At 32.3% G+C, this 57923-nt stretch overlaps 4 protein-coding genes and 1 pseudogene across 4 annotated transcripts; all 5 read left to right on the forward strand.

Annotated features, from left to right (window-relative positions):
* Positions 1-2128: 2128 nt before the first annotated feature.
* On the forward strand, positions 2129-7873 carry LOC125818050 (UDP-xylose transporter 1). Its single transcript, XM_049497557.1, has 8 exons — positions 2129-2241; positions 2892-3012; positions 4441-4625; positions 5541-5608; positions 5719-5851; positions 6139-6300; positions 6877-7149; positions 7781-7873. The coding sequence occupies exons 2-8, from the start codon at positions 2892-2894 to the stop codon at positions 7856-7858; spliced, it is 1020 nt and encodes a 339-aa protein (XP_049353514.1). The 5' UTR covers positions 2129-2241; the 3' UTR covers positions 7859-7873.
* A 5676-nt stretch (positions 7874-13549) lies between these two features.
* On the forward strand, positions 13550-25485 carry LOC125818174 (protein ENHANCED DISEASE RESISTANCE 2-like). The gene is made up of 21 exons (XM_049497715.1): positions 13550-13990; positions 16125-16199; positions 16327-16380; positions 16457-16522; positions 16592-16650; positions 17091-17221; positions 17598-17644; positions 17720-17817; positions 20589-20684; positions 20764-20828; positions 20910-20981; positions 21289-21435; positions 21551-21849; positions 22416-22479; positions 22570-22745; positions 23262-23363; positions 23447-23497; positions 23591-23734; positions 24618-24713; positions 24973-25074; positions 25212-25485. Exons 1-21 carry the CDS (start codon positions 13829-13831, stop codon positions 25302-25304), a joined length of 2199 nt encoding a protein of 732 aa, XP_049353672.1. The 5' UTR covers positions 13550-13828; the 3' UTR covers positions 25305-25485.
* A 2966-nt stretch (positions 25486-28451) lies between these two features.
* Positions 28452-36543, forward strand: LOC125818322 (protein-tyrosine sulfotransferase). Its single transcript, XM_049497859.1, has 12 exons — positions 28452-28599; positions 29223-29400; positions 29527-29598; positions 30264-30549; positions 31462-31602; positions 32990-33094; positions 33200-33347; positions 33795-33844; positions 33960-34028; positions 34125-34244; positions 35297-35431; positions 36215-36543. The coding sequence occupies exons 1-12, from the start codon at positions 28452-28454 to the stop codon at positions 36356-36358; spliced, it is 1596 nt and encodes a 531-aa protein (XP_049353816.1). The 3' UTR covers positions 36359-36543.
* Positions 36544-38810: 2267 nt separating this feature from the next.
* On the forward strand, positions 38811-43707 carry LOC125818307 (GATA transcription factor 11-like; annotated as a pseudogene).
* An 8783-nt stretch (positions 43708-52490) lies between these two features.
* On the forward strand, positions 52491-56999 carry LOC125818418 (auxin response factor 18-like). Its single transcript, XM_049497938.1, has 5 exons — positions 52491-52832; positions 53630-54775; positions 55507-56393; positions 56526-56588; positions 56739-56999. Exons 2-5 carry the CDS (start codon positions 53708-53710, stop codon positions 56818-56820), a joined length of 2100 nt encoding a protein of 699 aa, XP_049353895.1. The 5' UTR covers positions 52491-52832; positions 53630-53707; the 3' UTR covers positions 56821-56999.
* Positions 57000-57923: the final 924 nt, after the last annotated feature.

Here is a 57923-nt window from a genome sequence, read left to right on the forward strand (position 1 = left end):
ATCATTTATTTTTAAACTATGATTCCCATTAACGTAAGAAATGCTTCTAGTTTTATGATAAAAGGAGGTAATTTCCATGAGTAACATTTCAAAATATGTTATAATTTCCTGGTTTCACCACTATTATCGACATATCGTAATGACGGAGTTCTTCACAAATTTGAAACAAAGAAATTAAAAGAAGCTTCTCATAAATATTCTATTGTTAAATTGAGTCTACTCAACCTCAGAAGCTAATTCACGGATGTCTACCTAACACATGACCAAATCATACACTAATCTTTGCATTATGTTGGACCTCGAACAAAAAATATTTTAGTTATATTAGTCTAAACTATGAAAAATTAAAGAAATGGTTAAGTAATAAATATTCTTTAATTAAAGAAATTGACAGCTTAATATACTAATCCTAGATGTTAGAAAGCATGATTAAAATTATTAAGACAATAATTATGGACGTAAATCAATCACATCAACAGAGTATACAAGTTGTACTTCTTTTATATTAAGATCTTACTTAATATTTTTAGTTGGACGGAATAAAAATAATAATTCACACACCTTTCGTAACCATATGTAGTTATCGTCGATATATACTCAATATATAAATATGTGTATAATAACTAATAAGTGTATAATCAATATATAATGTATAAACGTGTAGGTAGAACTTTTTTTGTTTTATTATTATCATGTAGCATTTTTCCAAATTTAATTAGTGGAGTAACAACAATAACAACAAGTCAAATGTAATTCTATAGGTAGGGTTTGATAAGTCGGAAGGGTGGTATGTATGCAGCCTAACTCATACAGAGGTTATTTTCGACAGACCTTTGGCTCAAGAAGACACGGAAAAAGAATATTTTTTTTCTTTTTTTGCTAATGAGCTTTAGTTTTAGATAGGAGTAATAAACAAGCAAGTCAGATTGAATATAAGTAAATCGAAAACGAGTTAAACAAAAACAGATAAAATATCCGACCCACCCATGGTTGGATATTTGTCATATTTGGAGTAAAATTAAAGTCTTATTATTCTCACCAAACACATTGTATTGGCAGGTACGTTGTCACATATTATTGAAATGTTCATTTCACCTTTCTGGCTTCTAAATTCAGACTTATTTATTTATTTCCTAATTAGGTGAGCCAACAATTTTTTAAAAATAAAATATCACTCGCTCTCTCAGTGTAATTATAAAAAGGAAAAAATAATTGAGGGTTATTTAATTTTGGACCAATTAAACTTCATATTTAATTAATTCATTGTTAGGTTAATGTAATAAAAATAAAACCATGTCATTGACATGTTAATTGTATAAAGTTTCTTGTTAGGAGATCTATTTAGAGGTTAAGTAAAGGCTAATACATGTATTAGTTGTAAAAAATTAAAAATGGGAAAAGAAAAAAAAGTACTAATTAATACATGCATAACCTTTATTCATAATATATATATTTTTTAAATATTGTTTTGTTGTGTGAATGGTTAGTCCAGTATCTTAGGATTAATTTGAAAGGGATTTTTGTTGAATTAATATATGTCTAAACTTTGATGGACAGAAATATTTTGTCCATGGTGGGAGCAAATATCTAATAAAATAATTGAAGTATAGACATATTTATACCAGGTAATATATTATTTTTTGTACGTTATATTGAACGTTTTTTTCAAAAATTAGACACAATAATCTGAAATATGAGTATTAACTTTATATTTTTAACTTCATACTAGGTGAGGACTGTTCTAATTTTAAAAAACAGTCATTTTCTAAATAACGTACCACAAAAGTTGCTATTCGTGGCAAATTAATCTCAAAATACATATAAACTGACTTGAAAATCATTATTATTAAAAAAAAATGAGACTTTTACACTACGCAACAACCCCAACAAAGTTCACTAACATAAAATAACTCTAATCTTTTTATTTCTTTTACAAACTATTACGATTACGTATATACAAAAAAATTATTTGTCTGATTAAAAATATTAAGATCCCTTAAAACATAGTAGATTAGTAGTAAAATATTGATTTGTTAACCTAAAGTTAGTCAAATAATAATTGCTTTGCTTATAAAAACCGTTAGGCCTTTGAAAACCAAACACACATCTAAAATTAACTAATATATATATAGCACCAATATATTTTCATTCAACTCCACACCCAACAAAAGAAAAAAAAAATCTCATTCTATTTCTTCAATTTTTTGTTGTATAATCAAACATCATCACAATTTTGAAGAGGTAATTAATTACATTTTTTTTTCAATTTCATGTTGTTGTTTTTGTTTTTTCTATTGGTATGACAGAAATTGAAAATTTATAAAGTCATTAAAAAATATTGAATTTCAGACGAAAAGTCCAATTAAAATATTTTCAACGAGCCAATTTCTGATGAATTTCATCGAAAATTTCAAATTCTTTTAGTAGTTTGTCATTGTGTGCTTAGATATACAAAAGTTTTTATAAAAAATTTTTGCAGACATTAAGTTATTAGCTTATATAAGTTTCACAAGTTCATGTTCTTGTTTTTATATTATGATTCCATTAGATCATTTAGGTTCATTCACCTTTATAATTAGTATAAACCTAATTAAGACCTAGAAATATCGGTCATCAAGTATCTGAAAACCACTCGATTAATTCAAATTCACGTCTGTATGACTCATTTATAAAGGAAACACTCCTAACATAGATTTTTTCATTCCTACAAGCGGCTAGCTAGAACTCGAGAGTTCTGACTAATTAGAACAGATAGATCTCCTACATCTCACCATAACCCTCGATGGTGATTTTTACTAGATTATATTATCATATAGTTTTTTTTAGAGTATGATAAATTATAAATTGTCCAATTTTTTTCTTTCTGATTTTTTTTTTTATGGTTGATGAAGATGGGAGAAATGACAAGTTTTCAGTTGGGTGTGGTGGGAGCATTGTTTTTATCAGTGGCATCATCAGTTTCCATTGTTATTTGCAATAAAGCCTTGATGAGTAATCTTGGTTTTCCTTTTGGTAATATTTCATATTCATTTTTATTTAATAAAGCACTCTATTTATCGTTTCGATTTCTCCTTTCATACCAGTAGTATTAACATTATCAGTTATCCCTATATAGCTTTTGGTTTTTCGATATCTAGTTATTATGTGTTGTTTTTTTGTGTTTAGATTACTGCACTATTTAGATGTTGTTACATGTTAAGTTGTCATGTCTTCTTTACTATCGTATATATTTTCCTTTTCAAAATTGCTATGAAAATACTTTACTTGTGTCAAGGTTACTGTAACGGAAACAATTTGTCTACCTCTTCAAAATAAAAATAAGATATGTATACACTTTATTTCATCAGACTCCACATTGTCTCATTCACCAAATATTTTATTGTTGTTTTATTGTAATATTTATTTAATTAAAAATATATAATTTTATCATAGTACTCACCAAACTTTCAATAAAATAACATGAAAATATAAAACATATCTTAGTTGTTGCATACCTAAGAAGTTAGTTGAAATCTCTAAAATGGGATAATTGATGAATTTTAGTTTTAGTCCTTGTAATATTTAGCTAAACGCGCATCTATTTAACCTTTAATTAACTGAAATATGTGTATTTGATCTCTTCATATAGGAAATATATGACATTTTGGAGTATTTTTAAAAATTATATCATCTTCAAATATGAATTAACAACGTCAATTTAACATAATACGTCGATAATTGATTGATTTAGAACTTACTAATTTGTTATTGGCAACAAAGCCTTGATGATTAATCTTGGTTTCCCCCTTTGGTGATATTTCATTTTCCTCTCACTTGCACTTCAAGCATTTGGTAGAAATTTTTTATCAATAAAAAAAAAATGTATAATCTTATGATATATAAAACAAATATTAGTTGGCATACCTAAAAGGTTAGTTGTGTTATTTAAAATGGGATAATTGCACTTTTTGTTCCTCGGTTATCAATGAAATAATATTTAATTAAACATGTTTAGTTAATCAATCAACTGAAATGTGTGTTTTGAATCTCTTTGTGAAATCTAGAGTATTTTTAGAATTATAAAACATCTTTAGTTGAATGATTTAGAACTTAATAATTTGTTAAATTAGTGAGTTTGAGGGATGAAAAATGCACCCGATCTTGTCAACTAAGAGAATGCTAAATGTTATGTTGCTCGATCTTTTCAAGAATGACGATGGTGTATATCGTAATCCTACAAAAGTAGTACATCTTTTGAGGATTTGACACATGTACGTCGCTATTTTTGAAAAGTTCTAGCAACATAGTTTAATTTGTTAAATCAGAAATCACAAGAATCAACAATAGAATTTGTCGATATTTGAGGAACTAAAAATGCTAATATTCATACATATTCAGTATCATTTATTTATTTATTTATTTTTCATTGATTAGTAATGTTTTTTTTTGTTATTATTTTAGCCACAACATTAACAAGTTGGCATTTGATGGTCACTTATTGCACACTTCATGTGGCACTCAAATTCAATTTCTTTGAGAATAAGCCCATTGACATAAAGACTGTCATGCTCTTTGGCATATTAAATGGTGTATCTATTGGCTTTCTCAACCTTAGCCTTGGATTTAATTCCATTGGCTTCTACCAGGTATAATATAAACTATAATATAGTTACATTTATTTAAATAAACATGTCTGGTTAAATTTGAACAGGTTAAAATAATAGAATCAATAAATGATTCACCTCCATTCTGTCCAAAGTATTGATAGGTCAAATATAGCTGGTCATAACGGTAATTTACGCAAATACTCCCTCCGTCCACAATTGTTTGTCAGGGTAAGGTCATGCACATCCCTCAAGGAAAATTTAATACAAGGTGTAATTTGACTAATATAACCCTACTATATCAAGAGTACCAAAAGTCCGCATAACTTTTCAATTGAACTACACAATCATTAAGGGCATAATTGGAAAAAAGTGACTAATTATTTCTTGATTGTTTAAATTGACAATTAATCTTGGACATCTATTTTTAGTATACCTGCCAAACAATTGTGGACGGAGGGAGTATCTTTTAAAAAAGTTACTAAATAGATTTTGTCTTTATTTTGAAGTTGTGCAAATATAGACCTTTTTGAAAAATTATGCTTCTAAAAAATGTTAGATTCGAGATGATATTTTCTTATATATTATTCAACCTTACCTATAAAACATCAGATTGTTTAAATTTGGCCAATACTTATAAATAAGGTCCCCAATGTCTTTGTATGTTTTTATGTTGGGAAAATATAACATTTATGAAAAATTGCACTTCTGAATAATATTAGATTTGGATCTTATATTTGCTCATATATTATTCAATCTTACAAATAAAATATTAGACTACCGTCTAATTTTTGCAATAACTTGGTAAATTTTATACCATTGATCACTCTTTTTATAAGGCTTTCCGTTTACTCAAAAAAAAATCTTTAACTGATAATCGAAAAGTTTCATAAGTTGCAAGAAACATAAAAATAAGGCCTAACATTTCTTTGTATGATTATTATGTTGTGTTTGCAGATGACAAAGCTTGCAATTATACCTTTTACAGTATTAGTTGAAACCCTTTTCTTGAAAAAACAATTCAGGTAAATTAAATCCATTATTCTATATTTTAATTTCCACTAATAAAAAAAAAACTAAAAATTAGTACTCTTTTTGGTTCATTAATAATTTTATTTTTTTTACTTATTTGCAGCCAAAATATTAAATTTGCATTATTCATTCTACTTATTGGAGTTGGCATTGCTTCCATTACTGATCTTCAACTCAATTTTGTTGGAACAATTCTCTCCCTTCTGGCCATTGTTACAACTTGTGTTGGACAAATTGTATCCTTTTGATGATATATCTCTACTTGTCTCAAATATTTATCTGGATTATATATATATATACTGACAGGTGTTGATTCGGGATTTTTAGTATGAGTTTGGAATCATAACTTCTTTGTTTATTAGGTTCTGAATTGTTATGTATATACTGTAAGATATTTCGATCTATCTTATTTTTCAGGTTACAAATTTCATGAATTTATATTATATAGTACAAATTTGCTTATTATAAGTAACATTTTTGTGTTTTTTATTCTTCATAATTTGACCTTAACTCTCCAATTTAGCTTACAAACACAATTCAAAAGAGGCTCAACATCTCATCTACACAATTATTGTATCAATCAGCCCCATTTCAAGCAGCTATACTATTTGTTAGTGGGCCTGTGGTGGATCAATTCCTCACCAAACAAAGTGTTTTTGCCTACAAATATTCTCCTATTGTTGTGGTAAGAAAAAACTATTCACATTTTTTTACTCTTTTTTTAACAAAAAAAATATTTTTTGGTTATACATTAGAATGATTTTTTTGGTTAGTTGTTGAAGATGAGTAATTCAAATTTGAAATGCATGTCCAAACACAAGTTCAACGTTTAAATGACATTTTTCATATTCAATTTGAAATACTATTTTTTTTTTCATATACCACTCAGTTCATGTCCAAATTCCTACTAGAACTATTTATATGAGCTTAGTCGAAACCTTTTGAAGCAGACATGTATATACAATGTATAACATTTGTATATCAAATACATTTAGTGTATATACACATATTATATAGTGATTATACTAGCTAAATTTATTTGGGTTATTTTTTAAAAAAAAATGGGACACTTTGGATTGTTATAGTGTAAAAATATTGAAATAACGCTTATTATCAGATTTATTAATCTAAATTCAAGATTCGCCTCGATCTACCTTCGATAGATCTGAGATCATGACCAAGTACTCGGGATTTCCTCTCTTATTGCTGGATATCTCGTTCGTACACTAACTTTTTTGCATTTTTGTCTTCTCAAATGTAGGGATTTATAGTGTTATCATGTTTGATTGCTGTATCAGTGAATTTCAGTACATTTTTAGTTATTGGAAAGACATCACCAGTTACATATCAAGTGTTGGGCCACCTTAAGACATGTTTGGTTCTTGGATTTGGCTATACATTGTTACATGATCCTTTCACTTCAAGAAACATTGTTGGAATTCTTGTGGCCATTATTGGAATGGGATTATATTCCTATTTTTGTGTCCATGAAACAAAAAGGAAACAAGTTGGAGACCACTCTTCCATTGCCCAAGTAAGTTTTTTTTCGTAGAAATAGCGTTCACTGATCACTTTTCAACCTTATTTAAAAAATAACCAATTCATGTAGTGTTAAATTCCGTAAATGAAACTCCATGACTATTCATGAGTTTCATCTGTGAAATTTGAAATTCGATAATAGTGGCATTTTTTCAACTACACGGTTTCCAATGAGTTTCATATGTGAAATTTGAAATTTCAATGATGTGGCTTTTTTTGCAACTACATGGGCTGCAAAGTGGCTATTTTGTAAATGTTACCTGATTTTCTCTACATTTCTTCTCCTCGCGACGGTTTGAAGGATATTTATACTTCGTGCAATAAATCATTGAACCTTGTTCATGCTAAAGTTACACTACACCTGGAAGTTTTAAATTTAATAGGTGAAACTTTGTGATAATGTCTGACTCTCACTTGAAATAATTTGAAACCCCATGATAGTGTCTATTTTTTTAATTACATGACCTGTAAAGTGACAAATTGTAAAATTTGCCCGATTTCTCTCCATTTATCCTTCTTCTGGTGGTTTGAAGGATGTTGTACTTTGTGCAAAAAATAGTTGTACTTTGTGCAAAAAATCGTTGTACCTTATTCACTCTAAACTTACGTTTTTATTGTCATGTCAGGTTAAAGAGAAAGATACCACTGCACCGCTTCTAGCTGGGAAGAATGGACAAGTTAAAGAAAACAACTCCCTTGTTTAAATTTTAGGGTTAAAAATGAAGATATTTTTCGAGATCAAGTAACTTTTTATTTTTAAATTCAGAGACATCAATTCCACTAGATTGATGTAAATGATTTTTGATTCATAAAATACCCTACTCCTTTAATTTGTTCAAATATTTGGTCATTTGCTAGATTGTATTTTGTTACATCTTACATGTACACAAAAGTGATTACAAAAAATTCTTTGTTACACCACTTTCTCTAGATATGCCCCTATTGTCTTGAAATTTTACATCATATCTAAGTGAAGTTCACGTATTTCTGTTTAAAAGGTAGATAAAAATGGTTGGACTTCAATCATTTTTGTTTGAATTTCAGCTATATATGATTGAAGTTCAATTGTTTTTTTTATGATTTCAACCATTTTATTTGAACATCAATCATGCTCATAAACATTTAAACATAAAATAATTGACGTAATATATGTCTGATTTTCAACTATATGAAACTTCATACCCAAATTAAATTTTATCAAGACTAATTTCAAATTTAATATCTAAAATTATACTGAAATAATTACAGATGCACAATTTATTTTTAAAATAAACATGAACAAATTAAATGACAACGTCAAAGTTTGTTGCCAATTCCAAGTTCCAACCTAACAAGAAATGACTAATTCAAATTACGTTACCTAAATTTACAGAATAGTTCTTTTATTTTGCAATTTATTTTTTACTTTTAAAATTATATTTTATATAATACTCCTATTATTTCAAATATTCTTTACAAAATAAACGGTTGACAGGTTGAGTCAACTTTTCAGTTTCCAAAGCATTTAAATGAATTCAAAAGATTTAAATGGCTGCTGACGTTTAATAAAGAATACAACAAATTTGTCAGCACGTAGATTCCTGACCATTTTTTGCTCACAAAAATATAATTTGTTCAATTTATTTAAATTTGAGTGAATTGTTTATTTATTAGTTTGCAAAACGGGAAATACTTTTAGTTTACAAATAATTACATAAATGAGTCTTTTCTCAAACGAAAATAGCATAGATGAGATAAATTTTTAACGGATAAAATAGATGAGCCCTTTTTTCAAAGTTCGATGACATATTTGTCTTTAGGAATAATACATAAACACGACCCTTAACTTGACTTCAGTGGATAAATATGATCATCAACTTTGAGTGTGCACAAATTTAAGTGTCTACTTGTGCACACCCAAAGTTAAAGGTCATAGTTGTCAGCTGACGCCAAGTTAATGATCATGTTTATGTTTTATGCCTTTGTCTTTATGAACATTTGTAAAGTTATATTATTGTCTTGTCACATCAAATTTATTAGAAAAGTTATATATTTGTTTTATAAACATTTTCTTATTGGTTAAATCGAAAATTGAACCGTTAAGGACAAAAATTGATAAAAATTATCTTATTGATTTAGCGTATTAAAAAACTAAAACTTATAAATCAAATTAATAAATATATAAAATCAAATCAAATCGACCGATGCACACCCATAATTCAAATCAATTCAACGCGTTGATTTGACACTTATATATATAAAATAATAATATATATAAGACTTTATTCCCTGTCATAAAGTAGTCCCAAACTAAAAGTCATAAATAACGCTCTTTTAATTTCTTTCATTTTCAATGACTGGTATACGTTAGTTGAACAACTAATTGACAAAATTAAATTGATGTATATAGTTATTTAGATTTTAAAAATATATTGTATAAATTGTAGACAAAGCATAAGCATTTGTTGATTACGACTTGAATTATAAAGTATCTATAATATTTGTTCTTTTAATGATTTAGCACTTCAACATCGATAAAAACCTTACAATTACTTTCACTTTCTTTTTTTTGGGACAGGGGTCATTTAATAGAGTATATATGAATAATATTTTTTCTGTTTATTTTTATTTATTTATAATTGATTTAATATATTTTAAAAAAATAAATAGAGGCGTGATAATTGCGCTCCATATCAAACTTTATGTTTGCTATGGCTATTAATTTGTATATTTCGGTATACGTATACATAAAAATATGTATTTGTACAAACTAAAACATAATAATTGTATATAAACAAAATTACTACGTATATCCAACACATATGTATACCGAATAGGTCTATTTGTATATTTCGGTATACAAACTAAAACATAGTAATTGTATATAAACAAAATTACTACATATATACAACACATATGTATACTGAATGGGTTTTGCCAGATGACAAAAAACATGGAATGTTTGTTGCGAATTACAAATAAAAGAAACTATGGCTATATCATTTAATTTGAATTAATAGTTTGTTATTTCATACAATTTTCTCCTTTTTTGTATCACTCTGATTAATTATAAGTCATTCAAATATAGAAAAAAAAAGTATTTAATTGCAAGGATAAATAGACACAAAATGATAATTATTTATTGATTTTATAAAATTAGACAAATATTGTTGGATATCCCAAAAATAATACTCCATAGTGGATAAGTGAGAATTAACGGAAGGAGTACTAAATAGAATGTATTAATAATATTAAAATTATTTCTTATCTACTATTTGGTATATCGTAATTGAGAAGATCACCAATGCAAATTTTTATCTCTATTGAAACTCCATCAACATAGTTTCAAAACCGGTCCTTCTTAGATCATAAATAGTGATGGATCTCTATATCAATATTCTAATGGTGAAACGAACCTAATCGCACACTATTGTAGCAAAATATGGTTATGATGGTTGATGACCGATGCTCTTATGATATAAATAAAATTGTGAGTGATAGAGGAAGGTGTGACAAAAATCGATGCTTGAATAAGATGATTTTTGTAAAAAAAAATTTCTATGATTGTTGTCGGAATGAAGTAGTGTTATCTTCAAGTAGTATTTAGAGAATGAAGTGATTGACTTAGATGAATGATTAGATGGTAATTAAGAAAAGTAAAATCAATCAATCAATAAATTTAATTTGAATTTTCTCAACTACCATCCGTTTTCCTTAATTTAAATCAAACATCATCACACCAATTAATTCACTATACTCTCAAAAATATCATTTCAGACCATTCTTCAATCACCATCACCATCGCCATCACCATCACCATCAGGACAACCACAAAAAACACGTTAAAAATATCTCATTTAATCGATCTTTCTCATATTTTTCTTTAAAATATAATTATATGTTCAAATTGAAAATATTATTTATTTTAAAACAGAGAAAATAATAATCAATAACATGATTATTAGCGAAGAAAAAGCATCACTCAAAGAGGAAAAGTTGCAAAAGAAAAAGTGCTTTATAGAGTTGGAATTTACGTGGTGGTCCCACCTACTTTGTTCAACAAATGAGTAGACAATTCATTTACATTTGATCGTAAATTTTATTTAGACGTTCGAAGTAAGAACTTGTCTCGATAGAACATATGAATATCACTTATTTATTTTTTCTCTATTAGTTTAAGTTCTTACATAAGATATTTATTCATTTCAATATAATATAAAAGTAGATAAAGATATTGAATTTTAAATTTTACCACCCGTTATTATAAAAATATTTCAATACTTACGTAGACAAATAGCAACTAGGACCAGAACTTTCTCTCAATTATATTTTAGACACTAGTATAACAATTATGTTATTATTCTTTTTGCTAACTAAATAGTACTCCATTTTTACAAATACAAAATTTTGCTTATTAGTAGTGATGATTGCAAACTCAAAATTATATTTGCCAACTTTGAGCAAGTAGGATAATTAATAATTATAGTATATATAACTTTATTTTAGTTTTACCTAATATCCTCGACCAAATATGGTACAAATTTAATTCAAATTTGATTGATATTTGAAAAGAAAAACTTAAGATTCAAATTGAAATGATATTTAAAAGTTTGACTTCAAGTATGAAAATAAAGCTAAAAAATTTTAAGTGACTAGATTCTTTACAAAAACTCGTTAAAATTATTTATGAAATTTGAAATTATGTATTTTAAATTTAGTATAAATATAATGAAATCAACTTAATAAACAATTATTTCAAATAATAACTCCAAAACTTTGAATCCTAATGGAGCCTTTGGTGTTTTTCTCTTTATGGTGGCACTTTAGTAATTTTAAAAAATATATATAATCTATGACTTTTTCCACTAATTTTTTTAATTAAAGACTTGACCCAGTGAGTTTTGCATGGTCACCTTTGCACCACTAGCTTTAATTAATTAATTTGGATGTTTTATATTTAAAAATAAATTAATTTTAAAATCTAACTTTAATTTAAATTGAATAACTTATTGTTATACAAATATTTAAGATTTGATTTAAATTATAAATTTTTATTTTTTTTAAATTTCGTGTCTAGTTAAATGATATCATCTAAATTGAGATCGATAAAAAAAAATACAAAAAAGAGATATTTATCAATAAAGTATTCTCCTTTTGGTCTATATTTTATTTTAGTTTTGCAACAATTTTTTGAATGAACAATTTGGCCTTGAGTAATGCATATCAGTTATTATTTTATTATATTTATATTCTTGAGTTAGTCTAAATAATTTGGACTTGAGTTGACTAATCCAACATATATTCCTTGAATATTAAACTTAACAATTGCTTTATTTTATTTTGGGATCTCTTCTTTGAACAATCAATATAGGATTTCAATCCCACGTCTACAGCAATATATGACTCAAGGTACCACACTTTCTTTGAGTTTTCAACCGTATTCATATTTAGGATTTAAATTTAAAATTTTGAATTAAAAGAAAGAAATTTTATTCATTTAATTATATTCTTTGTTATTTTGTTAAAATACATGTCAAGCTTGCATTTTATGTATTATGTTTTAGTCTTGCTTGATCTGAAGACTTTGGACTTTAGAGTTTGTTTCTAAATCTTCAGTCCATCATTGACGAAGTTTCGTGTCTCGTAGATTAATACTATATAGTTTGTTGATAATATACACTATGGTATTCTTCTTGATTCTTACACAGAAGAAATATAAATTAATTGGATCAATAAATTTCAATATCATGTGAGTAATAAAGAAAAAATTAGTGGAATAATAATATTCAGTATTATCTCACAAAATGAAATCTGAGACTGAGAAGGGTTCTTTGCTCAAGAAACAACAGGTCAAAGCAGTCCAAAAAAAGTAATAGAAGAATAAGAAATAATAGATAATAACAAAATAAACTGATAGCAACAAGACAAGATATGATAATTGCAATACAAAAAAAAAAGGTAACAAAAACCAAAGGACAAGAAACTACAAAAATAACACTACGACTACTCGTCTAAACGAACAACAAGACAATGCATTCCTCATAATCAACCATATTCTATCCTAATCCATATCCTTCACAACTTCTTATCTAAGAACATGTCCTCGATAAACTAAAATTGTATCCATTAATAGTTAACCTATTACACTTCTATACTGAATCATCCGTGTATCTCCTCGTCACATTATAATAATAATAAATATATTTTAAATTTGTGATTATTGTCATACACGATTTCCAATATATGTACTTACTTTAATTTTTAACTTTTTAGATTCTTTTAACTACCAATCTCACCTTTTTTGGAAGAAAAAAAAAACAAAAGGGTAAAGTAGTCAAATAACATGTTTACATCATTTGCCAGCCAACTTTTGTCTCACGTATACACAAAAAATACAGTTTCCATTTTTTTCTTCACCTTTTCTTCTTCTTCTTCTTCACAGACAAAAATTGAAAAAACCAGAAAAAAAAATCTCTATTTACTCACAGAAACGAAGTAACAGTTCATCTCTGATACCCCATTGAAGAGTTTTCTTTGGGGGTCAGAGTTTTTTTTCTTTTTTTCCCACTTTTTTTGGTTCTGTTTCTGTAAAGGGTGTGTTTAAATTCAGAGGAATTTATGGTGTAACAACTGGAAAGTGATAGAGGAAATTGGGTTTTTAGGGGATTGGAGAGGTGGGTCATCGGTGTTTTTGAATGAAAATGGGTGTTTCACAGAATGATCATAGTAGGATGGAAGGGTGGTTATATCTAATTCGTTCAAATCGGTTTGGACTTCAGTATTCACGGAAGCGGTACTTTATTCTTCAGGATCAGTATCTTAAGAGCTATAAATCTGTACCAGTTCCTGAAAATGAGGTATAATTATAATATGGGTGTTCATATATTTGAGTATTTTGTAAAATGGTGGTGTTGGATTAGTGAAATTGGTTAAACTATTTTGTTAAGTGTTTGCTGGCAATTTGTGATTTGGGAATTGTTTGATGAAGAACAACGTTCTGATCCATATTTGTAATTTGATTTTCCATTCCAAGTTGGTTGTGTTGTTTCTTAAGCTTATACTAACGGGATTTGCAGTTTCTATGAGTTGCATGTTGTGGAAAATTGGAGGATATATTTCAGTTTAGTTGGAGCCTTGGAGCAATGGTAAAGTTGTCTCTGTGTGATCTTTAAGTCATGGGTTTGAGCAGTAGAAGCAGCCACTAATGCTTGTGTTAGGATAGGCTGTCTACATCACACCCCACGGACTATGCCAAAAGGGGATGCTTTGTGCACGGGCTGCCCTTGTTTTCTGAACCCAAAAGATATAGTTTATACTTTATTCGTTTTGATTCTCAAAGGATTTGCTTGAAGTTGGATGAGGTTTGTATAGTAAAGAATGTTTGCAAACCAACTCAAAACATCCTGATGCTAAGTTCTCATTGCCTCAACACGAAATCTTGTAACTTAAGATTTTGGCCTCTATATCCTCATTCCACATCCTTGATTGTTGTTTGGAATCAGGGGTGAAGTTATAGGGGAGATTATGGGGCATGTGTACCCATGGTCTTTCCGCAAAATAGATATTTTATGGACAAAGTTTCTAAAATTGGTATAATATTAACTGCTGGCACCCATGCTCCAAAATGGCTTAATGGTGCACTTGGTTGAAAATTGAGTTATTTACCAAGAGGAATAGGGATTAGTTCTCACTTAATACATTTTTTCTCCTTTTTGTAGTAGTGCACCCATGTACTAGAAATCCTGAATTCGCCTTTGGGAATAACTTAGAATTTGGTTTCTTAAGTTTGATACACATTAAGCATGCTAAAATTTTACCTTTTCAGTAAAGAAAGAGGATCTCAGAGAAACTCTTGCATTTATGTCGATCTATGCTGATATTCATACTGTTGGTTCACACTCTTTCAAATACTTCCTCCTTGATTGCCAGCAGATCCTCATGTTGGATATTATTTCCTAAGTGATCACTTTACTTGATTAGTGAGGAATGACAAATTCCCATGGCCAATGAGCTGAAGGTACTCACATACTAAGTTGATCGGACTCCGGTGCGGGTGTCCGATAGGAGGTCGGATCCTTATGATCTAACTTTTAAGATTCGGGGGTATGGATCTAGGTACGGATACAGGTGCGGAGATTCAACTAGAAATAATTCAAATATCTAACAATAGAGGTAAATGTCTAAATTATGAAACATTATGTGGAAAACTTACATGGTATTCCGAAGAGAAAATGTTGATCAAAAGGAGAATCCCAGGAGGAGAAATAAGGAAAAAGACTGACATAGAAATTTTCTATATACAAGACATTTCATTTTCTTCAATTTCCCCTTAACTTTTGTTTTGATTACATAAATCATATCATTGTATCTGTCCCTAATTTTTCCGTCGATTTGGTCAAAGTACCCAAAATCTGTTGTCCATACCCACACCCATGTCGTGTCGACACAAATGCGTCACCAAAAGTGAAGAGTCCGAGCAACTTAGCCCACATGTTTGGAGCCCAAATGTATGGTTACTATGGTTGATTTTCTAGAGAATAATCCTGGATTGCTTAATCCATGTGCTGAAGATACCTCGTCCTCACTACTTATCTGAAAAAAATATACCTAGGACTCAACTGTGCACATAGATCTTGATCAGTAAGTGTATCCCTTTACTAGTCATCAGTGTGCTCCTTGGGAGTTGAGTGCTTTGCACTTCACACGTTGATCAGCACCCGACTGCTTATTGATTGGGAGATATCTGGAAGTTTGTGTGAATTGGTTAAGTAATAAACTAATATTCAGTAATTTGTTGTGTTTCTGTAATTAGTTGTATTGTAAGTGGTGGGCTCTTATTCATGTGCGTTTACTTTGATATTAAAGGGTTTTGAGGTCCTTCAGTGGGAGATATGTCTGTTGATGAAGTTCTTCTGCCTTTCACTTCTTGGAATTACATGTTTGCCATATTCCCCGGACTCATTGCAATGTGTTGTGTGACTCTTTTGTTAGGATCCTATTAGAAGTGCAGTTGTTGATTCCTGCATTCGTGTCACAGACAATGGCAGAGAGAGCATTCAAAGAAAAGTATGATCTTAATCCCTGTTTCACTTCATGGCGGAGACGATGTTTGCTCTCACTATATCATTCTGATTAAATGCACTTGTTTCTTTACTGAGACTTTCTGCTGAAACTTGCTTCTTTAATTTTCCAGGTCTTTTTCATTTTCACACTTTATAACACCTCAAATCATAATGATCAACTGAAGGTAGGAAATCATCCCCCTCCATTTAGTTTTTGTTTTTCTGGGCAACAGGTGAATAAATGAAATCTATGAATGACAGTTAGGAGCAAGCAGTCCTGAGGAAGCTGCAAGGTGGATCCAGGCAGTTCAGGAAGCAGCTTTAAAGGTACATACTGGTCAATATGAGCTGTTATATTGTTCCTCGTTGGTAACTCACAATAATGAGTAAATTTAGGCAGACGTGATCAGAGGAAATGAAGTTGATTTTTCAAGCAGTGGTTCACAGCCTTTGAGGTACATATTAGTTGGTGCATTACCCTTTTACTTTGCTCAGGATATAACATATATGTAATTCGCTGCTTTTCATTTTATATGGTGGTGTTTGACCGAACACGAAGTTCAAGAAAGAAAGAAAGACTTTTGGCACATAAAAAAAGTACCTTAAGCATGCCATGACATATTTATGGCTATAAATCATTGGAATGTTTAAAGCTAAATAGTTTCTATAAATAGAAAGGTGTCAATTTTCTTGGAACAAACAACAAAAGGAAGAGTGTCATACCATGGAACATAGGAATATAAGTTACTTCAAGGGACAGTGTCGGTTTCTTTTCTCATTGTGCAAAATGGTTCCAATTAAGTATTCCCTTTCTAAAAAATGTTTCCAATTAAGCTCCATGACAAGACTTAATTGTCATTATTACAATTTTTTTCCGTTTTTGTTTTGCACGCAGGTTAAATTGTTCCAACAAGTCTTATCGTCTGAATTCAATTGATTGGACTGTCTGTTCATCCTCAGTTACAGATGCTATGACGTCTGATGTTGTTGCACCCTCACCTTGGACTATCTTTGGTTGTGAGAATGGTAGGTTTTGATTTTATAGTTGTGTTTTGAGACGGCTGAAATCACATTTGTAATTCCTACTTTGTAGACCTATTCACATCTGCTAGGAAATTTTGGAACTATTTAATGTGGATTGATGAAGTATATTCTGCAATTTAGTTTTCTTCTTGAGGGTCTCAGTTTATAGTTTCTTTTAACTATATGTTCAAGTCATGCTTTATTAGCCTTAATGTAATATTAGTTTTTGGCGAATAAAAACATGATTGGCTTTATATATGCATCCTTGAATGGTTCGTTTGTATTTGATATTATGTTGTTTCTTTGATAGTCAAGTGGTCTGTCTCCTCTCCTTTCATAATTCTTTTTGCCAATTGTCTTGAATCGCTTGTGCATGCAGGTCTTAGGCTCTTTAAGGAAGCTAAAGATAGGGAATCTCTTGGAAAGGTAAGTGATGTCTCCAGCTCCTATGACAGTAAATATATGCATCTAATGCTGCTGAACTTGTTCTATGTTTTGCAGTGGGATGATCACCCCGCGATAATGGCTGTTGGCGTAGTCGATGGAACTTCTGAAGCCATTTTCCAGACACTCATGTCACTTGGTCCTTCTAGATCAGAGTAAGTTACGAAGTCCATGTCAGTTTGTCTATAATGAAGACTTCATTGCTACTAGTTTTTTTTTACTTGTTGACAGAAATATAATTAAAACTTGACAAAAGCAATGTCAGAAAACATGTGGTTAAGAATATAGATACTTTTTTAGCCAGTAACCATGTCTTTCTGCACTTTGAATGGTTCTTCCCCATTGTTCTTAAATCAGGATTCAATTTGAGCAGAAAAATGAATTGTTTTACATAGTTTGTTCATTCAGGATTCAACTTTAGAACTGTAATCTGAGTTTTGCGATCATACAAATTAAAAATTGCGCAATAGTGTTTGGATAAAGTAAAAAGTGCGCTCATGTAAAATGCTTAAGAATGAATACCAAACTTCGGTATGATTCAAGTCATCTGAAAGCAATTTAATGACTGTCAAAATTTGAAATTTGTTGTTTGGATTGATACTAATATAAATTTAACACCCAAGTAAACAAGAAAGTGAATCAAGAAATAGAAGTTTTCTGCTTCACCTTAACTGGTATAGAAGTCACAAGCACAGTAGATGTTATTCACACTTCAAATTGTCTGGAGAAATCATTGCTTAAATTCATGTTGAAGAAAACAGTACTCTTTGAATTGAGATTGGAGATTGAAATAGATAGTTATGAAGAGAGAAGAATCAAAAAAAGTTGGTGGTTCTTCTTAACTTTCTAAGGATAAAAGCCCAAATAACATGTTCAAGGTTAAACAACAAAGAAGATATTGAAGTTGAGCAATTCCTGAAATGGAATTTAATCACATCAATTAAGAAATGATATTTCATTGTCAGTTTGTTAGCTGGTTATCTGGGATAATTTCTTCTTTGAAAATAGAAGTGGATTGGGAATTGAATACTGCTCTTCTTCTTTTTTCCTTTTTGGGGGTCTCTTTTTTTTTTTTGGGTGGGGGTGGGGTTGTAATGACTGCTGAAAAGGGTGCAGTTGAAAGACGTAGAGCAGGGGCTGTGCTTGTTTGACTAGGATATCTTGCTTTATGAACGTGAAATACTTAAAAATTAATTGGTTCATGAACAGTCATTTTTTGAAGCCTTGAAGTGAACATGCTTCCTTGTATAAGCAATACTAGTGAAACATCTCTATCCTATCATGTAAATAACTACACTTCTTTAGAATATCTAATGGTGTACCTCGTTATTCTCCGGGAAAGGGAAGTACTTCCCTTCCCTTTTTGATAATTATGAAATGGAGCAGCTGTTCTTTTCAGTGACTAGTTTATGGATACCTGTGTCTCATGCAAGAGTGTTAGGATTATTTTGGTAAAAATGCCGAAGTTGTGTGTCATTTTTTTAAAATCTTGGATGTTCCTTTAGTAGCTTTAAAACCATGGCTTTCTTTTCAAACCTGTCACATTTTCTCTCTACTTCAGCCAATTTTGTTGCAATCCATTAAGTTTCCTTAACTATGATCCACATGGTTGAATAGCTAATTCGTAGGAGTGTTAACAATTAAAACTAATTATACGATAAGTAAGAAATAAAAGGTAAAAGATCATGCACGAGAGATCTGTATGTATTTTACTATATAATATTTTTTTCTATAACCATTTTTTTTTGTGACTCTATCTTACTTTTAAGAAATTGAATAAAGGAAGATAGTAAAAGATAAGATAATTTCAATTACTTGAAAGATCCATCTTAGCCGACTCTACACATAGAACAAATATATGAATTATTCTTTTCAAATTAATTTTTGGCCTACTTGGTATATGAATCTTTCTTTTTCTTGTAGTTTCTCCCCCCCTTTCCACTTTGTTTGTTTTATATTTCCTCGTTAGTCCCCACATTATGTCTATAGTTTGCATTTAATCTTCTCCTAATTTTATGGAAAATCCCTTAATTCAAATACTTAAATGAAAAAAGGGAGAGAGATAGAATGAAAAAAACCTCTTTCACATGCATTTCCTTTCCTTTCCATTTTATGCTAAGAGATTGAAGTATTAGGAAAAGGGATTTAGTTTCGGAATTATGAACTTGATTACTAAACCGCCACATATAAGTTAGGTAAACCACGAAAGTCCCCCTTTTTTTTTACCTTCAACTTTTTTTTTTGATAACTGAGATGTCCGGGCCAACTTGCGCGCACCTTGACTAATTCCACATGATACCTTCTACCTCCCACTAGGTCTACCTAGGCTAGAACAGGAAGAAATCACCTAGTGTTTTGTCTTTGTTGGATTTGAACTTGAGACCTCATGGTGCTCAACCTACTTCATTGGCCACTAGGACAAAGCCTTGGGTGCAAAAGAACTCATGGCATTAAATTAATTCTATTTGCTTTTTCATGGATTCAATCGCGTGCTGATGCTTATATAATGGGCTTGTGTTAGATCAGGGCCTCAAAGGCAAAGTAAGGTGTTAACCATGAGACCTTGAAGTAGTGTTATCGTGTATGACCAGTAGACTGGACATATTCTTTAAATATTAAATATCAGAGAAATATAATAATCGTTGTATGAGTTTCTGCATGGGCACCTTAAATTATAAAGCTTTCCATTGTGCCCACTACTTAATATGGATCATATAAGCTTAGAGGTCAAGTAGATTGCACAACATATCCTATCCCAAAAAGAACATCTTATAGCCTGCTTACATGACCTCTGTGTAGAGAACTTCACTAGAAATAGCCTTATAAAATTTATCATCTGCAAGTTCTTTAAACTGCAGTGATATACTTCTCATCTTGTTGATTCCTCTTATATTGGGAGTGAAAAGATATTGTACTTCGTTTGCAGATGGGATTTCTGTTATTACAAGGGCAGTGTGATTGAACATCTTGATGGTCACACTGATATAGTTCATAAGCTTCTAAATCAGGACTGGCTACCTTGGTATGTATGGTTCATATTTCAACTCTGGAAAAGTTTGTTGTTCCTGTGCTAGAGTTATAATTGACATAAGACTTTGCAGGGGTATGACAAGAAGAGATCTTCTTTTGCAGCGTTATTGGAGAAGGGAGGACGATGGGACTTACGGTACCAACTCTTTTGAGGATTGGTCTATAGCTACTTCTTAGGAAGCTTGATCCACCATAACCAATTGTTTCTTTCTTGCAGTTATTCTGTACCATTCAGTGTTTCACCAGAAGTGTGCACCTCAAAAGGGCTACGTTCGTGCCTGCCTTAAAAGTAATGTACGCCTGCAAAATAGAGTTATTATATGCACATGGTTTTTTGTTATCACTGTTATGAACCAGATGTTTATTTGGATCAGGAATGAGCTGCAAATTAGAAATTACTTATGTGCTTAGATGCCAGACTTTCTAGTATATTATGCATGTCGAGGAGTTGACATAGATTTGTCGTTACACTGAACCAGCCATATGCTTTACTACCATTTTATTCCCAAGACTTCTGTAACAGCTCTGCATGTTTTGGATATTCTTAACCTTTCAATTGGGACTCATACAAATTGACATTTACTTAATCCTTGCAGGTGGAGGATATGTTATATCACCTGTGAATCAAGGGAAGGGGTCAGTAGTCAAGCATATGCTTGCTATCGACTGGAAATTCTGGAAATCATATGTACGAACATCTGCAGCCAGATCTATAACAATACGCATGCTAGGGAGACTCGCTGGTGTGCTTTCTATGTGATTTCTATTTCTGTCAAATTCATTAGTTGATTCGTCCCAACTTTGCATTTTAGGACAATTTACCGGACTCAATTAGACTATTTTCCACTACTGTTGCAGCTTTGCGGGAACTTTTCAGTGCAAAAATAGGAGATTACTTGCCCTCTGATGTCTCAGGGGAGCTGGTCAAAAGCAAAAGATTGTGTCAAGTTGAAGAGGAAATTAAGCTTGAAGTGCAAACCCAGTTAGAAAATGGAAAGAATGTGGCAGATCTGGAGGAAGAAGCAGTTAAAACACCTTCAAGCTTGTTGGGTTTAAATGACGCCTCAGATGAGTTCTTTGATGTTTCTGAGCCACTGGATTATGACCAATCAGAAAATGGCTGGTCTTCTGATTTTGTCCCAGAGACATACTCTCAGGTATTACCTGTTTAAACCATAAGCTTAGGGAAATACCCTATAAACAGGTAGCATCCTACAAAATCAGGAGTCTGCACGAGGCATGACTTCCATTGTGAAATCATGTTTGTCAATTGCCTTTTAATATTGAATGAATACACTTTGGTTCAAGTGATTCTCTACCTAACTTAAGCTTCATGTTTGTATCTGTGTTCTAACAATAAGAGCCTTTAACCTGGTCTGGGGTATATAGACTGAACTAAGGATATACGAAATATCTCAGGAAGGTCCAGATCTTAGTTCCCAATAATGTTAATACATCTTCATTTTTTCAACACACCCAAAATAATTATATTTTCTACCGTACTCCCTCCATCGGATTTTATGTGACTGTTTGACCAAACAGAGTTTAAGAAAGAAACACAAAATTTTGAAACTTGTGGTATGAAACAGGCTATAGACATTTATGTGGCTATAGAATCATGTCATTAAGGGTCACTGGAAGTTTAAAGTTAGACTTGTTTTGCAGATCTTTACTTTATCTTCTTCCTATTTCCTCATTTGTGTGCTGGTTTTTGACTATACAGGATGCACGTCATCCCAAATTGTCAACTGCTGCAGTTTTCGTGAAGAGACTGCATGATCTTGCAGGCATGTTTGATGTTTGTTGCTATATACAAAACTTGATTAAAATTTGCATGTTAAAGTTCCGAGGACATAACATTTCTCTTATTGCTGCAGTTCAGAAGAAGGGTTATGTAGATCTGCATGAGATGGCAAAGGAAGATGCATCATTTTGCCACTACGGATCCACTCTTCCAAAAGATTCAATTTGTAATTTGCCTTGCAGTTGGACTGAAACAGATCCTTCTACTTTTCTTATTCGTGGAGAGACCTACCTAGATGATCGTAAGAAGGTGAAGTCTCGTTGTTGATTCAGCTTTCATGCTTAGCTTATTATAAACATCTCCGGGTTCAATATTTGTGGTGTCTCATTATAGATATATCTTGGAATTTTGGAATGGTTCCCATTGTTTTATTGACATCTACTGTTTAGTTTTCGTGCTGACTAAAGATTAAGGTCTGAGAGTTATCTTCTAATCATTACATGGTAACATCATGCAGAGCATGCTATACCACAAGTCACAACCAAAAGTTAGTCTATCTGTATCAAAGAAAACACCATACTTGTAATTATTTTCATGTTTTTGAAACATGTTCAAATTGGCCTAATGGTAAAGAAACTCTAGGTAGAGATCTTGAAAATCCTGCATGCTTCTTGGCTAGATGTCTGCTATGCTGGAGAGCATGTGGGATTCCTGATGTTCTTGTCTTATTAATGTCAAAAAATTGATAAGTATGCTACTGTATTCAGAATCTTGATACTTTCTCGTGATATCATGCCGTTTAATCATTATGTCTCTCCTATGCAGATCAAGGCTAAAGGTACCTTGATGCAAATGGTGGGTGCGGATTGGTTGAAGTCTGACAAACGAGAAGATGATCTTGGTGGTCGACCTGGAGGAATTGTTCAGGTTTCTTCTTTTATTCAATGAAAATACAGTGATCATATTCTTTAATCCCTATGAGCCTCCTGCTCACTATCTTTTCTCTGCAGAAATATGCAGCAAAGGGTGGTCCGGAATTCTTCTTCATTGTGAACATACAGGTATGCAATCTCTTGTTTCCTTCATATACTTTGATTTCCTATTAAGCTGCCTTCCCAAATTCTTCATTTTGATGGTTTTTCACTTGTATTCAGGTCCCAGGTTTAACAACATACACTCTCGCTCTCTACTATATGATGGATACCCCTTTAGAGGATTCACCTTTGCTGGAGAGTTTTGTCGAAGGAGATGATGCTTATAGAAACTCGAGGTTCAAACTCATACCATACATATCCAAGGTTTGGTTTTTCTAATTGGATGTGGACAAAATTACTTTCCATATAAGGGTTTTAACATTTTATTTCTGCGAGTTGCTTAGTCCATTTAGCAAAAGGTTATGGCACATCAACATTCATGTAGCATGTGACTGGTCCATATCATTGTACTTCTCTTCTGTTCCTTCTCACATGTGTAGCATAGAGTAGGTAGTTTGCTCATGTTTTAGCAAAAGCTAAATGTCTTATTTGGGTTTTTTAGCAGATGAGTTTTCAGAAAGATGTTGAAAGGCAACCAACATTATGTTACCCACAACTTAGTCCTCGTTCTAAGAAAATGATAGGCAACTTTGAAATAAACAGAAACCCGTTTAAATGGGTTCTTATTTATAATGGGAAATCCTTAAGCAAGTAAATTTAATACCCCCTCTTATTCCACTAAAAAGCTACAATTTCAGTTTCTCAAGGGCTCAAATTGAGCAAATCTACAACTAGATCCCCAATTGATTAATTTGTTTTCTGCAAATGTAACTATACCTAGAAACAACAGTAATGAATATTAACAACGGTAAGTCTTTCAATTTCAAGGGTAAATTTATATCATGGCCAAAGAAATTTGTTTGGAGCCTAGAGAAATGCAGAAAGGTTGTCTAGGAAGACAGAAGGATGCTGCACGCTTAGGTTATTATTCAGAAACCCATGTATCTTTAGAGTCTTGCTTTCCATGCAGAAGATTGTAACGTGTTATGGTAGTTATTCGCATTTTGGTTTTACGGTGTTCTTTTGTTAGCATTTCTGTTGGTATTTTGAACATGTCTCATCCATTTCTGTCACAGCTGTTGGGATACTTAGAAATATTTGATCAATTAAAGTACTGTGGGTATTCAATTGAGCATTTGCTTTTCAGGGATCATGGATAGTCAAGCAGAGTGTTGGGAAGAAAGCTTGTCTTATTGGTCAAGCGCTAGAAATTAATTATTTTCGTGGAAAGAACTACATAGAGGTAAAGTACAAGAGTATTTTGGCACTAAATGATGCATAGTGTTGTTCTAATTTTAGTAACTGATGCTCACTGCAGTTGAACATTCAACAGTTTAAGGATTTCTGAAAATTACCACTGTGGTAAATGTTGATTAGTTTGTCTTTTGGAAAAAAATAGTATACTATATCTTGTTAACAATCTTGAGAAGTGTAAGTGGAACCCGAATCGAATATTGACATAAATCACTATGTGAACCTGAAGAGTGATGTTGTAATTTCAGCTTGGTATCGATATTGGCTCATCTACTGTGGCAAGGGGTGTTGTCAGCCTTGTTGTTGGTTACCTAAACAATCTAGTCATTGAGATGGCCTTTCTTGTCCAGGTAAAATTCCATATCCTTATGCTCCATCTAGACAAACAGTTTAACTCGCAATCTGTGTTCTACCAATTTGCAAGTTTGCGATGATCATTTTGTCGATATGAATTTTACTAAAGCACAGTGACTATCTTTCTCCACAGGCCAACACGCCCGAAGAACTCCCTGAATATCTTCTAGGTACCTGCCGTCTTAACCATCTGGACGTTTCTAAAGCCGTACAAGTGAAACCTTGATCTTTGTATAATCTCAGTTGATTTTCTAAACATTCAAGTGTATTTTAGGTTAGTCCAAATGCTTACAGGAAGGTAGGGTTATTCATTTGCACAGGAAACATGAATGTCACCAACATTTAACTGCAAAAACTTTTGTAAAGTGACTAGTGGATGTCCAATTCTTTGATTCAATAGAAAGCCACACCAGCGGAGTGCTGCATTTAGTGTTAATTGTATAGTCAACAAAACAATACCTTGGCGTAACTGGTAAAGTTGCTGCCATAGTAGACCCTTGTGGTATGTTCCTTCACTGGATCCCGTGCATAGTGGAAGCTTAGTGCACCGAACTTCCTTTTTGGTATAGTCAACAAAAGGATGCTGTTTCTAGTTATTGCGAGGGAACATGCTTTTCTTTTTCAAATGCAATGTTTTCTCTTTTAAAAGGAACCAAATGGGGGTGTTGGGGAAATGAGTTTCATGCATGTGACCTCAAAGGGGAAAGGTTCAAGAGCAGTACCTATGAAAGAGGTAAAGGATGGCTTTGACTCAAGGGAACTGTTCATGTGTGGATGTTGGCCCTTTTTGGTCTTGGTTTTTGAGTTTATCATGCAATTAGACTTCTATACCTCTATGCCCTTTGAGCTAGGTATCTGTCGGGAACAACCTCTCTACCTCTACGGGGTAGGACTTAGGAGTAAGGTTTAGTATATTCTATCTTTTCCAGATCTCATTATGGGATTACGATTTAGGAGTAAGGTTCTACTATATTCTACCTTTTTCAGATCTCATCTATGGGATTACGGGGTAGGAATATCATGAAATTTCAATGCACTTTAATGCTAGCTGTGCGGGACCATCCACTAGGCCTCTACATTCTAAACTTGTGAAATTTGAAACTCTAGAGTCTCGACTATTTTTTAGGTTACTATTGGTGAATTTTTACTAGTGTCTGACTAGTTTGTAGATATTTCAATTACTTTCGAATAGTAGTACTTCCAATGAAAAAAAAAAAAAGGAACACCTTCTATCCGAAATTATTTTGTTGTTTATTACTCGAGATATATTAACATGAAAAGAATTATAATTTATAGTATTTCTTAATGAATTTCTAAAAGTTAAAAGAAAAAATTAAAGTTTTACAAATGAGAAAAGAAAAAGAAGGAACAAATTAAAGTTTTACACATTCAGCTTGTAAGTCAAGTAGTAGTATTACTTTTCGAATTTTCAAATATTGGTAAAGCTTTTTTTATTGGAAAATAATAAATAGTCTAAAAGCACAAGTGGTGGACCCACCACTGTTAGAGTGAAAATTCCACGTAGATATTGGACATTGAACTGAAAAATAAATAAATTAAATAGGAGTATTTTGAAACTTTAAAGTTGTGTTGTTGGAAGTAAATTTCACTTATTTAAAGGAAAAAAAAAGTGATTTAAAATATTATTTTCCTAATTTGTGATGCTTTTTTAATAAATACTGCATTGATTATGTAAATACTGAAATAAATATTTTAAAAAGAGTCATTTTAGAGCAATTAGAACACTTTTATACTATAACGTAAACGCCCATTTATATCCAATATGATTTAATGAGAAATTTCATTTAATGATGTCTAGTTCGTAATAATGTTATTATTTATCTTTAATATGAAATAGTGTTTCTGTTTTAATTATCGTATTATTATTTATTATTACTATTATTCTTTCTTTATTATTTTTCCTTAAATTTTTATTTTATATCTAATTCATTATACCTTACTTGAACGGATTATTATTCAGACATAAATTAAAAATAAGTTAAAAGTTTCGTACACATCATCCTCTACAAAACTTATTCTAACACTAATTGTGCTGATACATGAAGTGGTTTTTCTCAAAAGAAAAATATATATTTATACATCAGCAAATTATTTTTTTAAAATAAATATTCTTTTTATGTAAACATGTAATGTAAAGAAAAAATTAAATACCTTTTCAGTTACCATATAAAAGATATATACTCCAATAAATGTTTTTTTTATGACTTTAATTTTCCCTTTTATTAATAAATATAAATAAAGAGAGGCTTCACACTGATCTATCGGCGAAACAGTGTTCGAATTTTCCGGGAGGAAATCTGAGTGTTTGGATTCTCCGATCGGAGAGGTTGCTGGCGGCGGTGAAGTGGACCCCACCAATTTCCCGATAAGTGGAGGAACTTTGTCTTTGTCAATTCTCGACACAGTTTTTTGTGTATATTTATGAGCACGAGATCTCGAAATTCCCATAACAGGTTTAGCCCCGTTTTTCCTCAATTCTCTTTCTTTCATGCATTTTGTTTTTGGGTTTTGAAGGTAATTAACCCCCACCCATCCCACAAAAAAAAAGGAGAAAACTTTTTCAAGTTTTGAGTTGCTGTTTTCATAGCTGGGTGGAGGCTAAATTTTGTTAAGTTGAAGGTTAGAAATGCTAAATTTTGAAATTTTAAGTTTTGGGTTGGTGTTAAATTTTGATAATTTTAAGCTTAGAAATGCTAAATTTTGAATTTTTAAGTTTTGGGTTGGTGTTAAATTTTGATAATTTTAAGCTTAGAAATGCTAAATTTTGAATGTTTGCTTGGATTGTTGAATAATTTTGTGTTGAGTGTTTGTGTGTGTGTGTGTGTGTTTTTCCTTTGAATTCAGCTAGCTGAATGTTAAATAACTCGCACACCCTCCTTTTATTGTTGATTTTGTACTTGGGTGGTGTTAAAATTTGGACTAATGCTCGTTTATCATGGTTAAAAGTGCTGAAGTTTGAATCTTTTACTTTGATTCCTCAATATTATGTGTGTGTGTGTGTTTTATGTATATGCCCTTTGAATACAGCTAGCTGAATGTTAAAGAAGAACATGCCGTGGAATTTGCACTTGGGTGGGTGTTGAAATTTAGAGTAATGTTTGTTTGTCATGGTTAAAAGTGATGAAGTTTGAATCTTTTACTTTGATTCTTGAATAATTCTGAGTGTGTATAATATATATTGTGTATTACTGTATATTCCCTTTGAATTCGGCTAGCTGAGTGTTAAGAACATGGTCGGCCTCCTTTTATTGTGGATTTTGTACTTGGATGGGTGTTAAAATTTGGAGTAATGCCCATTTATCATGGTTAAAAGTACTGAAGTTTGAATTTCTTACTTTGATTCCTGAATATTATGAGTGTGTACACTTCATTGGAGGATTCTGATTGTACAAGTTTTTTTGGGTCATTTCGGTTTGACTTTTGGGATAGATTGGAGGTGGGAATGAGGCAGAAAGGTCATATATTTGATGGTTTTGTGATCCTGGTGTTTCTGCTCTCAGGTATGTCTCTTTATTGATTGATTACTTTTTGCACTTAATGTTAGGATTTTGGTTTTATTTCCCAAAGAAATGTATTTTTTCTCACTATCTACTTGTTTAAAACTGCACCTCTTCGTTTATTTCTGATTTTAGTAGTATAGCGTGTACATTGTCCTTTTGGTTAGCACATTCATCTCTTGATTTCCTTTCTCTTCTTGGGGTCCGGGAGAACACTAAAGCTTGTTAAAACAAGCTAATTGAGTCTTTAAACAAGATGTTTAGAAAAATTCAACAGCAAAAAAGAAGTTCTCCCTCGAAGCGATTTGCATAAAGTTTGATCTTGGAGTAGGGTGAAGATAAGCTCTTAAGGCCTTGTTGTGATTCCAATTATATTTTTCTTCTTCTAATCCAAAGCAGGACGTTTCATGATGTAGATGTTTTAAATGTTGTCGTGATGAGGATATATAAAAAAATGAAAAATCTTTTCTTGTGTTTTGTGTTTGTGAAGTTTTGCAAGTGAAGCATTATGCATACAATTCATATTAAGTTCATAGAAATTTGCTCATAAGCATGTCTTGGAGCTCATTTTAGGGGAATGCTAATTTATATTTATCTGCAAATTGATAATGCTATTTGATGCCCAGTTTCTACCATAACAAAGGCTACAGAGGGCAAAGATGGCTTCAAGCAGTGCGAACACATTGTCAAGCAGTGGGCTTCTTCTTCACTCGATTTGGAAGTCAAAAATGACAAACATGTCTTGCAGAACTTGCTCTTTTTTCTTCATGTCCCCAGGACTGGAGGGCGAACATATTTTCATTGGTAAAAATGGTTTCCCTCTATAAATTTCTTTTCCTTTGACTGAGTTAAGGAAAAAACAGTTTCTATCAATTAAATCATAATATAATTTATATATTAGCTAATGGTTATATTGTCGTGTTTGTGCAGTTTTCTTAAAAAGCTTTATGCCAGTTCTTTAGAGTGTCCACGTTCGTATGATAAGTTAAGGATTGATCCAAGGTAAATATATCTTCGTACTTTATGCATTAAATTGTTTGGGAAATATTGGACATTACTATTTTCAAGGTTGTTAGATGTTCTGTTAGAAGCTATAAGAATGCCTTTTCCTGGAAACTAACGTCTAGTAGTGATGGAGCATCACCCAAGCACTTATAACTTAATGTTGAAATGAGAAAATGCATTAGGCATTCCAGTGGAGAGCCTCTGAATTCTGATAATGAATACTGATGTTGCTGTCTTAGAAATAGTAAACACTGCTGATGATAAGGTCACTTCTATCCATTTGATTATTGTTGTACTCCTGTTTGTGTATTTTGGAAGTTAGAGCCTGTGGGTGCATTAAAAAAATCGAAGGATTTAGCTTTATTTTTTTTTGAAATAAATGGATTGCCAAACTTAAATACAGATTTTATAAGGTCTGGTTGTTTGAAAGAATCCAAGGTAGAAGCTATTATTTCAATCATTTTGTAGTGTGCAGGAGCACTAAATCGCTATGCTTTTACTTCAGCTAGTTTTCCTATGGTAAAATATTGTAACAGAGAAACAATTCTGATTAGCACAATATATTCCATCTATTTCTCTGCTTCCTCTTTTCCTTTTACCTTTTCCATTTCAGGAAATTTATTAATAGTTGCTGTCAATTCTACTACCGTTTGCTGGTGCAGAAAACCAAAATGCCGCTTGTTGGTTACTCATGACGACTACAGCATGATGAACAAACTTCACAAGGATGAAACTTCTGTGGTGACAATACTTAGGAATCCAATTGACCGTGTTTTTAGTGCCTACGAGTTTTCCGTGGAGGTAGCAGCCAGGTTCTTGGTGCACCCTAACTTAACATCTGCCACCAAAATGTCTGGACGGCTGCGTTCAAAAAATACAATAAGCACTCTAGATATCTGGCCATGGAAGTATTTGGTCCCTTGGATGAGAGAAGATCTATTTGCTCGAGTATGTCTTTTTAACAGCATTTGTCAATTCATCATCTTGTCCAGTGAGCTTTACTATCTAAGTTTGCCTCTATAGTATAAACCGTATTCAACTAAATATAACAACCTGAAAAGCATAATTGTCTTATCTAGTTTCTCTTCCTCTTCCTCCAAATGTATTTAGATTCTGTCAATGGCAATATGCTTATCAGATAGTGCCTTACTAGCCACATTGTCGAAGAGGCTCCTTTACTGATCATTTGCTGCTTCCTTGCCATCGGAAGAATAAATTATCATTGTTTTGTTTTCAAGCATGTTCCACAGTGTAGTCTGTACTTTGTATCCGCCATTCTTGAGGCAGTGATAGTCGCGGATGTCCTGTTTCTCAGACATTTATCATACTTTGCCTCTCTGTTTTATTTAGATGCTTCTTAGTTGCATTTAGTTTGTTGCGTTCATATGCTTGTGCTAATAATAGTAGATAATTCCTCTTCCTAGGGTACAACAACTGGTCCAAAACACATAACCTTGTCTATCTATTTGTGATTGATAATGGTGTCTAATCAGTAGAGGAATTGAGATGATTAGTGGAAGTATTCTTAACCAGTTATCATGCTAGCACTGTTAAAGGTATCAACTTTGGAATATTTCTTTTAAAATAACCAAAAAGAGTGTCAACTTTAGTGAGTTTATCATAAAACTAATTAGCATAATAGGAACCATATCTTAACGAAATATCAGGATGCAGAACATTTTTTTATTTACAAAATACAATTAGAATGATTAATAATCTTTTAGTGGGTTTGCCCATTTTGATGTGGAGGAGGGGAGGCAGGGGCAGCAAGGTGGGGTAGCTTCTGTCATGCATATTTCTGTAGCATTATGAATTTATCTTGCATAATCATTAATATGCTGCATATCCTCTGGACTGCAGAGGGAAGCAAGAGAACAAAATGGTCATTCTGTTGTTACAAGCACTAATCCATATGATATGAAGGAGATGGTGATGCCTCTACATGAGTATATCAACAACCCCATTGCTCGGGATATCATTCACAACGGAGCCACATTTCAGGTATTGCCTGGTTTTCTATTTACAATATGAAACCTTTCATCCTCCTTTTTCTGCATTATATTGTTTAGAGTTCTACAAGAGCTTAAATTAGGGATCCAGCTCGGAACTTATGGGGGAAGGTTGTGAACGACATGCTTATGTTGGTATTTTACTATAAATCTCAGGTTCTTCTGCTTGATTGATTAATTGTTGTTTAACTGGTTACTGGATCTGTGGTTCGTCTTTTCAGAAGACATTGGCAAACTGAAATGAAATTGCAAATTGATTTCAACTTTGAATATCTTGACCCTAGACCAGTCTCAGATACTGCTTTGTGGGCTAGATGCTGTATCATGAAACAGTCTCTTGCTATAAAAAAATTATTTTATTGAGGAAGTCTCTGGCCTCCTTCCTATTTTATTAGACGTCCACATTTTAAGCTTTTCAGCAACTGTGGCATATGTGTCAACTTTCTTCAAGGTTAACGTCCACACTATCAGATTGAGCTAAACTATCTTTTGTTATGAGAATGACTTAACCGACCTAACCAAACCAATTATTAGGTTTCTTATACTAAAATCGTAGGTTCTTATATAAACTTATAACTGTACGTCTGTACTGAATAAATTTATATGTGAAAAATATATTTCATATATCAAGTCTAAAAATAATGGAACATTAAAATTTTCGCCTTGAACTTGGGTATGGGAACGACAACAAACCACAGGTAATTAACATCCAAAGTTCCAACTCCGAAACCTATTATGCTACTCCCATTGAAGCTAAATTAGTTCTAGCATCTCGAGTAGTAACCAGTAAGCTACAAGGTATTAGAAATATTTCCTCTCATATGATTTAAATTTCTCTTAATGAATACTTAATTTTTGTAGACTCAGTTCTCGAGTCGCATCTTGTTTGATTTCTTCCTGCTCATGTGATCAAAATATTGTCTTCGCTTAACTTTATTTTACATTACTGTAAAATTGTGGGATGGATCTCTATTCTTGTCGTCTTACATGATTTCTTGATTCACCGCCTTTTAAACTCTAAAAATATCTAGAGAGTTTTTGTCAAAGTCAGATAGAAGTATGCATGGTATCATGTTCTAACTTCTAACGCGTAACTTTTACATGACATCTTTTATAAGCAAATACCAAAAATTAACCAAACCGTACCGATGTCGAAGATTAACCGAGATGATGGGATGGTTTCAAAAAAGTTTAATCTTGGTTATATATAATAAAATAACAGAAACTTGTATGGTATAAATTTTACGAAATAACTACCTGAACCGTACCATTGACACCCCTACTCACAACCCCTCCCACCTCACTGGGGGTCCCTTCTCCCTAACCAAAGGAAATGCTCTTGAAGTTGTTTCATCTTGCTGATAGTGTCTAATTTATAGGTCTCAGGACTTACAAACAACTCCTATCTGACAGAGGCACATGATGTTCGTCACTGTGTACTGAAGTATCAGTCTCTTGGAGATTATGTGCTTAAGGTTGCAAAGGTAATTAAGCCACTCTAAATTAAGTTTGACTCTGAGTAATATACTCTGCTATATCCGCTTCTTGATGATGTCAGAATTATTGTAGATATCTATTAATTTTTGCAGAAGAGGTTGGATGATATGTTGTATGTTGGACTCACAGAGAACCACAAAGAATCAGCCACTATGTTTGCAAATGTAGTTGGTACTCAGGCAATTTCACAGTTCACTGGATCAACATCACATGGAGATCATACTGCTAAGAACAGCTCTGGTTAGTTTAGAAGCTATATAATTTAACTGAATTGATGCCTTGACTAGAAATATTCCCCTTTTTCTTCTAACGGCAGCATATAACAGCCAATGGATGAGTGTCAATTCGAACAAGCCAAGCAGTGACTCTGCTATGCAATTTTTTTCTATATTTGTTTCTTCTTGAGGGGGCGGGGTACTGAACCTGTCACTGAAGCTTCCACCTTACGAGAGGCCAATCTTGGTGGTTCCACTTTTTAAAAAAATAATTGTTCTTCATCAAAAATCCAGTATTGTTCAGCACTAGAAGTTGAGTTTTAGAAATCTTTCGAAAGCTGAGTTTATTGAAATGTTTCAACGATTGATTTTCAAGAATGACACATTTTCTGCTAGAATTTAGTGTTGTTCAAGTTGGAGTGTAGGACACGTGATTGTAGTTTTGACGGTTACATCATCTGGTTTTGCACAGAACAGGGTTCTTCACTGCTAGAATCTGATTTTGATACAACTTATCACCATGTAAGTTCTCTGTCTCTCTTGATATGTGATCATTAATTGCCCTACTTGCTCTAAGTGCCTGTTCGAATTTCAAATTAAGCTGTGATCTTAATCCTTCATTTTGCACAAATTTCAGAGTAACAGCACATACCAAAAGCCCAATCAAATCTCAGCAGCTGATCAAGGTGAAGCAACAAAGGAAAATGTAAGCCCATTGCTATGAAGTCCAAGACGATGTGTTTCCGTTTTAACTGCAACATATGCGAACTTCCTAACTTTAACTTTTCTGCCTCGATAACAGATGACTGCAGGAAAACTCATGGATGTATATGAGAGCTGCATTTCTAACTTAAGGAAGACCCAGTCTGAAAGACGTGTAAATTCTCTAAAGAAAATTGATCCAGCAAACTTTACAAAGGAGGTACTGTAGCCAAACTGTGTTCTCTTTTTTTTTTTAGATGAAGTAATTGATTCCATTCATGGCATCAAGAAGATGCAAAGTAGTTACAAAAGAGTGAGCACTAGTATGTTATCTCTAGTACACTAGCATAGAGCAAACAAAATCTAAAAAGCTACCAGGGGAATCCATTGGAGACAAAATGAACCAACTATAAATACAAAAGACATTTAGCTTTGAGCATAGATTGGCTAGTTGAGAGGCCATCAATACGTCTTCTATTTCTTTCATTCCAGATAGTCCAAAAGATGGCTGCTGGTATCATCTTCCAAATCTTTTTGATGGTGTATGTCAACTTTCCAGTAGCTCCAGCATTCAAAAACTTCCCTGATAGTGCTAGGCATTACCCATCTGAGGCCAAAAAGTGTGAGGAACATTTGCCATAAGTCTGCTGTAGCTGGGCACTGCAGAAATAGTCTCAAGTGGATGGCTACGAGTTTCTGCTCCTCTGTTGCACATGTGGTATCCATTCATAGTCTGAATCTTCCTCCTTCCAAGGTTGTCCTGTGTTAGACTGGCTTCATGCATTGCTGTCCAGGTAAAGCAAACAATTTTGGGTGGAAGTTTGACCTTCCAGATTAGCTTCCAAGGCCAATTTTCAGTGATAACATTCAGGTCCATTGCTACCTCATAGGCTGCCTTCACCGTGAACTTTCCTCCATTGGTATTCCCCCATCTAAACTGATCTGGTGCAATGTCATTTCCTATGAACCCATTGAGAGCTTGTAAGAGTTTGAGAAAATTCTCTATTTCATCCTGCAACTGAAAGTTGGATTCCAAAAATTTCCATGTGTGTAATGTTGCACTGTTGGATCTGGCTCCTAAGTTAATTGAAACAAAGCAGGGAAATCACCCTTTAGAGTGGTGTTTCCCAGCCATCTGTCCTTCCAAAACTGTGTTCTGTTTTTCAATCTCTTGCAATTTTCAGTTTCCTTGACAAGCGCAGGTGAACTTTTAAGTATGAATCCAAGTATATTGTTTTTGACCACTTATCATCACAGTTTTAAATTTTATAGGGACGTCGTCAGGTGTCTGAAGCCCTTCTTCAGGAGATCACATCATTAAATCACCTCGACGTGGAGCTTTATAAATATGCCCAGACGATCTTTGCAAATCAACACAAACGCATGTTAGTGAACAAGGTTGTCACGGTAAGTGCCCATGTTACCCAGTTAGTTTTTACTATAGTCCATGCCCTTGATTCTGTGAACGGGATAAATAAATAACTAAGGAACACCTAGAACTTTTGCTTATAATTAAATCATGTGCATGTTATATTAGTTATTTTAGTAGTCTTTTTTTGTATGTCACTCATATTTCATTGCAATAGCTTGTTATAATAAATAACTACATTGAATCTGTCCTCTGAGAATTATTATTCACAGAGGGCAGCCATAGAGCAACAGTAAAACTGTCTCCATGTGACCATAAGTCATGGGTTGAGCAGTAGAATCGGCCAAGGATGCTTGTGTCAGGGTGCGCTGCCTACATCACGCTACCTCGGATGTGGCCCTTTCCCGGGTCCTGTATGAATACCGCACCACACTCCCCTTTTTTTGAAAATTATTATTCACGCAGCAAATATACGGATGAGATAGATGTGTTTGGTGATCCAGTGACTTCATTAATGTGTCTTATTATGAGTTGTTGTGGTGTTTCACAGAATCATTTTTCATTCCTCCAATTGGCAATAGTCATTTCTTCTTTATCAGGAATCTAGATAGAGAAATCTTTTATGAACGCTTATCCATCAAAGCGTTCCTTTTACTTGGTGTTGTCGTTTGTGCTCTCTCATTTATTTCAACACATCTTTCATCGTTGCATTCACTACATAGCCCTAGTGCACGTTAACGTCTCATCCTAAGTAGTTATACCTAAGACATGGTTTTCAATGAGAACATTCTATTTGACAACTGGTTTTTGTTACTTTGCAGAACCAGTTGGACAGTGACTTTGACGATTCATATCGTGCATTTTCTTGGGAAGCCATTTGTATTGCCGTTTCCGTGGTGTTTGTGGCTCTATTTGCTGTCCTATTTGTAACTGCAAAAAGAAGAACATCAAAACTTAAGTTATGATATCACCAACATAAATGTCCCATAAAAAAGATAGAGAAATTGAATAGGAAGATTGAAAAAAGTTAGCTCAGGTAGCATGTAAGATTGCTCAAGCCTCATTAGTGGAGAGGGAACTACACTCACATGCAATTTTGTGGGTAAAAGCAAAAGCTTATTGTAAAATTTTATGCTTTTTATATCAGTTTTCTGTTCTCTTATTTTTCAGCTGGTTCTTAGTACTTAATACATGTTTCTTCTATTAGTGAGTTGAGCCGGAGGGTTTATCAGAAACAACCTTCCTATGGTAGGGGCAACACTACCCTCCCTAGACCCCCGAAGAGCCTCAAAGAGAAGCAAATAATGCTTGTGCCTTTATATTTTCCAATTATGTTTCATTGATATACATGGTTTATCGGAAACAATCTCTTTATTCTCCTAATGGTAGGGCTAAGATTTGCGTATATTTTATCTTTCTTTATATCTAATTTGTGGATTCACAGAGTATGTTGTTGAACATACAAGCACCCAACAGGAGCAATCTCTCCTCAAGTCTCAAATCAAAGTAATATGGTAATAAAATTATAGAATAGTTCAATACAGAACCAATTGAAAGAAAAAAAAGACGGTCCGTGGACAAGTATCCGCGTTAGTAGGGTTTGAGGAAGGGTTGCACACTACGAGGGGTTTAATTTAGTTGTTAAGGTACATGACTAGAAAAGTGATGGTACAATTTAAGCATCTAAGGATGTGGTCTAGATGTCCAGTAGTCAATTAAGTATGTTAAAGATCACGAGGTTGAAGATAGTAGATATCTTGTATAATTAATGACTAGATTGACTCGAACATCATGACTACTAAAAAAAAAAATGTGATGGTATAACTTGAATTTCAAAGTATTTTATTTTTCTCTTTATTTATTCTCTTTATAAGTGTAAATACTATGTCTTGGAATAAAAGAAAAGGGAATTATCTCATCCCTTAGCTTCTACTTCTCCTTTTAATAAAGTTGACTAAACTAATCATTATTCTAAATTGATAAAACCTAGGGGGGAATTTGGTATAAAAATATATTTTAAATGTCCAAAACATTATTTTTTTTACCAAAATCTTTTTTTGGGCCAACATTCAAACTTACTTCTAAATAAAGCTCACACTTTCTTTATAATCACTATCCTCAATTTCGGTCAAGTGTAACAATATCATCCGTAAAAAAACATGCATTTTATGACTTCATTATATATTATATATAATGATTTGTGATGACTTTTTTCATACATATCTTTGTTAAATTTATATTCAATATGGACTAATATTTTTCAGCACCAATCAACACATTTTTTGTGATAATATATGTTTTTATAGATGGACAAACATCGCGTGTAGTGCAAATAATTTCAATTACAATTATTTTCTAAAACTTATTTCAATAAATAATGATTCAAAAATACAAAAAATAATAATAAAAAATCATTTCAACAAAGAAAACTGTCAAATCAGCACGCAGTAACATTAAACCATGTGCATTATTGATCAAATTATTATTGTCAGATTTTTTTTTTATGGGGTCAAAGAAAAAATAGAACCAAAAAAGATAAAATTCTTTTTAAGAAATGACATATTTACTGTTCTACCCTTTAATGAGAAGGACCATCACCAATTTTGGACCCTACTCAACAGCTCAGCAATTATCATATACTAACATTTACACCGATCTTAGGTCCCATACAATCAAAATTATTGAAAAACTTATTTATATCAGTAACAATAATAATAATAACAATAATAATATATTTAGTATAATTTTATTAATAAAATAAAGATAGATGGGTTAGTGTTCAAGAAAAAAAATGGAAAAAAATCCATCAAAGCGAGTAGCCTTAATTGAATGTAGTCAAAGAAATATTTACGATAAATTTTAAGAATCTGATGTAAAATTTGCGGTCAACTATTAGCTATATTTTCTAAATATTTTGACCAACGACCGACTAACCAAACATGAAAAAACTCTTTCATAATCCATACCAAACACACCCTTACACTATTATATTTTCTTTTTTGTTGCACAAAAACCTAAATTCTCAAATATTGAAATTCCAAAACTCCAAATAAACACCATTCAAATTTCAAAAAAGAATATTATTTTTTATTTTCCCTCATTTTTAATAAAATAAAATAAAAATCTATTTGTTTGATTTTCCTCTATCTATATCCTCACTTTCTTACCCTATCTTATTATTCCTCTCTTCTCTACAAAAACCTCTGCTTTAACTTCAATGGCATTTTCAAGGGTTTAAGGGCTTTTTTTGGTTCCAAATGTAAGTACACCTTTCTTCTCTACATGCAAAAATAAAAAATAATTAAAATTTAGTACTTTTTCCTCATACCAATTTCACCATTTTACCAAAAAATTCATCTTTTTGAGTAACCCCACCCCCAAACCCATGTCATTTCAGCTTCTTGAAGCAAAATGGGTACAAAAAAATTGAATTTTTAAGCTATTTTTTGAGTGAAAATGGCTAATTTGGGCTTTTGGGTCACTGAAAATGTATAGTTCTTGAATTTTTTTTGTTTATTTGGGATTAATTTTGTCTATTTATGTTTTGCCGACATGTTTTCTAGGGCAAAAGTTTTTTTTTCTGAAATGGTGAGGTTGATACTTGATGATACACTTTTAGGAAAGTGACTGATAAAACGTCGTCGTTTTTAATTAGGAGTAAAAAAAAAATTAATTATTGGTGTTTTTCCCCTAATTTTGTTAAGAATTACTACTATTTTGGTGAAAAGATTTCCCTTTTATGCAGCAATCCTTGATTTAATTAATTAGGGGTTTTCCATATATTTGCAATTATTTTGATATATTTTTTAAATAATTAATGTAATGTGGTGTTTTTATTTTTCTTAATTAATTAATGGTAAGTTATTTAGCATAATTAGATTAAGATTCACTTCATATTTGGATTTTAATTAGAATCTTTTATTTTGGTGTAATGTTAAGTACATTTAACCTAATATGTCTATTAAATTTCTTTCTTAGCTATTAAGTTTAAAAAAAACGTGTAATTTTGAATAGGTAAATAAAAATCCCAACATTATAGATAGGCGTTACTGCTATTCTTTTTTAAACCTTAGTAAAAAAAATTGCTTAAATTAGTGACAGATAATTTTGGAAAATAATATAATCTATATGGTGTGTTACATGTATAAATTATTATTTTTGAATGTTTTTTAGTGGTTAATATCTTGTTATAACTTTTTGGTGTTACAAAGTTACAATCTTTTTTGTATCTCAGAAGAAGATGACTATGGTTGAACATGGTGGTGGTTATATGGATGGAGTTCCTACTGGTCCTATTGTTGATGAAGACTTTGATGACATACTCAATTTCTTGGATATGCCCATGGAAAGTTTGGAGGAAGATGGGCTAGGTGGTGTTGAGTGGGATGTTAGTGAGTCGAAGGATTTTGGACCAATCCCAACCGATGCTCTAATGGATTTTCCGCCTATGCCTCAAGGCAACATTGGCAATCGTCGGGTGAATGCGGTGGCAAAATCACATCCACATCCTCCGGTAAGTGTTATAAGTTTTCTTGTATAGCTTGTTAATGTATGAATGGTTTGTGTAGCCATGTGTGTTTTTGATGTCTTTTGTGTTTAAAGAAATGTGGGAGTTGGTGTAAACTTATGGTTTCGGGGTTTTAGAAGTTGATTTTTAGTTCTTTATTGTGTTGCTGATAAGAAGGGTGAACAAGTGTTATTGTTTAAGCTCGAAAGTGAGGCTCAAAACATGTTGAGTGTTGCGTTTCGCCTCGCTTAAGGGCTTAAGCACGTTTTGACACATAAAACAATTGAAATTTCTCTTTATTGGTTTAAAAAAATCAATTTCTTTGTCCATGTGTTTGATTGTTTTCTCCATTTGTGCCTTTTCTGATTAAAGCCCACACTTTATTTGCTGTTTGCGCTTAAAGCCCCGACGGACATTAGAGTTTGTTTGCACTTTTTGCTTTTTATAACACTAGGGTCTGGTGTGATCTTTGTTTTTTACTTGGAAGTCTATAAACCAGGGTCAGTGTCAAAACTTGAAATTTGTGCTTTTTTTGTTAAGTCTCCCTGCCTCCTGAAGAGTGAATTTGGCTTTACTTGCACATGTCATGTATCTTCATGTTCCTTCCGTGCCTCTTTGGCTTTCAATTATGACTTCACATGTGAAAGCAATGGCATGGAGTGAATATTGGCTTTACTGGCACATACCCTTTATCTTCATGTTCCTTCCATACCTCTACATTTTTCAATAATGAATTCACATATGAAAGCGATACCATGGAGTGAATTTGGCTTTACTTGGAGATACCCTTTATCTTCGTGTTCCTTTCAGTTATGCATTCACATATGAAAGCAATGACATTCTTGTTTGCAAATCCACGTTTTGAGAAACAAAAAACAGCCTATGTAGTGGTATTGTGTGACCATGCTTGATTCCTAATAAAAAAATGTAACTGTCTTAAGGTGATTGTGTTGGCATTGCTTTTCTTTTTCTTTCTAATCTGTCCCTTTGTCTTTTTTCTGCTAATGTAGTCCTTTGCACTCCCCAAACAGCCGCGCAGAAAAAAGAATTTGTATTTGTTTCCTTGTTACACATGTTCTTTGTTTGTGTTTTTCTATTCCTCCAAGTTTCTCATTTGTATAAGCTTCACAAGTTAAGGCCAGGACCTGTTACATGGAGTTCTGCCTGAAAGATAAATCAAATACTGTACCAGCATGCATAATGTTACGGGATTGAAAAGGAAGGATGAAATATATATTTAACTTTTACTTAAATTGGCGTCATTAAAGAAAAACGATATGGTGTTACTTATCAAAAAAGTGTAATTGTTCCAATGTAGAAGATTGGGTTGCAGTAGCTGTTCCTTTTCATCTGTTCTGCTATATGAAAGTTCGTTGCTGGAAATAGCTTGCTCTAATCACAATCGTTCTTCATGTGCTATAGTATATGCTGGACGTGTAGTGCTATGATGTACTGTAGGGATTGGCCAGGTATAAGAGTTCACCTTGTGAGTATTTTGCTTGCTTAAAGTATGGAGTTTGTCTAATGGGGCTTATATAAGTTACTATGATTGCTTGCAACTAGTGATGTTAAGTCACAGTCTCTGCCATAGGGGCTGACTCATTAAAGAACTCTCTATTCATTTTTAATAGTTCTTAAAGATTAATGAACCTTAAGACTAATAGGTAGTTGAGTTTTGTCCCATTTTTTGGAGGCATTAGGCTTGGTGGGAGTCTGGAAGCATCGTGTATGTTGTAGTATTGGCTTTATATATGTAGTTGTTTGCTTTTATATCTGTTGCCATTTGTTGTCGTTCGTGTTTTAATTCCCGCATTATTTTGGTGTTACTGTTTTTTTTTAGATGCCCTGTACTGCTTTCTGCATTGACCTGTCCACTCCCGTATTTCCTTTTTATAACTACTTTGATATGCTGTATCTGAGCCGATGGTTATTCGGAAACAGCCTCTCTACCTCCAGGAAGTAGGGTTTAGATATGTGTACACTCTACCCTCCTTAGATCCCACTTGTGTAATTATGTTAGGTATATTGTTGTTGTTGTTAAGTTTCTGGAAAGATTGGGATGAACCGAGTCAGTTAAGATGAAGTTCTTGCATCTCTCTGGAAATTCCTTTTTCTTCATCGCCTATCTGTCATAGAAAGTTCTGATCTTTCAATGAAAGAGTAAATTGAATGTTTCATATAATAGGACATTGAACCTTTGTGAAGGCACTCGAGTCGCTGACCATAAAATTAAGAAAAGAGGATTATTCTTAAAGCACAGCAGTCTTGCTTCTGTGAAGTAGAAAAACACTGATCCATTGTATTGGAAAGTACTACAAAACAATTCGCAGGAAAAAATCCACCTAATAAAAGAATTCATGAAACCAAAGGGTTATGAACTTTTTCTTAACTCACTATTTCATCCGAGTACTATTTGTTGCTCCTTGTACCTCATTGATCGTATTATCTTGTTGTAGTTTCTGTTTTGTTACTATATATTGTTTCTTGTGCTTCCGTTACTTCTTTTACTGGACTGCTTTGAATAATTTTTCCTTGATGCCGAAGGCCTATTGGAAACAGCCTCTCTACCTCTGAGGTGGGGGTAAGTTCTACGTACACTCTACCCTCCTCAGACCCCAGTTCGTGGGACTACTCTGAGGTAGGGGTATGTTGTTGTTGTTGTTGTAACTCTTATAGAATGGTAGAGTGCAGAAACTGTTCTTCACTTATATCACATGAATTCCTAATTTAGTGCTATTCTGTCAGATCAAATTTACCGAGGTCCAAGGGACTGGTACATTCCAGACACAGAGTCCAGTTTCAGTTCTTGAAGGCAGCAATTCCTGCTCTGGTGGAAAGAGTATACCCATCAAACATGACATTGTCATTCCCGTACGTCCTCGCTCCAAGCGTGCACGACCTTCAGCTGTTAATCCATGGATTTTGATGGCTCCGATATCTTCAACAAGAGTTGCATCCAAGAAGATTTCTGATGCCAGAAAGATGAAAGAGAAGAGGAGAAGATTGTCACTGCTATCTGGTGCCAAGGAGCCCATGAAAAACTATGTTCAACAGATCAATGATGCAGCGTTACCATTATCAGACGTTTACAAGAAGAAGATAACCTCCACACAACAGTCTAGTTTTTTTCAAAAAATGCACACATTGTGAAGTCACAAAGACACCTCAGTGGAGAGAAGGACCACTGGGGCCTAAGACACTATGCAATGCTTGTGGAGTTCGCTATCGTTCAGGGCGTCTATTTCCAGAGTATCGACCAGCTGCTAGTCCTACGTTTGTTCCATCCGTGCACTCAAACTCTCACAGGAAAGTCGTAGAGATGAGGAAAAAGACTCTGTATGGAACAGGTGAAGTTGAGGAACCTCCTAAGGTGATCATGGGAAGAAAGAGTGAAGCTTTGCCAGAACCAACTATTCTTGCTGACCCTGCGATGTCACCCGCGCCAGAGTTTGTTCCTATGAGTAGTTATTTGTTTGATGTATACTGAAGAGATGATTATACTTTTAGTTAGGATCTTAATCTAGTTTATTGTTAAATTTTCGACGGGGGGCACAAGGTGGTTCTGGTGGTATGGTTGCTACTCCTGCTTTCGAATGTACAAAATGTTGAATCTTTAGGGTGTCTAGACTAGATATTTGATTGGAGGTTTAGAAGGAAAAGCTTTGAGTCATGAAAAGCAAAGTTCATCTGATGTAAAAACTGAACTAGATATAGTAAGATGGTTAGGTTTCATTTTTAGTCCCTTGAAGGTGTCCTTCAATATATCTTTATGAGTCTTGATGTCAATGAAGTTGTAGCTTTTGGATTCATCCAATTCTTGGTCATTATCTTTTTAGTTTCTCGTTTCGTGTGTGATACTCGCATTGGAATCTAAGTAATTTTAGAATCGTGTTTGATAGGGGCCATTCAGAGGTAGAACTGTTCACCTATCAAGGATTTTTTGGCAACCAAGGTTCAAAATCGAGATTTCTAGTTAAGGGAGGAGCAATCTGGTTTACTAGTAGCTACTTCAATTTATATTCAAACGTTGCAAAGTTAAAGTTTTACTAAGCCTCTTACTAATCCTTTATTTATGTGGACATACCTATCCCAAAGAAAATAATGGTGCTTTAATCCCAAGCAAGTTCTCATTGTTTATGTCGCTTAATATAAGTTCGTTGTAGTTTGACATTAAAAAGATATGGAGAAAATTCTTTATTATACTGGCGAGACAAATTTGGATGAGATTATATTTTAGTTATGTTAGTATATTTACTTTACTTCCAATATTCACCGCGAATTGAGAAACTCTATAGACTACCATACATCGAGAAATCAAATGAAAATATAGAATTTTTATTTTGTGACCCTAAAACCCCAAAAAATATCATAAGTCATAACAAAGCAATAATTTTAGATGGAGACACTAAGTTTGAGGCATAACAAAGTCTGTCCAATTAATTTTAGAAAATCTATGGCCTATTTTGAATTTTTTGCTTCATATAATTGTGGTCATCTAGGCTTCGAACTATTATTTAAGACCTAAATCTACCTCAAATAAGCTTAAATTTGAAATATTACTTCCATAAGTCATACATAACAAATTTTAATAATCAATTTGCCAACACAATAATCTAACAAACTTATTTTCCAATAATAGTGGTTTGTCATTGTGTTTTCAAGTTTTTTCGACAACATTTATTTATTTTCAAGCTTTTCAACCATCGTGAACTTAATGTTTCATGTAAAGAGAAACAAAACCTATTCAAACTCGGGATCAATGGATAGAATAAGAAGAAATGGAGACGACCAAATAGGATGCCCCGCGAAAATTTTACTAATTTTTGGAGGGGTTCTCTTCCTTTAGGCCAAATATTAGTGGGCCAAAGGAAAGGGCCACACCCACAAACCATAAGGCCCATCAAAGTGAAGGAATCTCAGCCCAATAAGAACCCTTTAATGGGCTTTTCCTCCTTGGGGGTCTACTAGGGAAGTGTGAAAAAACAATGAAAAGTCCCAACATAAAATCGCGCGTTTTATCGTTCAAATGAGTCGATTCTTTAATATTTGCTCTTTAACTAGTAAGTTCTAATTGGACGTAAATTTTGTAGAAGCTGAGTCATGTTCAGACATAATTTCAAAAATACTATAATACTAAAATATAAATTTATGTCCCATGAAAGAATTAGGTATTTATTATGAGGGGCACAAATTAAAGACCGGGACCAATCCAAAATAATGCAAAAGACCTAATCTTAGGATCCTTGTAATTATTTTTTCTTACTCTTATATACAATTATTTGGAGTTTTGGACCACCAAACCAAGTTTTTATGTTAAATGATAATTTGATGTAATAATACATATATTATAGATGATCATGATTTAGTAATAATATTATGTACTTGTTGATTTGATATATTATTCAAACGTGTTGATGAATTCTTTTATACAAGTATTTATAATCTAAATAATTGATAAAGATTATTTGAATACACTTGACACATGGTATGTCCATTACCTACTAAGCCATGTTGTAATGACTAAATAAATCATTAATAATGTGCATGGTGTCTTCAATGATCAATGAAGGGGATTCATAATAGAATAATAAGATATATTGTCTAATTTTCAAAGAAGGCCAAAATATTAAATGATTTTACAAATAACAATATTCAGTGTAGTTTCACATTGTGAATTTGTTGAAAGTGAAATGTATGCAAATTATATCACTATCTCATAGAGATAAGAGATTGTTTACTCCCAATTCAGATGATGTATATCAAAGAATATACATAAGAAAAGAGATATAACAAGTACCAAAGGAAGCATAATATAACATATGATAAAAGAAACAAATCGACAACAACATAAATCTCAAACAGAAAACTACTAATATAAATGAGAAACAAGTACAAGGCGTCATATTACCATCAAACCTAACACGTAGGATATGAAACGATTTTTATCATTTGTCAAAAAGTCTTAGTAATCAAAACTACTCAACATTTGAAAAAATACAGCACACTCCTCATAAAATTAGTTTAGGTGTGCGGAAGCTGACTCGAACAGCGAAACAAGAATGTCATTGGTACACCTTTGGCTAGTTGTGCATTTATTAAATGTTGTTTGGTCCCCTTTTGTTTATTACTACTACTATTTGCTCTGTAAATGCCATGTGATCTTTTTCACAGAAAAGTCTACAAAATTATTGGCACCATTTTGAGTCCTCTGCAATGGGCCTAGTCCAATAATCCACCTGGTCCATACTCTAATAACTCACATCTTTTGTTTCAAGAAAATAAAAAGTTAAAACATCTAAATTTAAATTTTAGACTATATTTTTTTTGTTTTAAAATAAATGTCATTTTAATAAAAATTAAATTCATTAAGAAATTAATAAAATATAATATGTAGTTTACTATACTATTTCTATTTAATATTGTTAAGAAGATTTTTCTGACTATTTCGCATTTGCGTGCGTAGAGTTTCATATGGAGGAAGCGTTCCTAATAAAAAATATTTTCATACTCAAAATTCGAACTTGAAACCTCTGATTAAGAGGGAAGCAACCCATATCCCATCCTTTGATGTAAGAAGATGGTTATAAGAGTATAATTGAAAAAATATATTAATTTTTATCTTGAAAAATCAAGATGACGCATTATTTTGAGAATGGAGGAAGTAATAATCTTTTTTTATGAAATGGAGAATTCTTTCGTTATTTCTTCTATTTCAATTCATTTACCTTACTTTTCTTATTAATTCGTTTAGATAAACGTCTTCTTCTTTTTTTTTAACAATTTTAAGTTTTTACACGTCATATTATCGTAAAAAAAATTAAGAAACAATCTTCAACTTATATACCAAAAATAAATAAAAAATTATCAATGAAAATAAGGGGTAAGTACCACATTGGCTAATGTAATGAGGACCATCAAAGGTTGCGGTACAAATACGTAATAGTAATTACTTCTTCATCCTTATTTACAAATCTTAAATTTAAGTATTATACTTTTTAAAATTATTTTTTTAGATAATAAATCTAAATTAATCGAGCTCCAAATTAAATATCGAACACTTTGTCACAAGATGACATTGATGCTGTTACATTGCTGCTGAGCTTTATCCTTTACTTTCTATAAACTGCCAGTTAGCTTTATCTTTTTCTCGTCTTTTTGTCTTTTACTATTCAATACTATATGCAAAAGTTTGATTAATTTAAATTTATGTATTACTTCTTCTATTTAATAATAATTATTTATTATTGATTTGGTACCCTCCTTAAAAAATACTTAGTAAATAATATGAGTGATATTATTATATTATTATTTGATTTGATTAAATTTAATGTTTTGAAAAATATGTTAGATGATAAATGATACTTATTTAATAGCAAGGATAAAATAGACTCAAAAAATAAATTATCTCTTGATTTCTAAATAGAACACATATAGTTGAACAATTATTTTTAGTATAGTGAACAACTATTATTGAACGATGGGAGTATTATATAATCACTATCGAGGCTAATAAAACAATTGATGACACTAATTAACAAGATAAGGAACATCAAATCAAATACTCAACAAGAAAACCGTTCATTATCCTATCCTCCATGGTACATTATACTTAATAGGCGTTTAGCCATGTAATGTCATACTATAATATAAAATCGTGAGACGGAATCAACGTTTGAACATGCGATTTCACATATGAGCTTAAATATAATTTATTTATTTTTCATTTGATATTTTCGTACCTATATTGAAGTTCAACTATATTTGAATTCGCCTTGAGAAGTTTCATATTATGAGCAAAATACACCTTAATAAAGGTTATTTCGTACTCACAGAGACTCAAAACAAAAATATCTAATTAAAAATAAAAGAATAGTAATTAAGGGTAATTTCGAGCTAGAATTATAACTAGGACGACATAAATGAACCAAACTTCTAAACGAATGATAAAATTATACATTTTCATAAATTATAAAGATGAATTTAGTCTTAGAAGAAATTAGTGTTATATAAAACAAAAACAATATCTCTATCTTTATGAGATAGAGATAAGAATTAAGATTCATATATGTACACTCTATTCTCTTCAGATCTCATCAATTAAATTACACTAAACATTTAATAAGAGATCTCCATTTAACACATAAAAGATCTGAAAAAATTATTTTTTTATTCGACCGTGAAATCTCATTTCTAGATATTTTTTGTATATGAACTTTTGAATGTGGCTCTAATAATTAACATGGTTGGTGTTAGGTCATAAAACTCTAGGACATATATATGTTCCACCATGAAAAGGTCATTTATTTATGGAGAAGGACCACTTAAAAAGAACTGGCTAGGACAATTGCTCAGCCCTATTATTGAATAGTACTTTAGCTGGTTTTGTTTGTGACAAGATATACTTATATAATAAAAAAAAAAACAAATGAGAAATATAGTATAGTACTTAGAAAAATTTTGTTAAAATTAGTGAAATGTAAAAGGGTTAATAGGGGATCACATTTAATGCTTCTTAAAGTTCTTTTTGCTGTTGGCTTGATGTGGTATGTCTGTTACAATGTTACTTTCTTCCCCTCTCAACCACTTGTCATTTTGTATATTTTGACAAGTCACCATCGAAAATTGTACCGAGATGAATATATATGTATATATCAAATGTTTAAATTCTTAATCATACGTTTTGAGTTTGAACTTTGAGTGTAAAAATAACTTCTGATAAGAAATGTTTCTCATATAATGAGGCTATATGCGATGTAAGTTCAAATTTGTGGAGTTTCGTTATGAATACTGAAATTAGGTGAAAAAAACAAAATAACAAGCTGGAAAGTTGTAGCTTATCAGCAAGGGATAAATGAGATCCTTTCATTCTAACTCAGGTAGGTGTATTATGTTCGAGCTTGAGAATTGATAGATTTTGATAGAAACTATTTCTAATGGTCTTATCTATAAATGAGATCATTTCATTCTTGTCTAGGCGTATGAAGTTCAAAGTCTGAAATGAATAGATTTTTTTTATCAGAAACATGTTTTTTTAAATAAACTTGACGCGATGAGAATTTGAGTTAATCAATTTTTTAATTAACCAATTCAATAAATTTTGAATACTAAAGTTGGTTAAACCAAGAGATGTCATTTTCTTTTGTTGTATCATAAGTTGCCCTTGCATATATGTGAGTTATTATGATAGCAAAAAATACACCTTTCTTAGAAATGTGTTCATTTTGTACCTTTAAATATATCAATTATCAGAGTTGTTATTGTACAAGCATTTAAAAAATAAGAGGGAAATGATTCATTACATTAAAAGAAGAGAAAAAGAATAGAGTTTTGTACTTTACAAAATCATAATTGTACTTCATTGTAGCTTTTTATTTTAAAAAATTCTGTTTTTTAACTCTATATTAACTATCTGTATTAAAATTCGATTAAATATATATTTGTATGTCATAGGATCCATTACTCAAAGCAAGACTCTCCTCTTTCAAAAATAGGAGTAACATGTATAAAATCCCTTTAAAATTGTATGACTGCATTTGGTTATATCATTAAATTGATCATTTTTCAAGAGAATAAAAGATAATTTTTCAAGTTTAAAAATTATTTTTAATCAATTTTTCAATCAAATTTTCATTTTTCACTCATAAAATTATATTATTATTAATTTTTAGAAAAAAAGCATATGTCCCAATACAACTTTTTTAACTTCTAACAAAATTAATGAACTCAAATTAAGAGTTTTGTGTCATTTTGCAATAAGTGGGGTAACTTGTATTCATGTGCAATCTGAAATCAATGTCTTTTTTCTATTTTCCATGTCTTCATTCAAATGACTTGTCCATTATCTCCTTTGTAAGTTTATGACCTTTGAAATTTATCAAGATTCTATCGAAAATAATTTTTTCATATTTATAAAAATAAGTATATAATACGTGTATACATCACTCTCTTCATATTTCACTTATTTGATTGAATAGTGTCGTATAATTACCTTAAATTGTCTTACTTTTGATTTTATTCTATTTAAAAAGATTGTATCTTCTTTAATTTGACAATTTTTTAATTTGAACTTTTCACGAGAAACATTTAAGATAACACAATTGCAAATCCTTACTTTCTTTGTTACATTTTATGTGACATTCTTTCCATTTTAGTCTGTCCAAAAAAAGTCACTTTTTTATAATTAGAATTAATTTAATTTATAATTCTTTTTATTCTTAATGAAATGATTTTTCAATCATATAAATATTTAAGAATTATTATAGATCATGAATTTCAAAAGTTTTGCATTTTTTTAAATACCGTGTTAAATTAAAATATATCACATAAAATAAGACGAAAAAAATATTTATTTTTTTGTTTTGAAAAATTAAATTGGAACTGTGGATTTGAAAGGACAGATCATATAAAAAGGCAAATACTTTTATGTCAGCATTACGTTTTAGCCTATCAATATATATTGCCACGAACAAAAGCTAATGCTACTACTACTACTCACGCGTCCTTTAAGAGCGTGCGTATCACGCTCGTCTCGAATCCCGAGGCTATCAATTTATCGATACTCACTTTGGAGTCCGAATTATTTTACGCCTTTTTGAGAGATAATATATTTGAAATCCAATAAATTGAATGGATTATGAAAGATTTGAACTCGACTCATCCTAATCCTTTTTGATAGATATCAAATTTGAATTCGATAAATTGAATGGATTATGAATACCTTAACTTTGAATCATAATGTTCGAATTTTTATTTAATCATTTTAAATAAAAATGACTTTGAAACTATACTTTATCATTAATTTATGTGACTTTTTTTTTTCCATTCATAGAAAATCACTTCTAAATTATACTTTCAATGTTTAATAGTTAAACATGTGTGATATATATCATGTGTTGGTCATTTTCAAAACAAGATAATAATTAGAGTTAATGATTCAAAAGACAACTAAGCTATTATACGAATTTCATAATTTAACTATTAGTTATTTTTTTTCTTTTATTTGAATTATCACAATCTTAAACCACACCTCAAAACTCATAGTTTACGTAGAAAACAGAAATCGTTAGTTGAAACGTAAAACTTGCAAATAAGCAATATTTTCTAGTCTTTCTATCTCAATTTGTGTAACACTATTCAAATTATGAGAGTCAAATAACGTAAATTCAAACATGAAATATTTTAATTTTTTAAAATAAAATTTATATATTTAAAACCATGTAAAAAGTACCATTTATTACAATAATTTATAATTCAAGCTTTACGACGATAGAAAGAAGACTTGTTTAAATATCAATTTTTTTTTTAAAAATCAAATAAATTAAGACGGAGTAAGTAATAGGAGTATATATATATATATTACTGTTTCTTACAATCATCTTTAATCACTAACATGATGCAATTTGTACTGAGTAAATACTGACAAAGTGAAAACTGTTATTTTTATGTCATTTACTTTTACTGTCCTTGCTTTTTTTTAACCAGGGTTAAATTTGTCCAAAGTCAGTTTAACTGTTCTTACGAGAAGTCCACTTTCAGTAAAAAGACTGTGTCCCTTATTTCTCGCGTTTTCTATACGATATTTTATCAACTATAAATATTATTACTCTCTCCGTTTAAATTTACGTAACGTAATTTAACTAGACACAAAAATGCATCTCTTTTTTAGACGGAGTATATGCTTAATAAGAAAAATGCATCTCTTTTTTAGTTTTTTAAGAAAAATATGTCGTATAAAATCAAGACGGTGAAAATAGTTAGTGCTCATATTAAGGGGTTGTTAAGTTGACCTTATAGGATAAATAAACAAGGTTATTTTATAGAAATATCTAATTCAACTATCAATACGTGTGATAGAAATAATAGTTTTTGAAATATCCTTTTTCATATTTAATTTGAGATATTAGTTAATTTTGAGATTAACTTATTTCAATATTTATAATAAATGATGATAATATATATATATATATATATATAAAAGATAAAATAGTCTCATAAAATATACATATTTATTTCATTTCACATTACCAAACATTTGATTAAGTAATATCTATAATCAAATCAAATGTGGAATAACTAATATATTTGTCTCAAAATTATTGTTCTTTTATAAAACATCCCGTGCATTTATAGAATCAACCCAAACTAATTCATGTCTAGTTTGAAACTTATTATTTCTTATTTCACCAATCAAACAACTCCAACACATATATATCGTGTTTGAAAAAGAATTGCATCTTAGTAATCCAATTATTCTAGGTAAATTTTAGGGATAATAGTCTGGAAAATACTCAACTTTGGCCGAATTTGTTGTTACGATACCAAACTTTTATGAGGACCTATTACCCCTAGACTATTTAATATCGTATGTTTAAAATACACTATTAAATAATTAATGGGTAAAAGGTCATTCATAAAGTTTGGTATCGTAACAACAATTTCGGTCAAAGTTGAAATATTTTTCAGATCATTTTCCCTAAATTTTACATTCAAATTCGTAAGCTATAAATTATAAATTACACGGAGATAACTTTACCACTATATATCGAAAATTGGTTATACCGAAAACCATGTCGTTTCTTCTCGTGTCTCATCTTAAATTTTAACTTGCTATACTTAGCAGCATAATAAGTACTACGTCTTCTAGTAGTGAAGTTCACATTTTTTTTCTTTTGTCGCGAAGCAAAACGGCACCGGCGACGGCGACGGCAACGGTGATTGATGAGTAAAAGGAGTGAAAACGGAGTGAGATTTGACTGCGGGATTGTGAGAAGTAAGTAGTGTATATTCCGTCAACTAATAACGCCGGCCGGCCGGCGACTACATTTACTGATCTCGTAGAGGATGTTGTTTTCGTCATTTACTTACTACGATCCAAGTTTCCGGTGTTGTTTTGCGTGAATCGTCTCGTTTCAGCTTCGATCGGAGTAGAAACTGTACGGATATTGACATTCTCTTTAATGCATTTATATTTACATACACAGTATTCTCTCTGTAAATGTGTGAAGAGTTTTTGAAGCTGCAAAGCCTGTAATCGGAAGTTTTTTTTTCAACCGATATTGATTGATTGATAAAAGTAGAAAGATGGAAGTCAGAAGTTGCTGCTTTCGGTTTTAGGATTTGATTGAAGAGGAGAGCATTGATGATGACTCTGTAGAGTCATATATTATTTTTCGATTTTTGAGGCTTTAATTTCTGTTTTCATTACTGGAAATTTTCATTTTCATTTTCAAAATCGTTAGTAATTTCATCAGATCCATATTTCTTGCCTGTAAATGTGTGTGTTTATTCAGTTCAGTATTTGTTTCTGTATTTATTTTTCTCTTTCTCTGGACCTTTCACTAGGATTTTTTGGTTGAAATTTCTGGTTTCTGTCCTTTTTTTCCTCATTTCTGGACCTTTTAATTGAACTTGTTGAGAGTAGTTTTCTCCACTGTTCTGTAGACTCTTCAAAAATGTCAACGGATGCGTGTCTGATGCTTCAAAAATAGTGTATATTTGGAAAATCTGTCAACAATTTTGGAGAGTGTGAGCAAAATAGATTTACTCTGCTGCGTGAAATTGTTGTTGAAATTTTATTGGTTTTTGACTTTCTGTAGTTATTTTCTAATTTTTTGTACCTTCTACTTGAATATCTTGTCTAAATTTATTGGTTTCTGTACGTGTTTTCTCATTTTTGTATCTTTTTGCTTTGAATTTATTTCTGAAATTTGCTTTATTTGTGGTTACACAGCTTTTAAGCTTTTCCGGAATTGCTGTTCTGTAATTGTTTTCAAATAAGGAGAAGGAGAAAAACTGTTGGATTAGCGAAATGAAGGAGGTTTTGGAGAAGTGTGTAGATTCACAGCTATGGCACGCCTGTGCAGGAGGAATGGTGCAAATCCCTCCGGTTAACTCCAAAGTCTACTATTTTCCACAAGGGCATGCTGAGCATACTCTAATGAATGTGGATTTCTCTGCACTACCAAGAAGTCCTGCTCTGATTCTATGCAGGGTAGCTGCTGTGAAGTTCTTAGCGGACCTTGAAACGGACGAGGTTTATGCTAAGATTAGGGTTGTCCCAGTTGGGAACAAGGGAAATGACTTTGATGATGATGATGACATTTTGGGTAGTAATGAGTCAGGAACAACTGAAAAACCCAATTCGTTTGCCAAGACATTGACTCAATCGGATGCAAATAATGGTGGTGGATTCTCTGTGCCAAGATACTGTGCAGAGACCATATTTCCTAGGTTGGATTACACAGCTGACCCACCTGTGCAGACCGTGACAGCCAAAGATGTTCATGGTGAAACTTGGAAGTTTAGGCACATTTATAGGGGTACTCCCAGGAGGCATTTGTTAACGACTGGTTGGAGTAGTTTTGTGAATCAGAAGAAACTTGTTGCTGGAGATTCCATTGTGTTTTTGAGGGGAGAAAATGGTGAACTTTATGTGGGAATTCGTAGGGCAAAACGAGGTGGTATTGGTGGGCCTGAAGCCCCTTCTGGATGGAACTCTGGTGCAGGAAATTATGGTGGATTTTCTGCGTTTTTGAGGGAAGAGATGAGCAAGAATGGAAATTTGAGTTCTCCTACTGGGAGCGTAAGGGGAAAGGTAAGGGTGAGGCCTGAATCAGTTGTGGAAGCTGCATATCTTGCTGCTAGTGGACAGCCTTTTGAAGTTGTTTATTATCCCCGTGCAAACACACCAGAATTTTGTGTTAGGGCGTCTTCAGTGAATACTGCAATGAGGACTCAATGGTGCTCAGGGATGAGGTTCAAAATGGCTTTTGAAACCGAGGATTCTTCTCGAATCAGTTGGTTCATGGGAACTATATCCTCCATTCAGCTTGCTGATCCCATCCGCTGGCCCAATTCGCCATGGCGGCTTCTTCAGGTAATGCAGCTATTTTCAGCTTCCTATTTGGTGCCAGAGTTTGTGTTGTTGTCCATTAAAATGTCAATTACCTGGCCATTGTTCTGATATTCTCTGTATCGGCTCTTTAGTTGATTAGTGAATATCTTATAGCGAGTTAATAGTCCTCCAATATTATTTCAACCTACTTCCTGTATTTCTAAGGTGTTGCGAGATTTCATTGTTGCACTGCAGTGGCACTGTTCAACTTTCTTAGAGCTTTTCTCTGTATGTTTAGGATTTATGTCATGTTCTGGTTAAGCTCATATAACTCGTAATCAGCCTGATGCCAGGAAGATCTGTTGTTTCCTTTTTCATGATTATTAAGTGTAGATAACACATTCCCTTCTATTGCAAGGTCATTCTATAAATTGTCCGCATCACATTTCTCGATTCTCTATAATTCTCAAGGTGTTGCTTTCTTTCTCTGTCCATCATTGTTTTCTTGGGAATAAGGGTTATAAGTTTTAGGGATCTGTCCAAGAGATGTTCTCGTCATCTTGTATCATATATTGGTAACTTCAGAAAAATTACTTGGGTATTTCATTGGCAAACTATGACATGAAATAGCTGTTACATTTGTTTTTTCATTACGTTGCCATACAACTACATTGATGTCCTCAAGATTTCAAAATGCAATATGCAGTTGCGGCTTTGCTTATCGTTTAGTCTAAGTTAAGTGTGGTAAAACTTTTCTCCATGATGTACTGCAGGTGGCATGGGATGAACCTGATTTATTGCAGAACGTTAAACATGTCAGCCCATGGCTTGTCGAATTGGTCTCAAATATGCCAGTCATACACCCCTCGCCCTTCTCACCGCCAAGAAAAAAGCTGCGTCTACCACCAGATTTCTCTCTTGACAGCCAATTTCAGTTACCATTTTTTTCAGGCAACCCCCTCAGGTCCAGCAGTCCTTTCTGTTGTTTATCTGACAACATCACTGCAGGCATACAGGGAGCCAGGCATGCTCAATTTGGAGTACCTTTATTGGATCTTCACCTTAGCAACAACTTACCGTCCGGACTGTTACCACCAAGTTTCCAGCGTGTTGCAGCCAACTCACAACTTCCTAATGTCATCAATAGGTACCAAAATGACAGAAATGATAACATCTCTTGTTTGCTTACCATGGGTACTTCAAGTAAGACATTGGAGAAAAATGATAGTGTGAATACACCTCGGTTCTTACTCTTCGGTCAGCCAATTCTGACTGAGCAACAAATCTCTAATGGATGTTCTGTCACTGCTCCGCAAGTTGTCCAAACAGGGAAGGACTTAGGCAGGATACAACTGATCAACGAAAAACATCCTCCTGAGCAGAAAGGCAGCATTCAAGACAATCTATCAAGTGCGACATTTTTCTGGAATCGAGGTTATCATGCAGCTGAACTTGGTGTACTCGATACTGGTCACTGCAAAGTATTCCTCGAGTCAGAGGATGTTGGCCGTACACTTGATCTGTCAGTTATGGGATCATATGAAGAACTGTACAGAAGACTTGCAAACATGTTTGGACTAGAAAGACCAGATATGCTGACCCGTGTGCTCTATCATGATGCAACAGGTGCTGTTAAACACACCGGAGATGAACCATTCAGGTGCCTTGTTTTTTCCAGTACCTTCTGCTTTTGATGATTTTTCCAGTGAAAAAGGCAGTGTGTACGTACGTGCGTGAGCACACATTGTTTATTTGAAATTTAATGAATCATTCTCTCGGATTTGTTTTGCAGTGAATTTGTTAAGAGTGCAAAAAGATTGACAATTCTGATGAACTCAAGCAGCAATATTAAAAGGTAATTGTTAATCATACTCTCCCTTGAAAGGCGACTTCATATCATATCATACTAATGATAGCTAAGTCCTTTAACTGGAAAGTATGATAATTTTCAAAGTAAATGTTCCGTATTTGCCACTTTTTGATTTCTTGCAACCTTGTATATCAGGAAATGGATAACTGGTCTCGCAACTGCTGAACGTGGTCTAGATTCTTCAAACCAGGCAGGACCTCTTAGCATCTTTGCATAGAATCATCGGCATTTGATAGCCTGTGTTTATAAGTACCTTTCTCGTTTGTTTTTTCTCGCAGCCACTGCTTCACTGCTAGTGCTAAGGACACTGTAAGTGAAACATTGTGTTTGTTTCTGTATGGATATTTTGAGTTACTCTTTACGTTGGAAACATTCAATGTGCTTTCTTTAACAGTTCCTACTGCGACAGACAGCGCCAAGGCTGTGGTGCTGTCGTGTTTGTTGGTGTTTTTAATCTGAAAGGACATGAACATGTGAGCTGGTGCATTTATGTTTTTGACATGGACATGTTCGTCATTTACTCGTGCTCCCCCCGCCCCCCACCCAATCACGATTGCCTATTGTGCATGTTCTTTACAATTGTATTGTTGAATTGTATAATCATCTCATCTAGAAACAAGAACTAAATGTTAAATGTTTCAAATAGGGAAACTCAGAGCAACTTTTGATCATATTTTTACATTTATGTGACTTGTTTGCATTTTAATATTAACATTCTGATATTTCATTGTCCATGGTACTTTGGGCATGTCAATATTTAATTCTCTATTTTAATGGTCGATCTGAAATTGGGAAAAATGACCAGAAACTATGTGGGGAAATAAAATGAATGGTCTAGGATAAGCAAATAAAGTAAACACCTGTTGTAGAAAATGGAAAGGAACATTCATTTCTCACCCACTTTTGTCTCCTTCAAATGTTTTGTCAAATTATATTAATGTGAAATTTGTTCCTCTTTATCTTCTTTTTTTTCCTTTTTTTTTTTATCAAAAAGGTTTGACTTCAACTAATATCAGGATCTATTGAAAATAATCTCTTTATTTCATGAAAAATAGAGATAATTCATGTGTATATCCTGCCTTCCTCAGATTTTACTTAGTGAAATTACAGACTTGATAAGATGTATTAGAGAATCTAATCCATATATCATACATGATATTACTTAATCCTTTGTTTGGTAAGATTTTCAGCATATGGATAACTAAGTATAAGGTTTACACTTTATAATACTGAATAAAATGCATAACTAATACATAACAAATTATGATAATAGTAACAGATGTGCTTATTAATACATGGATAAGCATGGTCAAAGACAAA

This window comes from Solanum verrucosum, unplaced genomic scaffold, assembly GCF_900185275.1.
Source record: "Solanum verrucosum unplaced genomic scaffold, falcon-dt-bn FXZP01000253.1, whole genome shotgun sequence".
Taxonomy (NCBI): Eukaryota; Viridiplantae; Streptophyta; class Magnoliopsida; order Solanales; family Solanaceae; genus Solanum; species Solanum verrucosum.

What these genes read in the sequence shown, in the direction of transcription:
- LOC125818050 (XM_049497557.1), top strand. Translation starts at nt 2,892, where the DNA reads ATGGGAGAAATGACAAGTTTTCAGTTGGGTGTGGTGGGAGCATTGTTT. An exon ending in ATTCCATTGGCTTCTACCAG is followed by an intron (nt 4,626 to 5,540) that starts GTATAATATAAA and finishes TTGTGTTTGCAG; the next exon opens with ATGACAAAGCTTGCAATTAT. An exon ending in ACCACTCTTCCATTGCCCAA is followed by an intron (nt 7,150 to 7,780) that starts GTAAGTTTTTTT and finishes TTGTCATGTCAG; the next exon opens with GTTAAAGAGAAAGATACCAC.
- LOC125818174 (XM_049497715.1), top strand. Translation starts at nt 13,829, where the DNA reads ATGAAAATGGGTGTTTCACAGAATGATCATAGTAGGATGGAAGGGTGG. An exon ending in TACCAGTTCCTGAAAATGAG is followed by an intron (nt 13,991 to 16,124) that starts GTATAATTATAA and finishes CTCTTTTGTTAG; the next exon opens with GATCCTATTAGAAGTGCAGT. An exon ending in AGATGGCCTTTCTTGTCCAG is followed by an intron (nt 25,075 to 25,211) that starts GTAAAATTCCAT and finishes CTTTCTCCACAG; the next exon opens with GCCAACACGCCCGAAGAACT.
- LOC125818322 (XM_049497859.1), top strand. Translation starts at nt 28,452, where the DNA reads ATGAGTGTGTACACTTCATTGGAGGATTCTGATTGTACAAGTTTTTTT. An exon ending in GAGAAGATCTATTTGCTCGA is followed by an intron (nt 30,550 to 31,461) that starts GTATGTCTTTTT and finishes TCTGGACTGCAG; the next exon opens with AGGGAAGCAAGAGAACAAAA. An exon ending in TTGATACAACTTATCACCAT is followed by an intron (nt 33,845 to 33,959) that starts GTAAGTTCTCTG and finishes CACAAATTTCAG; the next exon opens with AGTAACAGCACATACCAAAA.
- LOC125818418 (XM_049497938.1), top strand. Translation starts at nt 53,708, where the DNA reads ATGAAGGAGGTTTTGGAGAAGTGTGTAGATTCACAGCTATGGCACGCC. An exon ending in CGCCATGGCGGCTTCTTCAG is followed by an intron (nt 54,776 to 55,506) that starts GTAATGCAGCTA and finishes GATGTACTGCAG; the next exon opens with GTGGCATGGGATGAACCTGA. An exon ending in TCAAGCAGCAATATTAAAAG is followed by an intron (nt 56,589 to 56,738) that starts GTAATTGTTAAT and finishes CTTGTATATCAG; the next exon opens with GAAATGGATAACTGGTCTCG.